Source organism: Balaenoptera physalus (assembly GCF_965194825.1).
Source record: "Balaenoptera physalus genome assembly, chromosome: X".
Lineage (NCBI taxonomy): Eukaryota > Metazoa > Chordata > Mammalia > Artiodactyla > Balaenopteridae > Balaenoptera > Balaenoptera physalus.
Window position 1 is genome coordinate 136,318,917 of NC_138903.1, and position 71,084 is coordinate 136,390,000.

Sequence of the window (71,084 nt, forward strand, 5' to 3'; positions counted from 1 at the left end):
GTAGCCTACGGTTAGGGTTAGGCTTGGGGTTAGGCTTAGGGTACGGCTTAGGGTACGGGTTCGGGGAGGGCTTCGGGTACGGCATAGGGTATGGGTTAGGGTTAGGGTTAGTGTTAGGGTTAGGGCTCCGATTAGGGTACGTGTTAGGATTAGGGTACATGTTAGGGTTAGGGTAGGGGTTAGGGTTAGGGTACGCGTTAGGGTTAGGGTAGTTATTAAACCTATCCCACTCTCTAGATACACCTTAGCACGTCAAGGAATATTATTTGGGGGTCCAGCCATGGAGAAGAGTTTAGACACTAGGATAAGATAAGGAACACACCCATTATAAAGAAATCACAATAGGATTCTCTTTTTAAGATGTTCCTTAAAACACTAGTGCTTAGGAAATCTATTGGAGGCAGAAGCAGTCAAGGGTAGCCTAGGGTTAGGGTTAGGCTTAGGGTACGGCTTAGGGTACGGCTTAGGGTACGGGTTCGGGGAGGGATTCGGGTATGGCGTAGGGTATGGGTTAGGGTTAGGGTTAGGGTTAGTGTTAGGGTTAGGGCTCGGTTTAGGGTATTGGTTAGGATTAGGGTACGTGTTAGGGTTAGGGTAGGGGTTAGGGTTAGGGTACGCGTTAGTGTTAGGGTAGTTATTAAAGCTATCCCACTCTCTAGATACCCCTTAGCACATAAGGAATATTATTTGGAGGTCCAGCCATGGAGAAGAGTTTAGACACTAGGATAAGATAAGGAACACACCCATTATAAAGAAATCACATTAGGATTCTCTTTTTAAGCTGTTCCTTAAAACACTAGTGCTTAGGAAATCTATTGGAGGCAGAAGCAGTCAAGGGTAGCCTAGGGTTAGGGTTAGGCTTAGGGTACGGCTTAGGGTACGGCTTAGGGTACGGGTTCGGGGAGGGCTTCGGGTACGGCGTAGGGTATGGGTTAGGGTTAGGGTTATGTTAGGGTTAGGGCTCGGTTTAGGGTATTGGTTAGGATTAGGGTACGTGTTATGGTTAGGGTAGGGGTTAGGGTTAGGGTACGCGTTAGTGTTAGGGTAGTTATTAAAGCTATCCCACTCTCTAGATACCCCTTAGCACATAAAGGAATATTATTTGGAGGTCCAGCCATGGAGAAGAGTTTAGACACTAGGATAAGATAAGGAACACACCCATTATAAAGAAATCACATTAGGATTCTCTTTTTAAGCTGTTCCTTAAAACACTAGTGCTTAGGAAATCTATTGGAGGCAGAAGCAGTCAAGGGTAGCCTAGGGTTAGGGTTAGGCTTAGGGTACGGCTTAGGGTACGGCTTAGGGTACGGGTTCGGGGAGGGCTTCGGGTACGGCGTAGGGTATGGGTTAGGGTTAGGGTTAGGGTTAGTGTTAGGGTTAGGGCTCGGTTTAGGGTATTGGTTAGGATTAGGGTACGTGTTAGGGTTAGGGTAGGTGTTAGGGTTAGGGTACGCGTTAGTGTTAGGGTAGTTATTAAACCTATCCCACTCCCTAGATACCGCTTAGCACGTAAAGGAATATTATTTGGAGGTCCAGCCATGCAGAAGAGTTTAGACACTTTGATAAATAAGGAACACACCCATTATAAAGAAATCACATTAGGATTCTCTTTTTAAGCTGTTCCTTAAAACACTAGTGCTTAGGAAATCTATTGGAGGCAGAAGCAGTCAAGAGTAGCCTACGGTTAGGGTTAGGCTTGGGGTTAGGCTTAGGGTACGGCTTAGGGTACGGGTTCGGGGAGGGCTTCGGGTACGGCATAGGGTATGGGTTAGGGTTAGGGTTAGTGTTAGGGTTAGGGCTCCGATTAGGGTACGTGTTAGGATTAGGGTACATGTTAGGGTTAGGGTAGGGGTTAGGGTTAGGGTACGCGTTAGGGTTAGGGTAGTTATTAAACCTATCCCACTCTCTAGATACACCTTAGCACGTCAAGGAATATTATTTGGGGGTCCAGCCATGGAGAAGAGTTTAGACACTAGGATAAGATAAGGAACACACCCATTATAAAGAAATCACAATAGGATTCTCTTTTTAAGATGTTCCTTAAAACACTAGTGCTTAGGAAATCTATTGGAGGCAGAAGCAGTCAAGGGTAGCCTAGGGTTAGGGTTAGGCTTAGGGTACGGCTTAGGGTACGGCTTAGGGTACGGGTTCGGGGAGGGCTTCGGGTACGGCGTAGGGTATGGGTTAGGGTTAGGGTTAGTGTTAGGGTTAGGGCTCGGTTTAGGGTATTGGTTAGGATTAGGGTACGTGTTATGGTTAGGGTAGGGGTTAGGGTTAGGGTACGCGTTAGTGATAGGGTAGTTATTAAAGCTATCCCACTCTCTAGATACCCCTTAGCACATAAAGGAATATTATTTGGAGGTCCAGCCATGGAGAAGAGTTTAGACACTAGGATAAGATAAGGAACACACCCATTATAAAGAAATCACATTAGGATTCTCTTTTTAAGCTGTTCCTTAAAACACTAGTGCTTAGGAAATCTATTGGAGGCAGAAGCAGTCAAGGGTAGCCTAGGGTTAGGGTTAGGCTTAGGGTACGGCTTGGGGTACGGCTTAGGGTACGGGTTCGCGGAGGGCTTCGTGTACGGCGTAGGGTATGGCTTAGGGTTAGGGTTAGGGTTAGTGTTAGGGTTAGGGCTCGGTTTAGGGTATTGGTTAGGATTAGGGTACGTGTTAGGGTTACGGTAGGGGTTAGGGTTAGGTTACGCGTTAGTGTTAGGGTAGTTATTAAACCTAACCCACTCTCTAGATACCCCTTAGCACGTAAAGGAATATTATTTGATGGTCCAGCCATGGAGAAGAGTTTAGACACTAGGATAAGATAAGGAACACACCCATTATAAAGAAATCACATTAGGATTCTCTTTTTAAGCTGTTCCTTAAAACACTAGTGCTTAGGAAATCTATTGGAGGCAGAAGCATTCAAGGGTAGCCTAGGGTTAGGGTTAGGCTTAGGGTACAGCTTAGCGTACGGCTTAGGGTACGGGTTCGGGGAGGGCTTCGGGTACGGCGTAGGGTATGGGTTAGGGTTAGGGTTAGGGTTAGTGTTAGGGTTAGGGCTCGGTTTAGGGTATTGGTTAGGATTAGGGTACGTGTTAGTGTTAGGGTAGGGGTTAGGGTTAGGGTACGCGTTAGTGTTAGGGTAGTTATTAAAGCTATCCCACTCTCTAGATACCCCTTAGCACATAAAGGAATATTATTTGGAGGTCCAGCCATGGAGAAGAGTTTAGACACTAGGATAAGATAAGGAACACACCCATTATAAAGAAATCACATTAGGATTCTCTTTTTAAGTTGTTCCTTAAAACACTAGTGCTTAGGAAATCTATTGGAGGCAGAAGCAGTGAAGGGTAGCCTAGGGTTAGGGGTAGGCTTAGAGTACGGCTTAGGGTACGGCTTAGGGTACGGGTTCGGGGAGGGCTTCGGGTACGGCGTAGGGTATGGGTTAGGGTTAGGGTTAGGGTTAGTGTTAGGGTTAGGGCTCGGTTTAGGGTACGGGTTAGCATTAGGGTACATGTTAGGGTTAGGGTAGGGGTTAGGGTTAGGGTATGCGTTAGGGTTAGGGTAGTTATTAAACCTATCCCACTCTCTAGATACACCTTAGCACGTAAAGGAATATTATTTGGGGGTCCAGCCATGGAGAAGGGTTTAGACACTAGGATAAGATAAGGAACACACCCATTATAAAGAAATCACATTAGGATTCTCTTTTTAAGCTGTTCCTTAAAACACTAGTGCTTAGGAAATCTATTGGAGGCAGAAGCAGTCAAGGGTAGCCTAGGGTTAGGGTTAGGCTTAGGGTACGGCTTAGGGTACGGGTTCGGGGAGGGCTTCGGGTACGGCGTAGGGTATGGGTTAGGGTTAGGGTTAGGGTTAGTGTTAGGGTTAGGGCTCGGTTTAGGGTATTGGTTAGGATTAGGGTACGTGTTAGTGTTAGGGTAGGGGTTAGGGTTAGGGTACGCGTTAGTGTTAGGGTAGTTATTAAACCTATCCCACTCCCTAGATACCGCTTAGCACGTAAAGGAATATTATTTGGAGGTCCAGCCATGCAGAAGAGTTTAGACACTTTGATAAATAAGGAACACACCCATTATAAAGAAATCACATTAGGATTCTCTTTTTAAGCTGTTCCTTAAAACACTAGTGCTTAGGAAATCTATTGGAGGCAGAAGCAGTCAAGAGTAGCCTACGGTTAGGGTTAGGCTTGGGGTTAGGCTTAGGGTACGGCTTAGGGTACGGGTTCGGGGAGGGCTTCGGGTACGGCATAGGGTATGGGTTAGGGTTAGGGTTAGTGTTAGGGTTAGGGCTCCGATTAGGGTACGTGTTAGGATTAGGGTACATGTTAGGGTTAGGGTAGGGGTTAGGGTTAGGGTACGCGTTAGGGTTAGGGTAGTTATTAAACCTATCCCACTCTCTAGATACACCTTAGCACGTCAAGGAATATTATTTGGGGGTCCAGCCATGGAGAAGAGTTTAGACACTAGGATAAGATAAGGAACACACCCATTATAAAGAAATCACAATAGGATTCTCTTTTTAAGATGTTCCTTAAAACACTAGTGCTTAGGAAATCTATTGGAGGCAGAAGCAGTCAAGGGTAGCCTAGGGTTAGGGTTAGGCTTAGGGTACGGCTTAGGGTACGGCTTAGGGTACGGGTTCGGGGAGGGATTCGGGTATGGCGTAGGGTATGGGTTAGGGTTAGGGTTAGGGTTAGTGTTAGGGTTAGGGCTCGGTTTAGGGTATTGGTTAGGATTAGGGTACGTGTTAGTGTTAGGGTAGGGGTTAGGGTTAGGGTACGCGTTAGTGTTAGGGTAGTTATTAAACCTATCCCACTCCCTAGATACCGCTTAGCACGTAAAGGAATATTATTTGGAGGTCCAGCCATGCAGAAGAGTTTAGACACTTTGATAAATAAGGAACACACCCATTATAAAGAAATCACATTAGGATTCTCTTTTTAAGCTGTTCCTTAAAACACTAGTGCTTAGGAAATCTATTGGAGGCAGAAGCAGTCAAGGGTAGCCTAGGGTTAGGGTTAGGCTTAGGGTACGGCTTAGGGTACGGCTTAGGGTACGGGTTCGCGGAGGGCTTCGGGTACGGCGTAGGGTATGGCTTAGGGTTAGGGTTAGGGTTAGTGTTAGGGTTAGGGCTCGGTTTAGGCTATTGGTTAGGATTAGGGTACGTGTTAGGGTTACGGTAGGGGTTAGGGTTAGGTTACGCGTTAGTGTTAGGGTAGTTATTAAACCTAACCCACTCTCTAGATACCCCTTAGCACGTAAAGGAATATTATTTGAGGGTCCAGCCATGGAGAAGCGTTTAGACACTAGGATAAGATAAGGAACACACCCATTATAAAGAAATCACATTAGGATTCTCTTTTTAAGCTGTTCCTTAAAACACTAGTGCTTAGGAAATCTATTGGAGGCAGAAGCATTCAAGGGTAGCCTAGGGTTAGGGTTAGGCTTAGGGTACAGCTTAGCGTACGGCTTAGGGTACGGGTTCGGGGAGGGCTTCGGGTACGGCGTAGGGTATGGGTTAGGGTTAGGGTTAGGGTTAGTGTTAGGGTTAGGGCTCGGTTTAGGGTATTGGTTAGGATTAGGGTACGTGTTAGTGTTAGGGTAGGGGTTAGGGTTAGGGTACGCGTTAGTGTTAGGGTAGTTATTAAAGCTATCCCACTCTCTAGATACCCCTTAGCACATAAAGGAATATTATTTGGAGGTCCAGCCATGGAGAAGAGTTTAGACACTAGGATAAGATAAGGAACACACCCATTATAAAGAAATCACATTAGGATTCTCTTTTTAAGTTGTTCCTTAAAACACTAGTGCTTAGGAAATCTATTGGAGGCAGAAGCAGTGAAGGGTAGCCTAGGGTTAGGGGTAGGCTTAGAGTACGGCTTAGGGTACGGCTTAGGGTACGGGTTCGGGGAGGGCTTCTGGTACGGCGTAGGGTATGGGTTAGGGTTAGGGTTAGGGTTAGTGTTAGGGTTAGGGCTCGGTTTAGGGTACGGGTTAGCATTAGGGTACATGTTAGGGTTAGGGTAGGGGTTAGGGTTAGGGTATGCGTTAGGGTTAGGGTAGTTATTAAACCTATCCCACTCTCTAGATACACCTTAGCACGTAAAGGAATATTATTTGGGGGTCCAGCCATGGAGAAGGGTTTAGACACTAGGATAAGATAAGGAACACACCCATTATAAAGAAATCACATTAGGATTCTCTTTTTAAGCTGTTCCTTAAAACACTAGTGCTTAGGAAATCTATTGGAGGCAGAAGCAGTCAAGGGTAGCCTAGGGTTAGGGTTAGGCTTAGGGTACGGCTTAGGGTACGGGTTCGGGGAGGGCTTCGGGTACGGCGTAGGGTATGGGTTAGGGTTAGGGTTAGGGTTAGTGTTAGGGTTAGGGCTCGGTTTAGGGTATTGGTTAGGATTAGGGTACGTGTTAGTGTTAGGGTAGGGGTTAGGGTTAGGGTACGCGTTAGTGTTAGGGTAGTTATTAAACCTATCCCACTCCCTAGATACCGCTTAGCACGTAAAGGAATATTATTTGGAGGTCCAGCCATGCAGAAGAGTTTAGACACTTTGATAAATAAGGAACACACCCATTATAAAGAAATCACATTAGGATTCTCTTTTTAAGCTGTTCCTTAAAACACTAGTGCTTAGGAAATCTATTGGAGGCAGAAGCAGTCAAGAGTAGCCTACGGTTAGGGTTAGGCTTGGGGTTAGGCTTAGGGTACGGCTTAGGGTACGGGTTCGGGGAGGGCTTCGGGTACGGCATAGGGTATGGGTTAGGGTTAGGGTTAGTGTTAGGGTTAGGGCTCCGATTAGGGTACGTGTTAGGATTAGGGTACATGTTAGGGTTAGGGTAGGGGTTAGGGTTAGGGTACGCGTTAGGGTTAGGGTAGTTATTAAACCTATCCCACTCTCTAGATACACCTTAGCACGTCAAGGAATATTATTTGGGGGTCCAGCCATGGAGAAGAGTTTAGACACTAGGATAAGATAAGGAACACACCCATTATAAAGAAATCACAATAGGATTCTCTTTTTAAGATGTTCCTTAAAACACTAGTGCTTAGGAAATCTATTGGAGGCAGAAGCAGTCAAGGGTAGCCTAGGGTTAGGGTTAGGCTTAGGGTACGGCTTAGGGTACGGCTTAGGGTACGGGTTCGGGGAGGGATTCGGGTATGGCGTAGGGTATGGGTTAGGGTTAGGGTTAGGGTTAGTGTTAGGGTTAGGGCTCGGTTTAGGGTATTGGTTAGGATTAGGGTACGTGTTAGTGTTAGGGTAGGGGTTAGGGTTAGGGTACGCGTTAGTGTTAGGGTAGTTATTAAACCTATCCCACTCCCTAGATACCGCTTAGCACGTAAAGGAATATTATTTGGAGGTCCAGCCATGCAGAAGAGTTTAGACACTTTGATAAATAAGGAACACACCCATTATAAAGAAATCACATTAGGATTCTCTTTTTAAGCTGTTCCTTAAAACACTAGTGCTTAGGAAATCTATTGGAGGCAGAAGCAGTCAAGGGTAGCCTAGGGTTAGGGTTAGGCTTAGGGTACGGCTTAGGGTACGGCTTAGGGTACGGGTTCGCGGAGGGCTTCGGGTACGGCGTAGGGTATGGCTTAGGGTTAGGGTTAGGGTTAGTGTTAGGGTTAGGGCTCGGTTTAGAATATTGGTTAGGATTAGGGTACGTGTTAGGGTTACGGTAGGGGTTAGGGTTAGGTTACGCGTTAGTGTTAGGGTAGTTATTAAACCTAACCCACTCTCTAGATACCCCTTAGCACGTAAAGGAATATTATTTGAGGGTCCAGCCATGGAGAAGCGTTTAGACACTAGGATAAGATAAGGAACACACCCATTATAAAGAAATCACATTAGGATTCTCTTTTTAAGCTGTTCCTTAAAACACTAGTGCTTAGGAAATCTATTGGAGGCAGAAGCATTCAAGGGTAGCCTAGGGTTAGGGTTAGGCTTAGGGTACAGCTTAGCGTACGGCTTAGGGTACGGGTTCGGGGAGGGCTTCGGGTACGGCGTAGGGTATGGGTTAGGGTTAGGGTTAGGGTTAGTGTTAGGGTTAGGGCTCGGTTTAGGGTATTGGTTAGGATTAGGGTACGTGTTAGTGTTAGGGTAGGGGTTAGGGTTAGGGTACGCGTTAGTGTTAGGGTAGTTATTAAAGCTATCCCACTCTCTAGATACCCCTTAGCACATAAAGGAATATTATTTGGAGGTCCAGCCATGGAGAAGAGTTTAGACACTAGGATAAGATAAGGAACACACCCATTATAAAGAAATCACATTAGGATTCTCTTTTTAAGTTGTTCCTTAAAACACTAGTGCTTAGGAAATCTATTGGAGGCAGAAGCAGTGAAGGGTAGCCTAGGGTTAGGGTTAGGCTTAGAGTACGGCTTAGGGTACGGCTTAGGGTACGGGTTCGGGGAGGGCTTCGGGTACGGCGTAGGGTATGGGTTAGGGTTAGGGTTAGGGTTAGTGTTAGGGTTAGGGCTCGGTTTAGGGTACGGGTTAGCATTAGGGTACATGTTAGGGTTAGGGTAGGGGTTAGGGTTAGGGTATGCGTTAGGGTTAGGGTAGTTATTAAACCTATCCCACTCTCTAGATACACCTTAGCACGTAAAGGAATATTATTTGGGGGTCCAGCCATGGAGAAGGGTTTAGACACTAGGATAAGATAAGGAACACACCCATTATAAAGAAATCACATTAGGATTCTCTTTTTAAGCTGTTCCTTAAAACACTAGTGCTTAGGAAATCTATTGGAGGCAGAAGCAGTCAAGGGTAGCCTAGGGTTAGGGTTAGGCTTAGGGTACGGCTTAGGGTACGGGTTCGGGGAGGGCTTCGGGTACGGCGTAGGGTATGGGTTAGGGTTAGGGTTAGGGTTAGTGTTAGGGTTAGGGCTCGGTTTAGGGTATTGGTTAGGATTAGGGTACGTGTTAGTGTTAGGGTAGGGGTTAGGGTTAGGGTACGCGTTAGTGTTAGGGTAGTTATTAAACCTATCCCACTCCCTAGATACCGCTTAGCACGTAAAGGAATATTATTTGGAGGTCCAGCCATGCAGAAGAGTTTAGACACTTCGATAAATAAGGAACACACCCATTATAAAGAAATCACATTAGGATTCTCTTTTTAAGCTGTTCCTTAAAACACTAGTGCTTAGGAAATCTATTGGAGGCAGAAGCAGTCAAGAGTAGCCTACGGTTAGGGTTAGGCTTGGGGTTAGGCTTAGGGTACGGCTTAGGGTACGGGTTCGGGGAGGGCTTCGGGTACGGCATAGGGTATGGGTTAGGGTTAGGGTTAGTGTTAGGGTTAGGGCTCCGATTAGGGTACGTGTTAGGATTAGGGTACATGTTAGGGTTAGGGTAGGGGTTAGGGTTAGGGTACGCGTTAGGGTTAGGGTAGTTATTAAACCTATCCCACTCTCTAGATACACCTTAGCACGTCAAGGAATATTATTTGGGGGTCCAGCCATGGAGAAGAGTTTAGACACTAGGATAAGATAAGGAACACACCCATTATAAAGAAATCACAATAGGATTCTCTTTTTAAGATGTTCCTTAAAACACTAGTGCTTAGGAAATCTATTGGAGGCAGAAGCAGTCAAGGGTAGCCTAGGGTTAGGGTTAGGCTTAGGGTACGGCTTAGGGTACGGCTTAGGGTACGGGTTCGGGGAGGGATTCGGGTATGGCGTAGGGTATGGGTTAGGGTTAGGGTTAGGGTTAGTGTTAGGGTTAGGGCTCGGTTTAGGGTATTGGTTAGGATTAGGGTACGTGTTAGTGTTAGGGTAGGGGTTAGGGTTAGGGTACGCGTTAGTGTTAGGGTAGTTATTAAACCTATCCCACTCCCTAGATACCGCTTAGCACGTAAAGGAATATTATTTGGAGGTCCAGCCATGCAGAAGAGTTTAGACACTTTGATAAATAAGGAACACACCCATTATAAAGAAATCACATTAGGATTCTCTTTTTAAGCTGTTCCTTAAAACACTAGTGCTTAGGAAATCTATTGGAGGCAGAAGCAGTCAAGGGTAGCCTAGGGTTAGGGTTAGGCTTAGGGTACGGCTTAGGGTACGGCTTAGGGTACGGGTTCGCGGAGGGCTTCGGGTACGGCGTAGGGTATGGCTTAGGGTTAGGGTTAGGGTTAGTGTTAGGGTTAGGGCTCGGTTTAGAATATTGGTTAGGATTAGGGTACGTGTTAGGGTTACGGTAGGGGTTAGGGTTAGGTTACGCGTTAGTGTTAGGGTAGTTATTAAACCTAACCCACTCTCTAGATACCCCTTAGCACGTAAAGGAATATTATTTGAGGGTCCAGCCATGGAGAAGCGTTTAGACACTAGGATAAGATAAGGAACACACCCATTATAAAGAAATCACATTAGGATTCTCTTTTTAAGCTGTTCCTTAAAACACTAGTGCTTAGGAAATCTATTGGAGGCAGAAGCATTCAAGGGTAGCCTAGGGTTAGGGTTAGGCTTAGGGTACAGCTTAGCGTACGGCTTAGGGTACGGGTTCGGGGAGGGCTTCGGGTACGGCGTAGGGTATGGGTTAGGGTTAGGGTTAGGGTTAGTGTTAGGGTTAGGGCTCGGTTTAGGGTATTGGTTAGGATTAGGGTACGTGTTAGTGTTAGGGTAGGGGTTAGGGTTAGGGTACGCGTTAGTGTTAGGGTAGTTATTAAAGCTATCCCACTCTCTAGATACCCCTTAGCACATAAAGGAATATTATTTGGAGGTCCAGCCATGGAGAAGAGTTTAGACACTAGGATAAGATAAGGAACACACCCATTATAAAGAAATCACATTAGGATTCTCTTTTTAAGTTGTTCCTTAAAACACTAGTGCTTAGGAAATCTATTGGAGGCAGAAGCAGTGAAGGGTAGCCTAGGGTTAGGGTTAGGCTTAGAGTACGGCTTAGGGTACGGCTTAGGGTACGGGTTCGGGGAGGGCTTCGGGTACGGCGTAGGGTATGGGTTAGGGTTAGGGTTAGGGTTAGTGTTAGGGTTAGGGCTCGGTTTAGGGTACGGGTTAGCATTAGGGTACATGTTAGGGTTAGGGTAGGGGTTAGGGTTAGGGTATGCGTTAGGGTTAGGGTAGTTATTAAACCTATCCCACTCTCTAGATACACCTTAGCACGTAAAGGAATATTATTTGGGGGTCCAGCCATGGAGAAGGGTTTAGACACTAGGATAAGATAAGGAACACACCCATTATAAAGAAATCACATTAGGATTCTCTTTTTAAGCTGTTCCTTAAAACACTAGTGCTTAGGAAATCTATTGGAGGCAGAAGCAGTCAAGGGTAGCCTAGGGTTAGGGTTAGGCTTAGGGTACGGCTTAGGGTACGGGTTCGGGGAGGGCTTCGGGTACGGCGTAGGGTATGGGTTAGGGTTAGGGTTAGGGTTAGTGTTAGGGTTAGGGCTCGGTTTAGGGTATTGGTTAGGATTAGGGTACGTGTTAGTGTTAGGGTAGGGGTTAGGGTTAGGGTACGCGTTAGTGTTAGGGTAGTTATTAAACCTATCCCACTCCCTAGATACCGCTTAGCACGTAAAGGAATATTATTTGGAGGTCCAGCCATGCAGAAGAGTTTAGACACTTCGATAAATAAGGAACACACCCATTATAAAGAAATCACATTAGGATTCTCTTTTTAAGCTGTTCCTTAAAACACTAGTGCTTAGGAAATCTATTGGAGGCAGAAGCAGTCAAGAGTAGCCTACGGTTAGGGTTAGGCTTGGGGTTAGGCTTAGGGTACGGCTTAGGGTACGGGTTCGGGGAGGGCTTCGGGTACGGCATAGGGTATGGGTTAGGGTTAGGGTTAGTGTTAGGGTTAGGGCTCCGATTAGGGTACGTGTTAGGATTAGGGTACATGTTAGGGTTAGGGTAGGGGTTAGGGTTAGGGTACGCGTTAGGGTTAGGGTAGTTATTAAACCTATCCCACTCTCTAGATACACCTTAGCACGTCAAGGAATATTATTTGGGGGTCCAGCCATGGAGAAGAGTTTAGACACTAGGATAAGATAAGGAACACACCCATTATAAAGAAATCACAATAGGATTCTCTTTTTAAGATGTTCCTTAAAACACTAGTGCTTAGGAAATCTATTGGAGGCAGAAGCAGTCAAGGGTAGCCTAGGGTTAGGGTTAGGCTTAGGGTACGGCTTAGGGTACGGCTTAGGGTACGGGTTCGGGGAGGGATTCGGGTATGGCGTAGGGTATGGGTTAGGGTTAGGGTTAGGGTTAGTGTTAGGGTTAGGGCTCGGTTTAGGGTATTGGTTAGGATTAGGGTACGTGTTAGGGTTAGGGTAGGGGTTAGGGTTAGGGTACGCGTTAGTGTTAGGGTAGTTATTAAAGCTATCCCACTCTCTAGATACCCCTTAGCACATAAGGAATATTATTTGGAGGTCCAGCCATGGAGAAGAGTTTAGACACTAGGATAAGATAAGGAACACACCCATTATAAAGAAATCACATTAGGATTCTCTTTTTAAGCTGTTCCTTAAAACACTAGTGCTTAGGAAATCTATTGGAGGCAGAAGCAGTCAAGGGTAGCCTAGGGTTAGGGTTAGGCTTAGGGTACGGCTTAGGGTACGGCTTAGGGTACGGGTTCGGGGAGGGCTTCGGGTACGGCGTAGGGTATGGGTTAGGGTTAGGGTTATGTTAGGGTTAGGGCTCGGTTTAGGGTATTGGTTAGGATTAGGGTACGTGTTATGGTTAGGGTAGGGGTTAGGGTTAGGGTACGCGTTAGTGTTAGGGTAGTTATTAAAGCTATCCCACTCTCTAGATACCCCTTAGCACATAAAGGAATATTATTTGGAGGTCCAGCCATGGAGAAGAGTTTAGACACTAGGATAAGATAAGGAACACACCCATTATAAAGAAATCACATTAGGATTCTCTTTTTAAGCTGTTCCTTAAAACACTAGTGCTTAGGAAATCTATTGGAGGCAGAAGCAGTCAAGGGTAGCCTAGGGTTAGGGTTAGGCTTAGGGTACGGCTTAGGGTACGGCTTAGGGTACGGGTTCGGGGAGGGCTTCGGGTACGGCGTAGGGTATGGGTTAGGGTTAGGGTTAGGGTTAGTGTTAGGGTTAGGGCTCGGTTTAGGGTATTGGTTAGGATTAGGGTACGTGTTAGGGTTAGGGTAGGTGTTAGGGTTAGGGTACGCGTTAGTGTTAGGGTAGTTATTAAACCTATCCCACTCCCTAGATACCGCTTAGCACGTAAAGGAATATTATTTGGAGGTCCAGCCATGCAGAAGAGTTTAGACACTTTGATAAATAAGGAACACACCCATTATAAAGAAATCACATTAGGATTCTCTTTTTAAGCTGTTCCTTAAAACACTAGTGCTTAGGAAATCTATTGGAGGCAGAAGCAGTCAAGAGTAGCCTACGGTTAGGGTTAGGCTTGGGGTTAGGCTTAGGGTACGGCTTAGGGTACGGGTTCGGGGAGGGCTTCGGGTACGGCATAGGGTATGGGTTAGGGTTAGGGTTAGTGTTAGGGTTAGGGCTCCGATTAGGGTACGTGTTAGGATTAGGGTACATGTTAGGGTTAGGGTAGGGGTTAGGGTTAGGGTACGCGTTAGGGTTAGGGTAGTTATTAAACCTATCCCACTCTCTAGATACACCTTAGCACGTCAAGGAATATTATTTGGGGGTCCAGCCATGGAGAAGAGTTTAGACACTAGGATAAGATAAGGAACACACCCATTATAAAGAAATCACAATAGGATTCTCTTTTTAAGATGTTCCTTAAAACACTAGTGCTTAGGAAATCTATTGGAGGCAGAAGCAGTCAAGGGTAGCCTAGGGTTAGGGTTAGGCTTAGGGTACGGCTTAGGGTACGGCTTAGGGTACGGGTTCGGGGAGGGCTTCGGGTACGGCGTAGGGTATGGGTTAGGGTTAGGGTTAGTGTTAGGGTTAGGGCTCGGTTTAGGGTATTGGTTAGGATTAGGGTACGTGTTATGGTTAGGGTAGGGGTTAGGGTTAGGGTACGCGTTAGTGATAGGGTAGTTATTAAAGCTATCCCACTCTCTAGATACCCCTTAGCACATAAAGGAATATTATTTGGAGGTCCAGCCATGGAGAAGAGTTTAGACACTAGGATAAGATAAGGAACACACCCATTATAAAGAAATCACATTAGGATTCTCTTTTTAAGCTGTTCCTTAAAACACTAGTGCTTAGGAAATCTATTGGAGGCAGAAGCAGTCAAGGGTAGCCTAGGGTTAGGGTTAGGCTTAGGGTACGGCTTGGGGTACGGCTTAGGGTACGGGTTCGCGGAGGGCTTCGTGTACGGCGTAGGGTATGGCTTAGGGTTAGGGTTAGGGTTAGTGTTAGGGTTAGGGCTCGGTTTAGGGTATTGGTTAGGATTAGGGTACGTGTTAGGGTTACGGTAGGGGTTAGGGTTAGGTTACGCGTTAGTGTTAGGGTAGTTATTAAACCTAACCCACTCTCTAGATACCCCTTAGCACGTAAAGGAATATTATTTGATGGTCCAGCCATGGAGAAGAGTTTAGACACTAGGATAAGATAAGGAACACACCCATTATAAAGAAATCACATTAGGATTCTCTTTTTAAGCTGTTCCTTAAAACACTAGTGCTTAGGAAATCTATTGGAGGCAGAAGCATTCAAGGGTAGCCTAGGGTTAGGGTTAGGCTTAGGGTACAGCTTAGCGTACGGCTTAGGGTACGGGTTCGGGGAGGGCTTCGGGTACGGCGTAGGGTATGGGTTAGGGTTAGGGTTAGGGTTAGTGTTAGGGTTAGGGCTCGGTTTAGGGTATTGGTTAGGATTAGGGTACGTGTTAGTGTTAGGGTAGGGGTTAGGGTTAGGGTACGCGTTAGTGTTAGGGTAGTTATTAAAGCTATCCCACTCTCTAGATACCCCTTAGCACATAAAGGAATATTATTTGGAGGTCCAGCCATGGAGAAGAGTTTAGACACTAGGATAAGATAAGGAACACACCCATTATAAAGAAATCACATTAGGATTCTCTTTTTAAGTTGTTCCTTAAAACACTAGTGCTTAGGAAATCTATTGGAGGCAGAAGCAGTGAAGGGTAGCCTAGGGTTAGGGGTAGGCTTAGAGTACGGCTTAGGGTACGGCTTAGGGTACGGGTTCGGGGAGGGCTTCGGGTACGGCGTAGGGTATGGGTTAGGGTTAGGGTTAGGGTTAGTGTTAGGGTTAGGGCTCGGTTTAGGGTACGGGTTAGCATTAGGGTACATGTTAGGGTTAGGGTAGGGGTTAGGGTTAGGGTATGCGTTAGGGTTAGGGTAGTTATTAAACCTATCCCACTCTCTAGATACACCTTAGCACGTAAAGGAATATTATTTGGGGGTCCAGCCATGGAGAAGGGTTTAGACACTAGGATAAGATAAGGAACACACCCATTATAAAGAAATCACATTAGGATTCTCTTTTTAAGCTGTTCCTTAAAACACTAGTGCTTAGGAAATCTATTGGAGGCAGAAGCAGTCAAGGGTAGCCTAGGGTTAGGGTTAGGCTTAGGGTACGGCTTAGGGTACGGGTTCGGGGAGGGCTTCGGGTACGGCGTAGGGTATGGGTTAGGGTTAGGGTTAGGGTTAGTGTTAGGGTTAGGGCTCGGTTTAGGGTATTGGTTAGGATTAGGGTACGTGTTAGTGTTAGGGTAGGGGTTAGGGTTAGGGTACGCGTTAGTGTTAGGGTAGTTATTAAACCTATCCCACTCCCTAGATACCGCTTAGCACGTAAAGGAATATTATTTGGAGGTCCAGCCATGCAGAAGAGTTTAGACACTTTGATAAATAAGGAACACACCCATTATAAAGAAATCACATTAGGATTCTCTTTTTAAGCTGTTCCTTAAAACACTAGTGCTTAGGAAATCTATTGGAGGCAGAAGCAGTCAAGAGTAGCCTACGGTTAGGGTTAGGCTTGGGGTTAGGCTTAGGGTACGGCTTACGGTACGGGTTCGGGGAGGGCTTCGGGTACGGCATAGGGTATTGGTTAGGGTTAGGGTTAGTGTTAGGGTTAGGGCTCCGATTAGGGTACGTGTTAGGATTAGGGTACATGTTAGGGTTAGGGTAGGGGTTAGGGTTAGGGTACGCGTTAGGGTTAGGGTAGTTATTAAACCTATCCCACTCTCTAGATACACCTTAGCACGTCAAGGAATATTATTTGGGGGTCCAGCCATGGAGAAGAGTTTAGACACTAGGATAAGATAAGGAACACACCCATTATAAAGAAATCACAATAGGATTCTCTTTTTAAGATGTTCCTTAAAACACTAGTGCTTAGGAAATCTATTGGAGGCAGAAGCAGTCAAGGGTAGCCTAGGGTTAGGGTTAGGCTTAGGGTACGGCTTAGGGTACGGCTTAGGGTACGGGTTCGGGGAGGGATTCGGGTATGGCGTAGGGTATGGGTTAGGGTTAGGGTTAGGGTTAGTGTTAGGGTTAGGGCTCGGTTTAGGGTATTGGTTAGGATTAGGGTACGTGTTAGTGTTAGGGTAGGGGTTAGGGTTAGGGTACGCGTTAGTGTTAGGGTAGTTATTAAACCTATCCCACTCCCTAGATACCGCTTAGCACGTAAAGGAATATTATTTGGAGGTCCAGCCATGCAGAAGAGTTTAGACACTTTGATAAATAAGGAACACACCCATTATAAAGAAATCACATTAGGATTCTCTTTTTAAGCTGTTCCTTAAAACACTAGTGCTTAGGAAATCTATTGGAGGCAGAAGCAGTCAAGGGTAGCCTAGGGTTAGGGTTAGGCTTAGGGTACGGCTTAGGGTACGGCTTAGGGTACGGGTTCGCGGAGGGCTTCGGGTACGGCGTAGGGTATGGCTTAGGGTTAGGGTTAGGGTTAGTGTTAGGGTTAGGGCTCGGTTTAGGCTATTGGTTAGGATTAGGGTACGTGTTAGGGTTACGGTAGGGGTTAGGGTTAGGTTACGCGTTAGTGTTAGGGTAGTTATTAAACCTAACCCACTCTCTAGATACCCCTTAGCACGTAAAGGAATATTATTTGAGGGTCCAGCCATGGAGAAGCGTTTAGACACTAGGATAAGATAAGGAACACACCCATTATAAAGAAATCACATTAGGATTCTCTTTTTAAGCTGTTCCTTAAAACACTAGTGCTTAGGAAATCTATTGGAGGCAGAAGCATTCAAGGGTAGCCTAGGGTTAGGGTTAGGCTTAGGGTACAGCTTAGCGTACGGCTTAGGGTACGGGTTCGGGGAGGGCTTCGGGTACGGCGTAGGGTATGGGTTAGGGTTAGGGTTAGGGTTAGTGTTAGGGTTAGGGCTCGGTTTAGGGTATTGGTTAGGATTAGGGTACGTGTTAGTGTTAGGGTAGGGGTTAGGGTTAGGGTACGCGTTAGTGTTAGGGTAGTTATTAAAGCTATCCCACTCTCTAGATACCCCTTAGCACATAAAGGAATATTATTTGGAGGTCCAGCCATGGAGAAGAGTTTAGACACTAGGATAAGATAAGGAACACACCCATTATAAAGAAATCACATTAGGATTCTCTTTTTAAGTTGTTCCTTAAAACACTAGTGCTTAGGAAATCTATTGGAGGCAGAAGCAGTGAAGGGTAGCCTAGGGTTAGGGTTAGGCTTAGAGTACGGCTTAGGGTACGGCTTAGGGTACGGGTTCGGGGAGGGCTTCGGGTACGGCGTAGGGTATGGGTTAGGGTTAGGGTTAGGGTTAGTGTTAGGGTTAGGGCTCGGTTTAGGGTACGGGTTAGCATTAGGGTACATGTTAGGGTTAGGGTAGGGGTTAGGGTTAGGGTATGCGTTAGGGTTAGGGTAGTTATTAAAGCTATCCCACTCTCTAGATACCCCTTAGCACATAAGGAATATTATTTGGAGGTCCAGCCATGGAGAAGAGTTTAGACACTAGGATAAGATAAGGAACACACCCATTATAAAGAAATCACATTAGGATTCTCTTTTTAAGCTGTTCCTTAAAACACTAGTGCTTAGGAAATCTATTGGAGGCAGAAGCAGTCAAGGGTAGCCTAGGGTTAGGGTTAGGCTTAGGGTACGGCTTAGGGTACGGCTTAGGGTACGGGTTCGGGGAGGGCTTCGGGTACGGCGTAGGGTATGGGTTAGGGTTAGGGTTATGTTAGGGTTAGGGCTCGGTTTAGGGTATTGGTTAGGATTAGGGTACGTGTTATGGTTAGGGTAGGGGTTAGGGTTAGGGTACGCGTTAGTGTTAGGGTAGTTATTAAAGCTATCCCACTCTCTAGATACCCCTTAGCACATAAAGGAATATTATTTGGAGGTCCAGCCATGGAGAAGAGTTTAGACACTAGGATAAGATAAGGAACACACCCATTATAAAGAAATCACATTAGGATTCTCTTTTTAAGCTGTTCCTTAAAACACTAGTGCTTAGGAAATCTATTGGAGGCAGAAGCAGTCAAGGGTAGCCTAGGGTTAGGGTTAGGCTTAGGGTACGGCTTAGGGTACGGCTTAGGGTACGGGTTCGGGGAGGGCTTCGGGTACGGCGTAGGGTATGGGTTAGGGTTAGGGTTAGGGTTAGTGTTAGGGTTAGGGCTCGGTTTAGGGTATTGGTTAGGATTAGGGTACGTGTTAGGGTTAGGGTAGGTGTTAGGGTTAGGGTACGCGTTAGTGTTAGGGTAGTTATTAAACCTATCCCACTCCCTAGATACCGCTTAGCACGTAAAGGAATATTATTTGGAGGTCCAGCCATGCAGAAGAGTTTAGACACTTTGATAAATAAGGAACACACCCATTATAAAGAAATCACATTAGGATTCTCTTTTTAAGCTGTTCCTTAAAACACTAGTGCTTAGGAAATCTATTGGAGGCAGAAGCAGTCAAGAGTAGCCTACGGTTAGGGTTAGGCTTGGGGTTAGGCTTAGGGTACGGCTTAGGGTACGGGTTCGGGGAGGGCTTCGGGTACGGCATAGGGTATGGGTTAGGGTTAGGGTTAGTGTTAGGGTTAGGGCTCCGATTAGGGTACGTGTTAGGATTAGGGTACATGTTAGGGTTAGGGTAGGGGTTAGGGTTAGGGTACGCGTTAGGGTTAGGGTAGTTATTAAACCTATCCCACTCTCTAGATACACCTTAGCACGTCAAGGAATATTATTTGGGGGTCCAGCCATGGAGAAGAGTTTAGACACTAGGATAAGATAAGGAACACACCCATTATAAAGAAATCACAATAGGATTCTCTTTTTAAGATGTTCCTTAAAACACTAGTGCTTAGGAAATCTATTGGAGGCAGAAGCAGTCAAGGGTAGCCTAGGGTTAGGGTTAGGCTTAGGGTACGGCTTAGGGTACGGCTTAGGGTACGGGTTCGGGGAGGGCTTCGGGTACGGCGTAGGGTATGGGTTAGGGTTAGGGTTAGTGTTAGGGTTAGGGCTCGGTTTAGGGTATTGGTTAGGATTAGGGTACGTGTTATGGTTAGGGTAGGGGTTAGGGTTAGGGTACGCGTTAGTGATAGGGTAGTTATTAAAGCTATCCCACTCTCTAGATACCCCTTAGCACATAAAGGAATATTATTTGGAGGTCCAGCCATGGAGAAGAGTTTAGACACTAGGATAAGATAAGGAACACACCCATTATAAAGAAATCACATTAGGATTCTCTTTTTAAGCTGTTCCTTAAAACACTAGTGCTTAGGAAATCTATTGGAGGCAGAAGCAGTCAAGGGTAGCCTAGGGTTAGGGTTAGGCTTAGGGTACGGCTTGGGGTACGGCTTAGGGTACGGGTTCGCGGAGGGCTTCGTGTACGGCGTAGGGTATGGCTTAGGGTTAGGGTTAGGGTTAGTGTTAGGGTTAGGGCTCGGTTTAGGGTATTGGTTAGGATTAGGGTACGTGTTAGGGTTACGGTAGGGGTTAGGGTTAGGTTACGCGTTAGTGTTAGGGTAGTTATTAAACCTAACCCACTCTCTAGATACCCCTTAGCACGTAAAGGAATATTATTTGATGGTCCAGCCATGGAGAAGAGTTTAGACACTAGGATAAGATAAGGAACACACCCATTATAAAGAAATCACATTAGGATTCTCTTTTTAAGCTGTTCCTTAAAACACTAGTGCTTAGGAAATCTATTGGAGGCAGAAGCATTCAAGGGTAGCCTAGGGTTAGGGTTAGGCTTAGGGTACAGCTTAGCGTACGGCTTAGGGTACGGGTTCGGGGAGGGCTTCGGGTACGGCGTAGGGTATGGGTTAGGGTTAGGGTTAGGGTTAGTGTTAGGGTTAGGGCTCGGTTTAGGGTATTGGTTAGGATTAGGGTACGTGTTAGTGTTAGGGTAGGGGTTAGGGTTAGGGTACGCGTTAGTGTTAGGGTAGTTATTAAAGCTATCCCACTCTCTAGATACCCCTTAGCACATAAAGGAATATTATTTGGAGGTCCAGCCATGGAGAAGAGTTTAGACACTAGGATAAGATAAGGAACACACCCATTATAAAGAAATCACATTAGGATTCTCTTTTTAAGTTGTTCCTTAAAACACTAGTGCTTAGGAAATCTATTGGAGGCAGAAGCAGTGAAGGGTAGCCTAGGGTTAGGGGTAGGCTTAGAGTACGGCTTAGGGTACGGCTTAGGGTACGGGTTCGGGGAGGGCTTCGGGTACGGCGTAGGGTATGGGTTAGGGTTAGGGTTAGGGTTAGTGTTAGGGTTAGGGCTCGGTTTAGGGTACGGGTTAGCATTAGGGTACATGTTAGGGTTAGGGTAGGGGTTAGGGTTAGGGTATGCGTTAGGGTTAGGGTAGTTATTAAACCTATCCCACTCTCTAGATACACCTTAGCACGTAAAGGAATATTATTTGGGGGTCCAGCCATGGAGAAGGGTTTAGACACTAGGATAAGATAAGGAACACACCCATTATAAAGAAATCACATTAGGATTCTCTTTTTAAGCTGTTCCTTAAAACACTAGTGCTTAGGAAATCTATTGGAGGCAGAAGCAGTCAAGGGTAGCCTAGGGTTAGGGTTAGGCTTAGGGTACGGCTTAGGGTACGGGTTCGGGGAGGGCTTCGGGTACGGCGTAGGGTATGGGTTAGGGTTAGGGTTAGGGTTAGTGTTAGGGTTAGGGCTCGGTTTAGGGTATTGGTTAGGATTAGGGTACGTGTTAGTGTTAGGGTAGGGGTTAGGGTTAGGGTACGCGTTAGTGTTAGGGTAGTTATTAAACCTATCCCACTCCCTAGATACCGCTTAGCACGTAAAGGAATATTATTTGGAGGTCCAGCCATGCAGAAGAGTTTAGACACTTTGATAAATAAGGAACACACCCATTATAAAGAAATCACATTAGGATTCTCTTTTTAAGCTGTTCCTTAAAACACTAGTGCTTAGGAAATCTATTGGAGGCAGAAGCAGTCAAGAGTAGCCTACGGTTAGGGTTAGGCTTGGGGTTAGGCTTAGGGTACGGCTTAGGGTACGGGTTCGGGGAGGGCTTCGGGTACGGCATAGGGTATGGGTTAGGGTTAGGGTTAGTGTTAGGGTTAGGGCTCCGATTAGGGTACGTGTTAGGATTAGGGTACATGTTAGGGTTAGGGTAGGGGTTAGGGTTAGGGTACGCGTTAGGGTTAGGGTAGTTATTAAACCTATCCCACTCTCTAGATACACCTTAGCACGTCAAGGAATATTATTTGGGGGTCCAGCCATGGAGAAGAGTTTAGACACTAGGATAAGATAAGGAACACACCCATTATAAAGAAATCACAATAGGATTCTCTTTTTAAGATGTTCCTTAAAACACTAGTGCTTAGGAAATCTATTGGAGGCAGAAGCAGTCAAGGGTAGCCTAGGGTTAGGGTTAGGCTTAGGGTACGGCTTAGGGTACGGCTTAGGGTACGGGTTCGGGGAGGGATTCGGGTATGGCGTAGGGTATGGGTTAGGGTTAGGGTTAGGGTTAGTGTTAGGGTTAGGGCTCGGTTTAGGGTATTGGTTAGGATTAGGGTACGTGTTAGTGTTAGGGTAGGGGTTAGGGTTAGGGTACGCGTTAGTGTTAGGGTAGTTATTAAACCTATCCCACTCCCTAGATACCGCTTAGCACGTAAAGGAATATTATTTGGAGGTCCAGCCATGCAGAAGAGTTTAGACACTTTGATAAATAAGGAACACACCCATTATAAAGAAATCACATTAGGATTCTCTTTTTAAGCTGTTCCTTAAAACACTAGTGCTTAGGAAATCTATTGGAGGCAGAAGCAGTCAAGGGTAGCCTAGGGTTAGGGTTAGGCTTAGGGTACGGCTTAGGGTACGGCTTAGGGTACGGGTTCGCGGAGGGCTTCGGGTACGGCGTAGGGTATGGCTTAGGGTTAGGGTTAGGGTTAGTGTTAGGGTTAGGGCTCGGTTTAGGCTATTGGTTAGGATTAGGGTACGTGTTAGGGTTACGGTAGGGGTTAGGGTTAGGTTACGCGTTAGTGTTAGGGTAGTTATTAAACCTAACCCACTCTCTAGATACCCCTTAGCACGTAAAGGAATATTATTTGAGGGTCCAGCCATGGAGAAGCGTTTAGACACTAGGATAAGATAAGGAACACACCCATTATAAAGAAATCACATTAGGATTCTCTTTTTAAGCTGTTCCTTAAAACACTAGTGCTTAGGAAATCTATTGGAGGCAGAAGCATTCAAGGGTAGCCTAGGGTTAGGGTTAGGCTTAGGGTACAGCTTAGCGTACGGCTTAGGGTACGGGTTCGGGGAGGGCTTCGGGTACGGCGTAGGGTATGGGTTAGGGTTAGGGTTAGGGTTAGTGTTAGGGTTAGGGCTCGGTTTAGGGTACGGGTTAGCATTAGGGTACATGTTAGGGTTAGGGTAGGGGTTAGGGTTAGGGTATGCGTTAGGGTTAGGGTAGTTATTAAACCTATCCCACTCTCTAGATACACCTTAGCACGTAAAGGAATATTATTTGGGGGTCCAGCCATGGAGAAGGGTTTAGACACTAGGATAAGATAAGGAACACACCCATTATAAAGAAATCACATTAGGATTCTCTTTTTAAGCTGTTCCTTAAAACACTAGTGCTTAGGAAATCTATTGGAGGCAGAAGCAGTCAAGGGTAGCCTAGGGTTAGGGTTAGGCTTAGGGTACGGCTTAGGGTACGGGTTCGGGGAGGGCTTCGGGTACGGCGTAGGGTATGGGTTAGGGTTAGGGTTAGGGTTAGTGTTAGGGTTAGGGCTCGGTTTAGGGTATTGGTTAGGATTAGGGTACGTGTTAGTGTTAGGGTAGGGGTTAGGGTTAGGGTACGCGTTAGTGTTAGGGTAGTTATTAAACCTATCCCACTCCCTAGATACCGCTTAGCACGTAAAGGAATATTATTTGGAGGTCCAGCCATGCAGAAGAGTTTAGACACTTCGATAAATAAGGAACACACCCATTATAAAGAAATCACATTAGGATTCTCTTTTTAAGCTGTTCCTTAAAACACTAGTGCTTAGGAAATCTATTGGAGGCAGAAGCAGTCAAGAGTAGCCTACGGTTAGGCTTAGGCTTGGGGTTAGGCTTAGGGTACGGCTTAGGGTACGGGTTCGGGGAGGGCTTCGGGTACGGCATAGGGTATGGGTTAGGGTTAGGGTTAGTGTTAGGGTTAGGGCTCCGATTAGGGTACGTGTTAGGATTAGGGTACATGTTAGGGTTAGGGTAGGGGTTAGGGTTAGGGTACGCGTTAGGGTTAGGGTAGTTATTAAACCTATCCCACTCTCTAGATACACCTTAGCACGTCAAGGAATATTATTTGGGGGTCCAGCCATGGAGAAGAGTTTAGACACTAGGATAAGATAAGGAACACACCCATTATAAAGAAATCACAATAGGATTCTCTTTTTAAGATGTTCCTTAAAACACTAGTGCTTAGGAAATCTATTGGAGGCAGAAGCAGTCAAGGGTAGCCTAGGGTTAGGGTTAGGCTTAGGGTACGGCTTAGGGTACGGCTTAGGGTACGGGTTCGGGGAGGGATTCGGGTATGGCGTAGGGTATGGGTTAGGGTTAGGGTTAGGGTTAGTGTTAGGGTTAGGGCTCGGTTTAGGGTATTGGTTAGGATTAGGGTACGTGTTAGGGTTAGGGTAGGGGTTAGGGTTAGGGTACGCGTTAGTGTTAGGGTAGTTATTAAAGCTATCCCACTCTCTAGATACCCCTTAGCACATAAGGAATATTATTTGGAGGTCCAGCCATGGAGAAGAGTTTAGACACTAGGATAAGATAAGGAACACACCCATTATAAAGAAATCACATTAGGATTCTCTTTTTAAGCTGTTCCTTAAAACACTAGTGCTTAGGAAATCTATTGGAGGCAGAAGCAGTCAAGGGTAGCCTAGGGTTAGGGTTAGGCTTAGGGTACGGCTTAGGGTACGGCTTAGGGTACGGGTTCGGGGAGGGCTTCGGGTACGGCGTAGGGTATGGGTTAGGGTTAGGGTTATGTTAGGGTTAGGGCTCGGTTTAGGGTATTGGTTAGGATTAGGGTACGTGTTATGGTTAGGGTAGGGGTTAGGGTTAGGGTACGCGTTAGTGTTAGGGTAGTTATTAAAGCTATCCCACTCTCTAGATACCCCTTAGCACATAAAGGAATATTATTTGGAGGTCCAGCCATGGAGAAGAGTTTAGACACTAGGATAAGATAAGGAACACACCCATTATAAAGAAATCACATTAGGATTCTCTTTTTAAGCTGTTCCTTAAAACACTAGTGCTTAGGAAATCTATTGGAGGCAGAAGCAGTCAAGGGTAGCCTAGGGTTAGGGTTAGGCTTAGGGTACGGCTTAGGGTACGGCTTAGGGTACGGGTTCGGGGAGGGCTTCGGGTACGGCGTAGGGTATGGGTTAGGGTTAGGGTTAGGGTTAGTGTTAGGGTTAGGGCTCGGTTTAGGGTATTGGTTAGGATTAGGGTACGTGTTAGGGTTAGGGTAGGTGTTAGGGTTAGGGTACGCGTTAGTGTTAGGGTAGTTATTAAACCTATCCCACTCCCTAGATACCGCTTAGCACGTAAAGGAATATTATTTGGAGGTCCAGCCATGCAGAAGAGGTTAGACACTTTGATAAATAAGGAACACACCCATTATAAAGAAATCACATTAGGATTCTCTTTTTAAGCTGTTCCTTAAAACACTAGTGCTTAGGAAATCTATTGGAGGCAGAAGCAGTCAAGAGTAGCCTACGGTTAGGGTTAGGCTTGGGGTTAGGCTTAGGGTACGGCTTAGGGTACGGGTTCGGGGAGGGCTTCGGGTACGGCATAGGGTATGGGTTAGGGTTAGGGTTAGTGTTAGGGTTAGGGCTCCGATTAGGGTACGTGTTAGGATTAGGGTACATGTTAGGGTTAGGGTAGGGGTTAGGGTTAGGGTACGCGTTAGGGTTAGGGTAGTTATTAAACCTATCCCACTCTCTAGATACACCTTAGCACGTCAAGGAATATTATTTGGGGGTCCAGCCATGGAGAAAAGTTTAGACACTAGGATAAGATAAGGAACACAAACATTATAAAGAAATCACAATAGGATTCTCTTTTTAAGATGTTCCATAAAACACTAGTGCTTAGGAAATCTATTGGAGGCAGAAGCAGTCAAGGGTAGCCTAGGGTTAGGGTTAGGCTTAGGGTACGGCTTAGGGTACGGCTTAGGGTACGGGTTCGGTGAGGGATTCGGGTATGGCGTAGGGTATGGGTTAGGGTTAGGGTTAGGGTTAGTGTTAGGGTTAGGGCTCGGTTTAGGGTATTGGTTAGGATTAGGGTACGTGTTAGGGTTAGGGTAGGGGTTAGGGTTAGGGTACGCGTTAGTGTTAGGGTAGTTATTAAAGCTCTCCCACTCTCTAGATACCCCTTAGCACATAAGGAATATTATTTGGAGGTCCAGCCATGGAGAAGAGTTTAGACACTAGGATAAGATAAGGAACACACCTATTATAAAGAAATCACATTAGGATTCTCTTTTTAAGCTGTTCCTTAAAACACTAGTGCTTAGGAAATCTATTGGAGGCAGAAGCAGTCAAGGGTAGCCTAGGGTTAGGGTTAGGCTTAGGGTACGGCTTAGGGTACGGCTTAGGGTACGGGTTCGGGGAGGGCTTCTGGTACGGCGTAGGGTATGGGTTAGGGTTAGGGTTAGTGTTAGGGTTAGGGCTCGGTTTAGGGTATTGGTTAGGATTAGGGTACGTGTTATGGTTAGGGTAGGGGTTAGGGTTAGGGTACGCGTTAGTGTTAGGGTAGTTATTAAAGCTATCCCACTCTCTAGATACCCCTTAGCACATAAAGGAATATTATTTGGAGGTCCAGCCATGGAGAAGAGTTTAGACACTAGGATAAGATAAGGAACACACCCATTATAAAGAAATCACATTAGGATTCTCTTTTTAAGCTGTTCCTTAAAACACTAGTGCTTAGGAAATCTATTGGAGGCAGAAGCAGTCAAGGGTAGCCTAGGGTTAGGGTTAGGCTTAGGGTACAGCTTAGCGTACAGCTTAGGGTACGGGTTCGGGGAGGGCTTCGGGTACGGCGTAGGGTATGGGTTAGGGTTAGGGTTAGGGTTAGTGTTAGGGTTAGGGCTCGGTTTAGGGTATTGGTTAGGATTAGGGTACGTGTTAGTGTTAGGGTACGCGTTAGTGTTAGGGTAGTTATTAAAGCTATCCCACTCTCTAGATACCCCTTAGCACATAAAGGAATATTATTTGGAGGTCCAGCCATGGAGAAGAGTTTAGACACTAGGATAAGATAAGGAACACACCCATTATAAAGAAATCACATTAGGATTCTCTTTTTAAGTTGTTCCTTAAAACACTAGTGCTTAGGAAATCTATTGGAGGCAGAAGCAGTCAAGGGTAGCCTAGGGTTAGGGTTAGGCTTAGAGTACGGCTTAGGGTACGGCTTAGGGTACGGGTTCGGGGAGGGCTTCGGGTACGGCGTAGGGTATGGGTTAGGGTTAGGGTTAGGGTTAGTGTTAGGGTTAGGGCTCGGTTTAGGGTACGGGTTAACATTAGGGTACATGTTAGGGTTAGGGTAGGGGTTAGGGTTAGGGTACGCGTTAGGGTTAGGGTAGTTATTAAACCTATCCCACTCTCTAGATACACCTTAGCACGTAAAGGAATATTATTTGGGGGTCCAGCCATGGAGAAGAGTTTAGACACTAGGATAAGATAAGGAACACACCCATTATAAAGAAATCACATTAGGATTCTCTTTTTAAGCTGTTCCTTAAAACACTAGTGCTTAGGAAATCTATTGGAGGCAGAAGCAGTCAAGGGTAGCCTAGGGTTAGGGTTAGGCTTAGGGTACGGCTTAGGGTACGGCTTAGGGTACGGGTTCGGGGAGGGCTTCGGGTACGGCGTAGGGTATGGGTTAGGGTTAGGGTTAGGGTTAGTGTTAGGGTTAGGGCTCGGTTTTGGGTATTGGTTAGGATTAGGGTACGTGTTAGTGTTAGGGTAGTTATTAAACCTATCCCACTCCCTAGATACCGCTTAGCACGTAAAGGAATATTATTTGGAGGTCCAGCCATGCAGAAGAGTTTAGACACTTTGATAAATAAGGAACACACCCATTATAAAGAAATCACATTAGGATTCTCTTTTTAAGCTGTTCCTTAAAACACTAGTGCTTAGGAAATCTATTGGAGGCAGAAGCAGTCAAGAGTAGCCTACGGTTAGGGTTAGGCTTGGGGTTAGGCTTAGGGTACGGCTTAGGGTACGGGTTCGGGGAGGGCTTCGGGTACGGCATAGGGTATGGGTTAGGGTTAGGGTTAGTGTTAGGGTTAGGGCTCCGATTAGGGTACGTGTTAGGATTAGGGTACATGTTAGGGTTAGGGTAGGGGTTAGGGTTAGGGTACGCGTTAGGGTTAGGGTAGTTATTAAACCTATCCCACTCTCTAGATACACCTTAGCACGTCAAGGAATATTATTTGGGGGTCCAGCCATGGAGAAGAGTTTAGACACTAGGATAAGATAAGGAACACAAACATTATAAAGAAATCACAATAGGATTCTCTTTTTAAGATGTTCCTTAAATCACTAGTGCTTAGGAAATCTATTGGAGGCAGAAGCAGTCAAGGGTAGCCTAGGGTTAGGGTTAGGCTTAGGGTACGGCTTAGGGTACGGCTTAGGTTACGGGTTCGGTGAGGGATTCGGGTATGGCGTAGGGTATGGGTTAGGGTTAGGGTTAGGGTTAGTGTTAGGGTTAGGGCTCGGTTTAGGGTATTGGTTAGGATTAGGGTACGTGTTAGGGTTAGGGTAGGGGTTAGGGTTAGGGTACGCGTTAGTGTTAGGGTAGTTATTAAAGCTATCCCACTCTCTAGATACCCCTTAGCACATAAGGAATATTATTTGGAGGTCCAGCCATGGAGAAGAGTTTAGACACTAGGATAAGATAAGGAACACACCCATTATAAAGAAATCACATTAGGATTCTCTTTTTAAGATGTTCCTTAAAACACTAGTGCTTAGGAAATCTATTGGAGGCAGAAGCAGTCAAGGGTAGCCTAGGGTTAGGGTTAGGCTTAGGGTACGGCTTAGGGTACGGCTTAGGGTACGGGTTCGGGGAGGGCTTCTGGTACGGCGTAGGGTATGGGTTAGGGTTAGGGTTAGTGTTAGGGTTAGGGCTCGGTTTAGGGTATTGGTTAGGATTAGGGTACGTGTTATGGTTAGGGTAGGGGTTAGGGTTAGGGTACGCGTTAGTGTTAGGGTAGTTATTAAAGCTATCCCACTCTCTAGATACCCCTTAGCACATAAAGGAATATTATTTGGAGGTCCAGCCATGGAGAAGAGTTTAGACACTAGGATAAGATAAGGAACACACCCATTATAAAGAAATCACATTAGGATTCTCTTTTTAAGCTGTTCCTTAAAACACTAGTGCTTAGGAAATCTATTGGAGGCAGAAGCAGTCAAGGGTAGCCTAGGGTTAGGGTTAGGCTTAGGGTACGGCTTAGGGTACGGCTTAGGGTACGGGTTCGGGGAGGGATTCGGGTATGACGTAGGGTATGGGTTAGGGTTAGGGTTAGGGTTAGTGTTAGGGTTAGGGCTCGGTTTAGGGTATTGGTTAGGATTAGGGTACGTGTTAGGGTTAGGGTAGGGGTTAGGGTTAGGGTACGCGTTAGTGTTAGGGTAGTTATTAAAGCTATCCCACTCTCTAGATACCCCTTAGCACATAAGGAATATTATTTGGAGGTCCAGCCATGGAGAAGAGTTTAGACACTAGGATAAGATAAGGAACACACCCATTATAAAGAAATCACATTAGGATTCTCTTTTTAAGCTGTTCCTTAAAACACTAGTGCTTAGAAATCTATTGGAGGCAGAAGCAGTCAAGGGTAGCCTAGGGTTAGGGTTAGGCTTAGGGTACGGCTTAGGGTACGGCTTAGGGTACGGGTTCGGTGAGGGCTTCGGGTACGGCGTAGGGTATGGGTTAGGGTTAGGGTTATGTTAGGGTTAGGGCTCGGTTTAGGGTATTGGTTAGGATTAGGGTACGTGTTATGGTTAGGGTAGGGGTTAGGGTTAGGGTACGCGTTAGTGTTAGGGTAGTTATTAAAGCTATCCCACTCTCTAGATACCCCTTAGCACATAAAGGAATATTATTTGGAGGTCCAGCCATGGAGAAGAGTTTAGACACTAGGATAAGATAAGGAACACACCCATTATAAAGAAATCACATTAGGATTCTCTTTTTAAGCTGTTCCTTAAAACACTAGTGCTTAGGAAATCTATTGGAGGCAGAAGCAGTCAAGGGTAGCCTAGGGTTAGGGTTAGGCTTAGGGTACGGCTTAGGGTACGGCTTAGGGTACGGGTTCGGGGATGGCTTCGGGTACGGCGTAGGGTATGGCTTAGGGTTAGGGTTAGGGTTAGTGTTAGGGTTAGGGCTCGGTTTAGGGTATTGGTTAGGATTAGGGTACGTGTTAGGGTTACGGTAGGGGTTAGGGTTAGGGTACGCGTTAGTGTTAGGGTAGTTATTAAACCTATCCCACTCCCTAGATACCGCTTAGCACGTAAAGGAATATTATTTGGAAGTCCAGCCATGCAGAAGAGTTTAGACACTTTGATAAATAAGGAACACACCCATTATAAAGAAATCACATTAGGATTCTCTTTTTAAGCTGTTCCTTAAAACACTAGTGCTTAGGAAATCTATTGGAGGCAGAAGCAGTCAAGAGTAGCCTACGGTTAGGGTTAGGCTTGGGGTTAGGCTTAGGGTACGGCTTAGGGTACGGGTTCGGGGAGGGCTTCGGGTACGGCATAGGGTATGGGTTAGGGTTAGGGTTAGTGTTAGGGTTAGGGCTCCGATTAGGGTACGTGTTAGGATTAGGGTACATGTTAGGGTTAGGGTAGGGGTTAGGGTTAGGGTACGCGTTAGGGTTAGGGTAGTTATTAAACCTATCCCACTCTCTAGATACACCTTAGCACGTCAAGGAATATTATTTGGGGGTCCAGCCATGGAGAAGAGTTTAGACACTAGGATAAGATAAGGAACACAAACATTATAAAGAAATCACAATAGGATTCTCTTTTTAAGATGTTCCTTAAAACACTAGTGCTTAGGAAATCTATTGGAGGCAGAAGCAGTCAAGGGTAGCCTAGGGTTAGGGTTAGGCTTAGGGTACGGCTTAGGGTACGGCTTAGGGTACGGGTTCGGTGAGGGATTCGGGTATGGCGTAGGGTATGGGTTAGGGTTAGGGTTAGGGTTAGTGTTAGGGTTAGGGCTCGGTTTAGGGTATTGGTTAGGATTAGGGTACGTGTTAGGGTTAGGGTAGGGGTTAGGGTTACGGTACGCGTTAGTGTTAGGGTAGTTATTAAAGCTATCCCACTCTCTAGATACCCCTTAGCACATAAGGAATATTATTTGGAGGTCCAGCCATGGAGAAGAGTTTAGACACTAGGATAAGATAAGGAACACACCCATTATAAAGAAATCACATTAGGATTCTCTTTTTAAGCTGTTCCTTAAAACACTAGTGCTTAGGAAATCTATTGGAGGCAGAAGCAGTCAAGGGTAGCCTAGGGTTAGGGTTAGGCTTAGGGTACGGCTTAGGGTACGGCTTAGGGTACGGGTTTGGGGAGGGCTTCTGGTACGGCGTAGGGTATGGGTTAGGGTTAGGGTTAGTGTTAGGGTTAGGGCTCGGTTTAGGGTATTGGTTAGGATTAGGGTACGTGTTATGGTTAGGGTAGGGGTTAGGGTTAGGGTACGCGTTAGTGTTAGGGTAGTTATTAAAGCTATCCCACTCTCTAGATACCCCTTAGCACATAAAGGAATATTATTTGGAGGTCCAGCCATGGAGAAGAGTTTAGACACTAGGATAAGATAAGGAACACACCCATTATAAAGAAATCACATTAGGATTCTCTTTTTAAGCTGTTCCTTAAAACACTAGTGCTTAGGAAATCTATTGGAGGCAGAAGCAGTCAAGGGTAGCCTAGGGTTAGGGTTAGGCTTAGGGTACGGCTTAGGGTACGGCTTAGGGTACGGGTTCGGGGAGGGCTTCGGGTACGGCGTAGGTTATGGCTTAGGGTTAGGGTTAGGGTTAGTGTTAGGGTTAGGGCTCGGTTTAGGGTATTGGTTAGGATTAGGGTACGTGTTAGGGTTACGGTAGGGGTTAGGGTTAGGTTACGCGTTAGTGTTAGGGTAGTTATTAAACCTAACCCACTCTCTAGATACCCCTTAGCACGTAAAGGAATATTATTTGAGGGTCCAGCCATGGAGAAGAGTTTAGACACTAGGATAAGATAAGGAACACACCCATTATAAAGAAATCACATTAGGATTCTCTTTTTAAGCTGTTCCTTAAAACACTAGTGCTTAGGAAATCTATTGGAGGCAGAAGCATTCAAGGGTAGCCTAGGGTTAGGGTTAGGCTTAGGGTACAGCTTAGCGTACGGCTTAGGGTACGGGTTCGGGGAGGGCTTCGGGTACGGCGTAGGGTATGGGTTAGGGTTAGGGTTAGGGTTAGTGTTAGGGTTAGGGCTCGGTTTAGGGTATTGGTTAGGATTAGGGTACGTGTTAGTGTTAGGGTAGGGGTTAGGGTTAGGGTACGCGTTAGTGTTAGGGTAGTTATTAAAGCTATCCCACTCTCTAGATACCCCTTAGCACATAAAGGAATATTATTTGGAGGTCCAGCCATGGAGAAGAGTTTAGACACTAGGATAAGATAAGGAACACACCCATTATAAAGAAATCACATTAGGATTCTCTTTTTAAGTTGTTCCTTAAAACACTAGTGCTTAGGAAATCTATTGGAGGCAGAAGCAGTCAAGGGTAGCCTAGGGTTAGGGTTAGGCTTAGGGTACGGCTTAGGGTACGGCTTAGGGTACGGGTTCGGGGAGGGCTTCGGGTACGGCGTAGGGTATGGGTTAGGGTTAGGGTTAGGGTTAGTGTTAGGGTTAGGGCTCGGTTTAGGGTACGGGTTAGCATTAGGGTACATGTTAGGGTTAGGGTAGGGGTTAGGGTTAGGGTACGCGTTAGGGTTAGGGTAGTTATTAAACCTATCCCACTCTCTAGATACACCTTAGCACGTAAAGGAATATTATTTGGGGGTCCAGCCATGGAGAAGAGTTTAGACACTAGGATAAGATAAGGAACACACCCATTATAAAGAAATCACATTAGGATTCTCTTTTTAAGCTGTTCCTTAAAACACTAGTGCTTAGGAAATCTATTGGAGGCAGAAGCAGTCAAGGGTAGCCTAGGGTTAGGGTTAGGCTTAGGGTACGGCTTAGGGTACGGCTTAGGGTACGGGTTCGGGGAGGGCTTCGGGTACGGCGTAGGGTATGGGTTAGGGTTAGGGTTAGGGTTAGTGTTAGGGTTAGGGCTCGGTTTTGGGTATTGGTTAGGATTAGGGTACGTGTTAGTGTTAGGGTAATTATTAAACCTATCCCACTCCCTAGATACCGCTTAGCACGTAAAGGAATATTATTTGGAGGTCCAGCCATGCAGAAGAGTTTAGACACTTTGATAAATAAGGAACACACCCATTATAAAGAAATCACATTAGAATTCTCTTTTTAAGCTGTTCCTTAAAACACTAGTGCTTAGGAAATCTATTGGAGGCAGAAGCAGTCAAGAGTAGCCTACGGTTAGGGTTAGGCTTGGGGTTAGGCTTAGGGTACGGCTTAGGGTACGGGTTCGGGGAGGGCTTCGGGTACGGCATAGGGTATGGGTTAGGGTTAGGGTTAGTGTTAGGGTTAGGGCTCCGATTAGGATACGTGTTAGGATTAGGGTACATGTTAGGGTTAGGGTAGGGGTTAGGGTTAGGGTACGCGTTAGTGTTAGGGTAGTTATTAAAGCTATTCCACTCTCTAGATACCCCTTAGCACATAAGGAATATTATTTGGAGGTCCAGCCATGGAGAAGAGTTTAGACACTAGGATAAGATAAGGAACACACCCATTATAAAGAAATCACATTAGGATTCTCTTTTTAAGCTGTTCCTTAAAACACTAGTGCTTAGGAAATCTATTGGAGGCAGAAGCAGTCAAGGGTAGCCTAGGGTTAGGGTTAGGCTTAGGGTACGGCTTAGGGTACGGCTTAGGGTACGGGTTCGGGGAGGGCTTCTGGTACGGCGTAGGGTATGGGTTAGGGTTAGGGTTAGTGTTAGGGTTAGGGCTCGGTTTAGGGTATTGGTTAGGATTAGGGTACGTGTTATGGTTAGGGTAGGGGTTAGGGTTAGGGTACGCGTTAGTGTTAGGGTAGTTATTAAAGCTATCCCACTCTCTAGATACCCCTTAGCACATAAAGGAATATTATTTGGAGGTCCAGCCATGGAGAAGAGTTTAGACACTAGGATAAGATAAGGAACACACCCATTATAAAGAAATCACATTAGGATTCTCTTTTTAAGCTGTTCCTTAAAACACTAGTGCTTAGGAAATCTATTGGAGGCAGAAGCAGTCAAGGGTAGCCTAGGGTTAGGGTTAGGCTTAGGGTACAGCTTAGCGTACAGCTTAGGGTACGGGTTCGGGGAGGGCTTCGGGTACGGCGTAGGGTATGGGTTAGGGTTAGGGTTAGGGTTAGTGTTAGGGTTAGGGCTCGGTTTAGGGTATTGGTTAGGATTAGGGTACGTGTTAGTGTTAGGGTACGCGTTAGTGTTAGGGTAGTTATTAAAGCTATCCCACTCTCTAGATACCCCTTAGCACATAAAGGAATATTATTTGGAGGTCCAGCCATGGAGAAGAGTTTAGACACTAGGATAAGATAAGGAACACACCCATTATAAAGAAATCACATTAGGATTCTCTTTTTAAGTTGTTCCTTAAAACACTAGTGCTTAGGAAATCTATTGGAGGCAGAAGCAGTCAAGGGTAGCCTAGGGTTAGGGTTAGGCTTAGAGTACGGCTTAGGGTACGGCTTAGGGTACGGGTTCGGGGAGGGCTTCGGGTACGGCGTAGGGTATGGGTTAGGGTTAGGGTTAGGGTTAGTGTTAGGGTTAGGGCTCGGTTTAGGGTACGGGTTAACATTAGGGTACATGTTAGGGTTAGGGTAGGGGTTAGGGTTAGGGTACGCGTTAGGGTTAGGGTAGTTATTAAACCTATCCCACTCTCTAGATACACCTTAGCACGTAAAGGAATATTATTTGGGGGTCCAGCCATGGAGAAGAGTTTAGACACTAGGATAAGATAAGGAACACACCCATTATAAAGAAATCACATTAGGATTCTCTTTTTAAGCTGTTCCTTAAAACACTAGTGCTTAGGAAATCTATTGGAGGCAGAAGCAGTCAAGAGTAGCCTACGGTTAGGGTTAGGCTTGGGGTTAGGCTTAGGGTACGGCTTAGGGTACGGGTTCGGGGAGGGCTTCGGGTACGGCATAGGGTATGGGTTAGGGTTAGGGTTAGTGTTAGTGTTAGGGCTCCGATTAGGGTACGTGTTAGGATTAGGGTACATGTTAGGGTTAGGGTAGGGGTTAGGGTTAGGCTACGCGTTAGGGTTAGGGTAGTTATTAAACCTATCCCACTCTCTAGATACACCTTAGCACGTCAAGGAATATTATTTGGGGGTCCAGCCATGGAGAAGAGTTTAGACACTAGGATAAGATAAGGAACACAAACATTATAAAGAAATCACAATAGGATTCTCTTTTTAAGATGTTCCTTAAATCACTAGTGCTTAGGAAATCTATTGGAGGCAGAAGCAGTCAAGGGTAGCCTAGGGTTAGGGTTAGGCTTAGGGTACGGCTTAGGGTACGGCTTAGGTTACGGGTTCGGTGAGGGATTCGGGTATGGCGTAGGGTATGGGTTAGGGTTAGGGTTAGGGTTAGTGTTAGGGTTAGGGCTCGGTTTAGGGTATTGGTTAGGATTAGGGTACGTGTTAGGGTTAGGGTAGGGGTTAGGGTTAGGGTACGCGTTAGTGTTAGGGTAGTTATTAAAGCTATCCCACTCTCTAGATACCCCTTAGCACATAAGGAATATTATTTGGAGGTCCAGCCATGGAGAAGAGTTTAGACACTAGGATAAGATAAGGAACACACCCATTATAAAGAAATCACATTAGGATTCTCTTTTTAAGCTGTTCCTTAAAACACTAGTGCTTAGGAAATCTATTGGAGGCAGAAGCAGTCAAGGGTAGCCTAGGGTTAGGGTTAGGCTTAGGGTACGGCTTAGGGTACGGCTTAGGGTACGGGTTCGGGGAGGGCTTCTGGTACGGCGTAGGGTATGGGTTAGGGTTAGGGTTAGTGTTAGGGTTAGGGCTCGGTTTAGGGTATTGGTTAGGATTAGGGTACGTGTTATGGTTAGGGTAGGGGTTAGGGTTAGGGTACGCGTTAGTGTTAGGGTAGTTATTAAAGCTATCCCACTCTCTAGATACCCCTTAGCACATAAAGGAATATTATTTGGAGGTCCAGCCATGGAGAAGAGTTTAGACACTAGGATAAGATAAGGAACACACCCATTATAAAGAAATCACATTAGGATTCTCTTTTTAAGCTGTTCCTTAAAACACTAGTGCTTAGGAAATCTATTGGAGGCAGAAGCAGTCAAGGGTAGCCTAGGGTTAGGGTTAGGCTTAGGGTACGGCTTAGGGTACGGCTTAGGGTACGGGTTCGGGGAGGGATTCGGGTATGACGTAGGGTATGGGTTAGGGTTAGGGTTAGGGTTAGTGTTAGGGTTAGGGCTCGGTTTAGGGTATTGGTTAGGATTAGGGTACGTGTTAGGGTTAGGGTAGGGGTTAGGGTTAGGGTACGCGTTAGTGTTAGGGTAGTTATTAAAGCTATCCCACTCTCTAGATACCCCTTAGCACATAAGGAATATTATTTGGAGGTCCAGCCATGGAGAAGAGTTTAGACACTAGGATAAGATAAGGAACACACCCATTATAAAGAAATCACATTAGGATTCTCTTTTTAAGCTGTTCCTTAAAACACTAGTGCTTAGAAATCTATTGGAGGCAGAAGCAGTCAAGGGTAGCCTAGGGTTAGGGTTAGGCTTAGGGTACGGCTTAGGGTACGGCTTAGGGTACGGGTTCGGTGAGGGCTTCGGGTACGGCGTAGGGTATGGGTTAGGGTTAGGGTTATGTTAGGGTTAGGGCTCGGTTTAGGGTATTGGTTAGGATTAGGGTACGTGTTATGGTTAGGGTAGGGGTTAGGGTTAGGGTACGCGTTAGTGTTAGGGTAGTTATTAAAGCTATCCCACTCTCTAGATACCCCTTAGCACATAAAGGAATATTATTTGGAGGTCCAGCCATGGAGAAGAGTTTAGACACTAGGATAAGATAAGGAACACACCCATTATAAAGAAATCACATTAGGATTCTCTTTTTAAGCTGTTCCTTAAAACACTAGTGCTTAGGAAATCTATTGGAGGCAGAAGCAGTCAAGGGTAGCCTAGGGTTAGGGTTAGGCTTAGGGTACGGCTTAGGGTACGGCTTAGGGTACGGGTTCGGGGATGGCTTCGGGTACGGCGTAGGGTATGGCTTAGGGTTAGGGTTAGGGTTAGTGTTAGGGTTAGGGCTCGGTTTAGGGTATTGGTTAGGATTAGGGTACGTGTTAGGGTTACGGTAGGGGTTAGGGTTAGGTTACGCGTTAGTGTTAGGGTAGTTATTAAACCTAACCCACTCTCTAGATACCTCTTAGCACGTAAAGGAATATTATTTGAGGGTCCAGCCATGGAGAAGAGTTTAGACACTAGGATAAGATAAGGAACACACCCATTATAAAGAAATCACATTAGGATTCTCTTTTTAAGCTGTTCCTTAAAACACTAGTGCTTAGGAAATCTATTGGAGGCAGAAGCATTCAAGGGTAGCCTAGGGTTAGGGTTAGGCTTAGGGTACAGCTTAGCGTACGGCTTAGGGTACGGGTTCGGGGAGGGCTTCGGGTACGGCGTAGGGTATGGGTTAGGGTTAGGGTTAGGGTTAGTGTTAGGGTTAGGGCTCGGTTTAGGGTATTGGTTAGGATTAGGGTACATGTTAGTGTTAGGGTAGGGGTTAGGGTTAGGGTACGCGTTAGTGTTAGGGTAGTTATTAAAGCTATCCCACTCTCTAGATACCCCTTAGCACATAAAGGAATATTATTTGGAGGTCCAGCCATGGAGAAGAGTTTAGACAATAGGATAAGATAAGGAACACACCCATTATAAAGAAATCACATTAGGATTCTCTTTTTAAGTTGTTCCTTAAAACACTAGTGCTTAGGAAATCTATTGGAGGCAGAAGCAGTCAAGGGTAGCCTAGGGTTAGGGTTAGGCTTAGGGTACGGCTTAGGGTACGGGTTCGGGGAGGGCTTCGGGTACGGCGTAGGGTATGGGTTAGGGTTAGGGTTAGGGTTAGTGTTAGGGTTAGGGCTCGGTTTAGGGTATTGGTTAGGATTAGGGTACGTGTTAGTGTTAGGGTAGGGGTTAGGGTTAGGGTACGCGTTAGTGTTAGGGTAGTTATTAAACCTATCCCACTCCCTAGATACCGCTTAGCACGTAAAGGAATATTATTTGGAGGTCCAGCCATGCAGAAGAGTTTAGACACTTTGATAAATAAGGAACACACCCATTATAAAGAAATCACATTAGGATTCTCTTTTTAAGCTGTTCCTTAAAACACTAGTGCTTAGGAAATCTATTGGAGGCAGAAGCAGTCAAGAGTAGCCTACGGTTAGGGTTAGGCTTGGGGTTAGGCTTAGGGTACGGCTTAGGGTACGGGTTCGGGGAGGGCTTCGGGTACGGCATAGGGTATGGGTTAGGGTTAGGGTTAGTGTTAGGGTTAGGGCTCCGATTAGGGTACGTGTTAGGATTAGGGTACATGTTAGGGTTAGGGTAGGGGTTAGGGTTAGGGTACGCGTTAGGGTTAGGGTAGTTATTAAACCTATCCCACTCTCTAGATACACCTTAGCACGTCAAGGAATATTATTTGGGGGTCCAGCCATGGAGAAGAGTTTAGACACTAGGATAAGATAAGGAACACAAACATTATAAAGAAATCACAATAGGATTCTCTTTTTAAGATGTTCCTTAAAACACTAGTGCTTAGGAAATCTATTGGAGGCAGAAGCAGTCAAGGGTAGCCTAGGGTTAGGGTTAGGCTTAGGGTACGGCTTAGGGTACGGCTTAGGGTACGGGTTCGGTGAGGGATTCGGGTATGGCGTAGGGTATGGGTTAGGGTTAGGGTTAGGGTTAGTGTTAGGGTTAGGGCTCGGTTTAGGGTATTGGTTAGGATTAGGGTACGTGTTAGGGTTAGGGTAGGGGTTAGGGTTACGGTACGCGTTAGTGTTAGGGTAGTTATTAAAGCTATCCCACTCTCTAGATACCCCTTAGCACATAAGGAATATTATTTGGAGGTCCAGCCATGGAGAAGAGTTTAGACACTAGGATAAGATAAGGAACACACCCATTATAAAGAAATCACATTAGGATTCTCTTTTTAAGCTGTTCCTTAAAACACTAGTGCTTAGGAAATCTATTGGAGGCAGAAGCAGTCAAGGGTAGCCTAGGGTTAGGGTTAGGCTTAGGGTACGGCTTAGGGTACGGCTTAGGGTACGGGTTTGGGGAGGGCTTCTGGTACGGCGTAGGGTATGGGTTAGGGTTAGGGTTAGTGTTAGGGTTAGGGCTCGGTTTAGGGTATTGGTTAGGATTAGGGTACGTGTTATGGTTAGGGTAGGGGTTAGGGTTAGGGTACGCGTTAGTGTTAGGGTAGTTATTAAAGCTATCCCACTCTCTAGATACCCCTTAGCACATAAAGGAATATTATTTGGAGGTCCAGCCATGGAGAAGAGTTTAGACAGTAGGATAAGATAAGGAACACACCCATTATAAAGAAATCACATTAGGATTCTCTTTTTAAGCTGTTCCTTAAAACACTAGTGCTTAGGAAATCTATTGGAGGCAGAAGCAGTCAAGGGTAGCCTAGGGTTAGGGTTAGGCTTAGGGTACGGCTTAGGGTACGGCTTAGGGTACGGGTTCGGGGAGGGCTTCGGGTACGGCGTAGGTTATGGCTTAGGGTTAGGGTTAGGGTTAGTGTTAGGGTTAGGGCTCGGTTTAGGGTACGGGTTAGCATTAGGGTACATGTTAGGGTTAGGGTAGGGGTTAGGGTTAGGGTACGCGTTAGGGTTAGGGTAGTTATTAAACCTATCCCACTCTCTAGATACACCTTAGCACGTAAAGGAATATTATTTGGGGGTCCAGCCATGGAGAAGAGTTTAGACACTAGGATAAGATAAGGAACACACCCATTATAAAAAATCACATTAGGATTCTCTTTTTAAGCTGTTCCTTAAAACACTAGTGCTTAGGAAATCTATTGGAGGCAGAAGCAGTCAAGGGTAGCCTAGGGTTAGGGTTAGGCTTAGGGTACGGCTTAGGGTACGGCTTAGGGTACGGGTTCGGGGAGGGCTTCGGGTACGGCGTAGGGTATGGGTTAGGGTTAGGGTTAGGGTTAGTGTTAGGGTTAGGGCTCGGTTTTGGGTATTGGTTAGGATTAGGGTACGTGTTAGTGTTAGGGTAGTTATTAAACCTATCCCACTCCCTAGATACCGCTTAGCACGTAAAGGAATATTATTTGGAGGTCCAGCCATGCAGAAGAGTTTAGACACTTTGATAAATAAGGAACACACCCATTATAAAGAAATCACATTAGAATTCTCTTTTTAAGCTGTTCCTTAAAACACTAGTGCTTAGGAAATCTATTGGAGGCAGAAGCAGTCAAGAGTAGCCTACGGTTAGGGTTAGGCTTGGGGTTAGGCTTAGGGTACGGCTTAGGGTACGGGTTCGGGGAGGGCTTCGGGTACGGCGTAGGTTATGGCTTAGGGTTAGGGTTAGGGTTAGTGTTAGGGTTAGGGCTCGGTTTAGGGTATTGGTTAGGATTAGGGTACGTGTTAGGGTTACGGTAGGGGTTAGGGTTAGGTTACGCGTTAGTGTTAGGGTAGTTATTAAACCTAACCCACTCTCTAGATACCCCTTAGCACGTAAAGGAATATTATTTGAGGGTCCAGCCATGGAGAAGAGTTTAGACACTAGGATAAGATAAGGAACACCCCCATTATAAAGAAATCACATTAGGATTCTCTTTTTAAGCTGTTCCTTAAAACACTAGTGCTTAGGAAATCTATTGGAGGCAGAAGCATTCAAGGGTAGCCTAGGGTTAGGGTTAGGCTTAGGGTACAGCTTAGCGTACGGCTTAGGGTACGGGTTCGGGGAGGGCTTCGGGTACGGCGTAGGGTATGGGTTAGGGTTAGGGTTAGGGTTAGTGTTAGGGTTAGGGCTCGGTTTAGGGTATTGGTTAGGATTAGGGTACGTGTTAGTGTTAGGGTAGGGGTTAGGGTTAGGGTACGCGTTAGTGTTAGGGTAGTTATTAAAGCTATCCCACTCTCTAGATACCCCTTAGCACATAAAGGAATATTATTTGGAGGTCCAGCCATGGAGAAGAGTTTAGACTCTAGGATAAGATAAGGAACACACCCATTATAAAGAAATCACATTAGGATTCTCTTTTTAAGTTGTTCCTTAAAACACTAGTGCTTAGGAAATCTATTGGAGGCAGAAGCAGTCAAGGGTAGCCTAGGGTTAGGGTTAGGCTTAGAGTACGGCTTAGGGTACGGCTTAGGGTACGGGTTCGGGGAGGGCTTCGGGTACGGCGTAGGGTATGGGTTAGGGTTAGGGTTAGGGTTAGTGTTAGGGTTAGGGCTCGGTTTAGGGTACGGGTTAGCATTAGGGTACATGTTAGGGTTAGGGTAGGGGTTAGGGTTAGGGTACGCGTTAGGGTTAGGGTAGTTATTAAACCTATCCCACTCTCTAGATACACCTTAGCACGTAAAGGAATATTATTTGGGGGTCCAGCCATGGAGAAGAGTTTAGACACTAGGATAAGATAAGGAACACACCCATTATAAAGAAATCACATTAGGATTCTCTTTTTAAGCTGTTCCTTAAAACACTAGTGCTTAGGAAATCTATTGGAGGCAGAAGCAGTCAAGGGTAGCCTAGGGTTAGGGTTAGGCTTAGGGTACGGCTTAGGGTACGGCTTAGGGTACGGGTTCGGGGAGGGTTTCGGGTACGGCGTAGGGTATGGGTTAGGGTTAGGGTTAGGGTTAGTGTTAGGGTTAGGGCTCGGTTTTGGGTATTGGTTAGGATTAGGGTACGTGTTAGTGTTAGGGTAGTTATTAAACCTATCCCACTCCCTAGATACCGCTTAGCACGTAAAGGAATATTATTTGGAGGTCCAGCCATGCAGAAGAGTTTAGACACTTTGATAAATAAGGAACACACCCATTATAAAGAAATCACATTAGAATTCTCTTTTTAAGCTGTTCCTTAAAACACTAGTGCTTAGGAAATCTATTGGAGGCAGAAGCAGTCAAGAGTAGCCTACGGTTAGGGTTAGGCTTGGGGTTAGGCTTAGGGTACGGCTTAGGGTACGGGTTCGGGGAGGGCTTCGGGTACGGCATAGGGTATGGGTTAGGGTTAGGGTTAGTGTTAGGGTTAGGGCTCCGATTAGGATACGTGTTAGGATTAGGGTACATGTTAGGGTTAGGGTAGGGGTTAGGGTTAGGGTACGCGTTAGGGTTAGGGTAGTTATTAAACCTATCCCACTCTCTAGATACACCTTAGCACGTCAAGGAATATTATTTGGGGGTCCAGCCATGGAGAAGAGTTTAGACACTAGGATAAGATAAGGAACACACCCATTATAAAGAAATCACAATAGGATTCTCTTTTTAAGCTGTTCCTTAAAACACTAGTGCTTAGGAAATCTATTGGAGGCAGAAGCAGTCAAGGGTAGCCTAGGGTTAGGGTTAGGCTTAGGGTACGGCTTAGGGTACGGCTTAGGGTACGGGTTCGGGGAGGGCTTCGGGTACGGCGTAGGGTATGGGTTAGGGTTAGGGTTAGTGTTAGGGTTAGGGCTCGGTTTAGGGTATTGGTTAGGATTAGGGTACGTGTTATGGTTAGGGTAGGGGTTAGGGTTAGGGTACGCGTTAGTGTTAGGGTAGTTATTAAAGCTATCCCACTCTCTAGATACCCCTTAGCACATAAAGGAATATTATTTGGAGGTCCAGCCATGGAGAAGAGTTTAGACACTAGGATAAGATAAGGAACACACCCATTATAAAGAAATCACATTAGGATTCTCTTTTTAAGCTGTTCCTTAAAACACTAGTGCTTAGGAAATCTATTGGAGGCAGAAGCAGTCAAGGGTAGCCTAGGGTTAGGGTTAGGCTTAGGGTACGGCTTAGGGTACGGCTTAGGGTACGGGTTCGGGGAGGGCTTGGGGTACGGCGTAGGGTATGGCTTAGGGTTAGGGTTAGGGTTAGTGTTAGGGTTAGGGCTCGGTTTAGGGTATTGGTTAGGATTAGGGTACGTGTTAGTGTTAGGGTAGGGGTTAGGGTTAGGGTACGCGTTAGTGTTAGAGTAGTTATTAAACCTATCCCACTCCCTAGATACCGCTTAGCACGTAAAGGAATATTATTTGGAGGTCCAGCCATGCAGAAGAGTTTAGACACTTTGATAAATAAGGAACACACCCATTATAAAGAAATCACATTAGGATTCTCTTTTTAAGCTGTTCCTTAAAACACTAGTGCTTAGGAAATCTATTGGAGGCAGAAGCAGTCAAGAGTAGCCTACGGTTAGGGTTAGGCTTGGGGATAGGCTTAGGGTACGGCTTAGGGTACGGGTTCGGGGAGGGCTTCGGGTACGGCATAGGGTATGGGTTAGGGTTAGGGTTAGTGTTAGGGTTAGGGCTCCGATTAGGGTACGTGTTAGGATTAGGGTACATGTTAGGGTTAGGGTAGGGGTTAGGGTTATGGTACGCGTTAGGGTTAGGGTAGTTATTAAACCTATCCCACTCTCTTGATACACCTTAGCACGTCAAGGAATATTATTTGGGGATCCAGCCATGGAGAAGAGTTTAGACACTAGGATAAGATAAGGAACACACCCATTATAAAGAAATCACATTAGGATTCTCTTTGTAAGCTGTTCCTTAAAACACTAGTGCTTAGGAAATCTATTGGAGGCAGAAGCATTCAAGGGTAGCCTAGGGTTAGGGTTAGGCATAGGGTACAGCTTAGCGTACGGCTTAGGGTACGGGTTCGGGGAGGGCTTCGGGTACGGCGTAGGGTATGGGTTAGGGTTAGGGTTAGGGTTAGTGTTAGGGTTAGGGCTCGGTTTAGGGTATTGGTTAGGATTAGGGTACGTGTTAGTGTTAGGGTAGGGGTTAGGGTTAGGGTACGCGTTAGTGTTAGGGTAGTTATTAAAGCTATCCCACTCTCTAGATACCCCTTAGCACATAAAGGAATATTATTTGGAGGTCCAGCCATGGAGAAGAGTTTAGACACTAGGATAAGATAAGGAACACACCCATTATAAAGAAATCACATTAGGATTCTCTTTTTAAGCTGTTCCTTAAAACACTAGTGCTTAGGAAATCTATTGGAGGCAGAAGCAGTCAAGGGTAGCCTAGGGTTAGGGTTAGGCTTAGGGTACGGCTTAGGGTACGGCTTAGGGTACGGGTTCGGGGAGGGCTTCGGGTACGGCGTAGGTTATGGCTTAGGGTTAGGGTTAGGGTTAGTGTTAGGGTTAGGGCTCGGTTTAGGGTATTGGTTAGGATTAGGGTACGTGTTAGGGTTACGGTAGGGGTTAGGGTTAGGTTACGCGTTAGTGTTAGGGTAGTTATTAAACCTAACCCACTCTCTAGATACCCCTTAGCACGTAAAGGAATATTATTTGAGGGTCCAGCCATGGAGAAGAGTTTAGACACTAGGATAAGATAAGGAACACACCCATTATAAAGAAATCACATTAGGATTCTCTTTTTAAGCTGTTCCTTAAAACACTAGTGCTTAGGAAATCTATTGGAGGCAGAAGCATTCAAGGGTAGCCTAGGGTTAGGGTTAGGCTTAGGGTACAGCTTAGCGTACGGCTTAGGGTACGGGTTCGGGGAGGGCTTCGGGTACGGCGTAGGGTATGGGTTAGGGTTAGGGTTAGGGTTAGTGTTAGGGTTAGGGCTCGGTTTAGGGTATTGGTTAGGTTTAGGGTACGTGTTAGTGTTAGGGTAGGGGTTAGGGTTAGGGTACGCGTTAGTGTTAGGGTAGTTATTAAAGCTATCCCACTCTCTAGATACCCCTTAGCACATAAAGGAATATTATTTGGAGGTCCAGCCATGGAGAAGAGTTTAGACACTAGGATAAGATAAGGAACACACCCATTATAAAGAAATCACATTAGGATTCTCTTTTTAAGTTGTTCCTTAAAACACTAGTGCTTAGGAAATCTATTGGAGGCAGAAGCAGTCAAGGGTAGCCTAGGGTTAGGGTTAGGCTTAGAGTACGGCTTAGGGTACGGCTTAGGGTACGGGTTCGGGGAGGGCTTCGGGTACGGCGTAGGGTATGGGTTAGGGTTAGGGTTAGGGTTAGTGTTAGGGTTAGGGCTCGGTTTAGGGTACGGGTTAGCATTAGGGTACATGTTAGGGTTAGGGTAGGGGTTAGGGTTAGGGTACGCGTTAGGGTTAGGGTAGTTATTAAACCTAACCCACTCTCTAGATACCCCTTAGCACGTAAAGGAATATTATTTGAGGGTCCAGCCATGGAGAAGAGTTTAGACACTAGGATAAGATAAGGAACACACCCATTATAAAGAAATCACATTAGGATTCTCTTTTTAAGCTGTTCCTTAAAACACTAGTGCTTAGGAAATCTATTGGAGGCAGAAGCATTCAAGGGTAGCCTAGGGTTAGGGTTAGGCTTAGGGTACAGCTTAGCGTACGGCTTAGGGTACGGGTTCGGGGAGGGCTTCGGGTACGGCGTAGGGTATGGGTTAGGGTTAGGGTTAGGGTTAGTGTTAGGGTTAGGGCTCGGTTTAGGGTATTGGTTAGGATTAGGGTACGTGTTAGTGTTAGGGTAGGGGTTAGGGTTAGGGTACGCGTTAGTGTTAGGGTAGTTATTAAAGCTATCCCACTCTCTAGATACCCCTTAGCACATAAAGGAATATTATTTGGAGGTCCAGCCATGGAGAAGAGTTTAGACACTAGGATAAGATAAGGAACACACCCATTATAAAGAAATCACATTAGGATTCTCTTTTTAAGTTGTTCCTTAAAACACTAGTGCTTAGGAAATCTATTGGAGGCAGAAGCAGTCAAGGGTAGCCTAGGGTTAGGGTTAGGCTTAGAGTACGGCTTAGGGTACGGCTTAGGGTACGGGTTCGGGGAGGGCTTCGGGTACGGCGTAGGGTATGGGTTAGGGTTAGGGTTAGGGTTAGTGTTAGGGTTAGGGCTCGGTTTAGGGTACGGGATAGCATTAGGGTACATGTTAGGGTTAGGGTAGGGGTTAGGGTTAGGGTACGCGTTAGGGTTAGGGTAGTTATTAAACCTATCCCACTCTCTAGATACACCTTAGCACGTAAAGGAATATTATTTGGGGGTCCAGCCATGGAGAAGAGTTTAGACACTAGGATAAGATAAGGAACACACCCATTATAAAGAAATCACATTAGGATTCTCTTTTTAAGCTGTTCCTTAAAACACTAGTGCTTAGGAAATCTATTGGAGGCAGAAGCAGTCAAGGGTAGCCTAGGGTTAGGGTTAGGCTTAGGGTACGGCTTAGGGTACGGCTTAGGGTACGGGTTCGGGGAGGGCTTCGGGTACGGCGTAGGGTATGGGTTAGGGTTAGGGTTAGGGTTAGTGTTAGGGTTAGGGCTCGGTTTTGGGTATTGGTTAGGATTAGGGTACGTGTTAGTGTTAGGGTAGTTATTAAACCTATCCCACTCCCTAGATACCGCTTAGCACGTAAAGGAATATTATTTGGAGGTCCCGCCATGCAGAAGAGTTTAGACACTTTGATAAATAAGGAACACACCCATTATAAAGAAATCACATTAGAATTCACTTTTTAAGCTGTTCCTTAAAACACTAGTGCTTAGGAAATCTATTGGAGGCAGAAGCAGTCAAGAGTAGCCTACGGTTAGGGTTAGGCTTGGGGTTAGGCTTAGGGTACGGCTTAGGGTACGGGTTCGGGGAGGGCTTCGGGTACGGCATAGGGTATGGGTTAGGTTTAGGGTTAGTGTTAGGGTTAGGGCTCCGATTAGGATACGTGTTAGGATTAGGGTACATGTTAGGGTTAGGGTAGGGGTTAGGGTTAGGGTACGCGTTAGGGTTAGGGTAGTTTTTAAACCTATCCCACTCTCTAGATACACCTTAGCACGTCAAGGAATATTATTTGGGGGTCCAGCCATGGAGAAGAGTTTAGACACTAGGATAAGATAAGGAACACACCCATTATAAAGAAATCACAATAGGATTCTCTTTTTAAGATGTTCCTTAAAACACTAGTGCTTAGGAAATCTATTGGAGGCAGAAGCAGTCAAGGGTAGCCTAGGGTTAGGGTTAGGCTTAGGGTACGGCTTAGGGTACGGCTTAGGGTACGGGTTCGGTGAGGGATTCGGGTATGGCGTAGGGTATGGGTTAGGGTTAGGGTTAGGGTTAGTGTTAGGGTTAGGGCTCGGTTTAGGGTATTGGTTAGGATTAGGGTACGTGTTAGGGTTAGGGTAGGGGTTAGGGTTAGGGTACGCGTTAGTGTTAGGGTAGTTATTAAAGCTATCCCACTCTCTAGATACCCCGTAGCACATAAGGAATATTATTTGGAGGTCCAGCCATGGAGAAGAGTTTAGACACTAGGATAAGATAAGGAACACACCCATTATAAAGAAATCACATTAGGATTCTCTTTTTAAGCTGTTCCTTAAAACACTAGTGCTTAGGAAATCTATTGGAGGCAGAAGCAGTCAAGGGTAGCCTAGGGTTAGGGTTAGGCTTAGGGTACGGCTTAGGGTACGGCTTAGGGTACGGGTTCGGGGAGGGCTTCGGGTACGGCGTAGGGTATGGGTTAGGGTTAGGGTTAGTGTTAGGGTTAGGGCTCGGTTTAGGGTATTGTTTAGGATTAGGGTACGTGTTATGGTTAGGGTAGGGGTTAGGGTTAGGGTACGCGTTAGTGTTAGGGTAGTTATTAAAGCTATCCCACTCTCTAGATACCCCTTAGCACATAAAGGAATATTATTTGGAGGTCCAGCCATGGAGAAGAGTTTAGACACTAGGATAAGATAAGGAACACACCCATTATAAAGAAATCACATTAGGATTCTCTTTTTAAGCTGTTCCTTAAAACACTAGTGCTTAGGAAATCTATTGGAGGCAGAAGCAGTCAAGGGTAGCCTAGGGTTAGGGTTAGGCTTAGGGTACGGCTTAGGGTACGGCTTAGGGTACGGGTTCGGGGAGGGCTTCGGGTACGGCGTAGGGTATGGGTTAGGGTTAGGGTTAGGGTTAGTGTTAGGGTTAGGGCTCGGTTTAGGGTATTGGTTAGGATTAGGGTACGTGTCAGTGTTAGGGTAGGGGTTAGGGTTAGGGTACGCGTTAGTGTTAGAGTAGTTATTAAACCTATCCCACTCCCTAGATACCGCTTAGCACGTAAAGGAATATTATTTGGAGGTCCAGCCATGCAGAAGAGTTTAGACACTTTGATAAATAAGGAACACACCCATTATAAAGAAATCACATTAGGATTCTCTTTTTAAGCTGTTCCTTAAAACACTAGTGCTTAGGAAATCTATTGGAGGCAGAAGCAGTCAAGAGTAGCCTACGGTTAGGGTTAGGCTTGGGGATAGGCTTAGGGTACGGCTTAGGGTACGGGTTCGGGGAGGGCTTCGGGTACGGCATAGGGTATGGGTTAGGGTTAGGGTTAGTGTTAGGGTTAGGGCTCCGATTAGGGTACGTGTTAGGATTAGGGTACATGTTAGGGTTAGGGTAGGGGTTAGGGTTATGGTACGCGTTAGGGTTAGGGTAGTTATTAAACCTATCCCACTCTCTTGATACACCTTAGCACGTCAAGGAATATTATTTGGGGGTCCAGCCATGGAGAAGAGTTTAGACACTAGGATAAGATAAGGAACACACCCATTATAAAGAAATCACATTAGGATTCTCTTTGTAAGCTGTTCCTTAAAACACTTGTGCTTAGGAAATCTATTGGAGGCAGAAGCATTCAAGGGTAGCCTAGGGTTAGGGTTAGGCATAGGGTACAGCTTAGCGTACGGCTTAGGGTACGGGTTCGGGGAGGGCTTCGGGTACGGCGTAGGGTATGGGTTAGGGTTAGGTTTAGGGTTAGTGTTAGGGTTAGGGCTCGGTTTAGGGTATTGGTTAGGATTAGGGTACGTGTTAGTGTTAGGGTAGGGGTTAGGGTTAGGGTACGCGTTAGTGTTAGGGTAGTTATTAAAGCTATCCCACTCTCTAGATACCCCTTAGCACATAAAGGAATATTATTTGGAGGTCCAGCCATGGAGAAGAGTTTAGACACTAGGATAAGATAAGGAACACACCCATTATAAAGAAATCACATTAGGATTCTCTTTTTAAGTTGTTCCTTAAAACACTAGTGCTTAGGAAATCTATTGGAGGCAGAAGCAGTCAAGGGTAGCCTAGGGTTAGGGTTAGGCTTAGGGTACGGCTTAGGGTACGGTTTAGGTTACGGGTTCGGGGAGGGCTTCGGGTACGGCGTAGGGTATGGGTTAGGGTTAGGGTTAGGGTTAGTGTTAGGGTTAGGGCTCGGTTTAGGGTATTGGATAGGATTAGGGTACGTGTTAGTGTTAGGGTAGGGGTTAGGGTTAGGGTACGCGTTAGTGTTAGGGTAGTTATTAAACCTATCCCACTCCCTAGATACCGCTTAGCACGTAAAGGAATATTATTTGGAGGTCCAGCCATGCAGAAGAGTTTAGACACTTTGATAAATAAGGAACACACCCATTATAAAGAAATCACATTAGGATTCTCTTTTTAAGCTGTTCCTTAAAACACTAGTGCTTAGGAAATCTATTGGAGGCAGAAGCAGTCAAGAGTAGCCTACGGTTAGGGTTAGGCTTGGGGTTAGGCTTAGGGTACGACTTAGGGTACGGGTTCGGGGAGGGCTTCGGGTACGGCATAGGGTAAGGGTTAGGGTTAGGGTTAGTGTTAGGGTTAGGGCTCCGATTAGGGTACGTGTTAGGATTAGGGTACATGTTAGGGTTAGGGTAGGGGTTAGGGTTAGGGTACGCGTTAGGGTTAGGGTAGTTATTAAACCTATCCCACTCTCTAGATACACCTTAGCACGTCAAGCAATATTATTTGGGGGTCCAGCCATGGAGAAGAGTTTAGACACTAGGATAAGATAAGGAACACACCCATTATAAAGAAATCACAATAGGATTCTCTTTTTAAGATGTTCCTTAAAACACTAGTGCTTAGGAAATCTATTGGAGGCAGAAGCAGCCAAGGGTAGCCTAGGGTTAGGGTTAGGCTTAGGGTACGGCTTAGGGTACGGCTTAGGGTACGGGTTCGGGGAGGGCTTCGGGTACGGCGTAGGGTATGGGTTAGGGTTAGGGTTAGGGTTAGTGTTAGGGTTAGGGCTCGGTTTAGTGTATTGGTTAGGATTAGGGTACGTGTTAGTGTTAGGGTAGGGGTTAGGGTTAGGGTACGCGTTAGTGTTAGGGTAGTTATTAAAGCTATCCCACTCTCTAGATACCCCTTAGCACATAAAGGAATATTATTTGGAGGTCCAGCCATGGAGAAGAGTTTAGACACTAGGATAAGATAAAGAACACACCCATTATAAAGAAATCACATTAGGATTCTCTTTTTAAGTTGTTCCTTAAAACACTAGTGCTTAGGAAATCTATTGGAGGCAGAAGCAGTGAAGGGTAGCCTAGGGTTAGGGTTAGGCTTAGAGTACGGCTTAGGGTACGGCTTAGGGTACGGGTTCGGGGAGGGCTTCGGGTACGGCGTAGGGTATGGGTTAGGGTTAGGGTTAGGGTTAGTGTTAGGGTTAGGGCTCGGTTTAGGGTACGGGTTAGCATTAGGGTACATGTTAGGGTTAGGGTAGGGGTTAGGGTTAGGGTACGCGTTAGGGTTAGGGTAGTTATTAAACCTATCCCACTCTCTAGATACACCTTAGCACGTAAAGGAATATTATTTGGGGGTCCAGCCATGGAGAAGAGTTTAGACACTAGGATAAGATAAGGAACACACCCATTATAAAGAAATCACATTAGGATTCTCTTTTTAAGTTGTTCCTTAAAACACTAGTGCTTAGGAAATCTATTGGAGGCAGAAGCAGTGAAGGGTAGCCTAGGGTTAGGGTTAGGCTTAGAGTACGGCTTAGGGTACGGCTTAGGGTACGGGTTCGGGGAGGGCTTCGGGTACGGCGTAGGGTATGGGTTAGGGTTAGGGTTAGGGTTAGTGTTAGGGTTAGGGCTCGGTTTAGGGTACGGGTTAGCATTAGGGTACATGTTAGGGTTAGGGTAGGGGTTAGGGTTAGGGTACGCGTTAGGGTTAGGGTAGTTATTAAACCTATCCCACTCTCTAGATACACCTTAGCACGTAAAGGAATATTATTTGGGGGTCCAGCCATGGAGAAGAGTTTAGACACTAAGATAAGATAAGGAACACACCCATTATAAAGAAATCACATTAGGATTCTCTTTTTAAGCTGTTCCTTAAAACACTAGTGCTTAGGAAATCTATTGGAGGCAGAAGCAGTCAAGGGTAGCCTAGGGTTAGGGTTAGGCTTAGGGTACGGCTTAGGGTACGGCTTAGGGTACGGGTTCGGGGAGGGCTTCGGGTACGGCGTAGGGTATGGGTTAGGGTTAGGGTTAGGGTTAGTGTTAGGGTTAGGGCTCGGTTTAGGGTATTGGTTAGGATTAGGGTACGTGTTAGTGTTAGGGTAGGGGTTAGGGTTAGGGTACGCGTTAGTGTTAGGGTAGTTATTAAACCTATCCCACTCCCTAGATACCGCTTAGCACGTAAAGGAATATTATTTGGAGGTCCAGCCATGCAGAAGAGTTTAGACACTTTGATAAATAAGGAACACACCCATTATAAAGAAATCACATTAGGATTCTCTTTTTAAGCTGTTCCTTAAAACACTAGTGCTTAGGAAATCTATTGGAGGCAGAAGCAGTCAAGAGTAGCCTACGGTTAGGGTTAGGCTTGGGGATAGGCTTAGGGTACGGCTTAGGGTACGGGTTTGGGGAGGGCTTCGGGTACGGCATAGGGTATGGGTTAGGGTTAGGGTTAGTGTTAGGGTTAGGGCTCCGATTAGGGTACGTGTTAGGATTAGGGTACATGTTAGGGTTAGGGTAGGGGTTAGGGTTAGGGTACGCGTTAGGGTTAGGGTAGTTATTAAACCTATCCCACTCTCTAGATACACCTTAGCACGTCAAGGAATATTATTCGGGGATCCAGCCATGGAGAAGAGTTTAGACACTAGGATAAGATAAGGAACACACCCATTATAAAGAAATCACAATAGGATTCTCTTTTTAAGATGTTCCTTAAAACACTAGTGCTTAGGAAATCTATTGGAGGCAGAAGCAGTCAAGGGTAGCCTAGGGTTAGGGTTAGGCTTAGGGTACGGCTTAGGGTACGGCTTAGGGTACGGGTTCGGTGAGGGATTCGGGTATGGCGTAGGGTATGGGTTAGGGTTAGGGTTAGGGTTAGTGTTAGGGTTAGGGCTCGGTTTAGGGTATTGGTTAGGATTAGGGTACGTGTTAGGGTTAGGGTAGGGGTTAGGGTTAGGGTACGCGTTAGTGTTAGGGTAGTTATTAAAGCTATCCCACTCTCTAGATACCCCTTAGCACATAAGGAATATTATTTGGAGGTCCAGCCATGGAGAAGACTTTAGACACTAGGATAAGATAAGGAACACACCCATTATAAAGAAATCACATTAGGATTCTCTTTTTAAGCTGTTCCTTAAAACACTAGTGCTTAGGAAATCTATTGGAGGCAGAAGCAGTCAAGGGTAGCTTAGGGTTAGGGTTAGGCTTAGGGTACGGCTTAGGGTACGGCTTAGGGTACGGGTTCGGGGAGGGCTTCGGGTACGGCGTAGGGTATGGGTTAGGGTTAGGGTTAGTGTTAGGGTTAGGGCTCGGTTTAGGGTATTGGTTAGGATTAGGGTACGTGTTATGGTTAGGGTAGGGGTTAGGGTTAGGGTACGCGTTAGTGTTAGGGTAGTTATTAAAGCTATCCCACTCTCTAGATACCCCTTAGCACATAAAGGAATATTATTTGGAGGTCCAGCCATGGAGAAGAGTTTAGACACTAGGATAAGATAAGGAACACACCCATTATAAAGAAATCACATTAGGATTCTCTTTTTAAGCTGTTCCTTAAAACACTAGTGCTTAGGAAATCTATTGGAGGCAGAAGCAGTCAAGGGTAGCCTCGGGTTAGGGTTAGGCTTAGGGTACGGCTTAGGGTACGGCTTAGGGTACGGGTTCGGGGAGGGCTTCGGGTACGGCGTAGGGTATGGCTTAGGGTTAGGGTTAGGGTTAGTGTTAGGGTTAGGGCTCGGTTTAGGGTATTGGTTAGAATTAGGGTACGTGTTAGGGTTACGGTAGGGGTTAGGGTTAGGTTACGCGTTAGTGTTAGGGTAGTTATTAAACCTAACCCACTCTCTAGATACCCCTTAGCACGTAAAGGAATATTATTTGAGGGTCCAGCCATGGAGAAGAGTTTAGACACTAGGATAAGATAAGGAACACACCCATTATAAAGAAATCACATTAGGATTCTCTTTTTAAGCTGTTCCTTAAAACACTAGTGCTTAGGAAATCTATTGGAGGCAGAAGCATTCAAGGGTAGCCTAGGGTTAGGGTTAGGCTTAGGGTACAGCTTAGCGTACGGCTTAGGGTACGGGTTCGGGGAGGGCTTTGGGTACGGCGTAGGGTGTGGGTTAGGGTTAGGGTTAGGGTTAGTGTTAGGGTTAGGGCTCGGTTTAGGGTATTGGTTAGGATTAGGGTACGTGTTAGTGTTAGGGTAGGGGTTAGGGTTAGGGTACGCGTTAGTGTTAGGGTAGTTATTAAAGCTATCCCACTCTCTAGATACCCCTTAGCACATAAAGGAATATTATTTGGAGGTCCAGCCATGGAGAAGAGTTTAGACACTAGGATAAGATAAGGAACACACCCATTATAAAGAAATCACATTAGGATTCTCTTTTTAAGCTGTTCCTTAAAACACTAGTGCTTAGGAAATCTATTGGAGGCAGAAGCAGTGAAGGGTAGTCTAGGGTTAGGTTTAGGCTTAGAGTACGGCTTAGGGTACGGCTTAGGGTACGGGTTCGGGGAGGGCTTCGGGTACGGCGTAGGGTATGGGTTAGGGTTAGGGTTAGGGTTAGTGTTAGGGTTAGGGCTCGGTTTAGGGTACGGGTTAGCATTAGGGTACATGTTAGGGTTAGGGTAGGGGTTAGGGTTAGGGTACGCGTTAGTGTTAGGGTAGTTATTAAACCTATCCCACTCCCTAGATACCGCTTAGCACGTAAAGGAATATTATTTGGAGGTCCAGCCATGCAGAAGAGTTTAGACACTTTGATAAATAAGGAACACACCCATTATAAAGAAATCACATTAGGATTCTCTTTTTAAGCTGTTCCTTAAAACACTAGTGCTTAGGAAATCTATTGGAGGCAGAAGCAGTCAAGGGTAGCCTAGGGTTAGGGTTAGGCTTAGGGTACGGCTTAGGGTACGGCTTAGGGTACGGGTTCGGGGAGGGCTTCGGGTACGGCGTAGGGTATGGGTTAGGGTTAGGGTTAGGGTTAGTGTTAGGGTTAGGGCTCGGTTTAGGGTATTGGTTAGGATTAGGGTACGTGTTAGTGTTAGGGTAGGGGTTAGGGTTAGGGTACGCGTTAGTGTTAGGGTAGTTATTAAACCTATCCCACTCCCTAGATACCGCTTAGCACGTAAAGGAATATTATTTGGAGGTCCAGCCATGCAGAAGAGTTTAGACACTTTGATAAATAAGGAACACACCCATTATAAAGAAATCACATTAGGATTCTCTTTTTAAGCTGTTCCTTAAAACACTAGTGCTTAGGAAAACTATTGGAGGCAGAAGCAGTCAAGGGTAGCCTAGGGTTAGGGTTAGGCTTAGGGTATGGCTTAGGGTACGGCTTAGGGTACGGGTTCGGGGAGGGCTTCGGGTACGGCGTAGGGTATGGGTTAGGGTTAGGGTTAGGGTTAGTGTTAGGGTTAGGGCTCGGTTTAGGGTATTGGTTAGGATTAGGGTACGTGTTAGTGTTAGGGTAGGGGTTAGGGTTAGGGTACGCGTTAGTGTTAGGGTAGTTATTAACCCTATCCCACTCCCTAGATACCGCTTAGCACGTAAAGGAATATTATTTGGAGGTCCAGCCATGGAGAAGAGTTTAGACACTAGGATAAGATAAGGAACACACCCATTATAAAGAAATCACATTAGGATTCTCTTTTTAAGCTGTTCCTTAAAACACTAGTGCTTCGGAAATCTATTGGAGGCAGAAGCAGTCAAGAGTAGCCTACGGTTAGGGTTAGGCTTGGGGTTAGGCTTAGGGTACGGCTTAGGGTACGGGTTCGGGGAGGGCTTCGGGTACGGCATAGGGTATGGGTTAGGGTTAGGGTTAGTGTTAGGGTTAGGGCTCCGATTAGGGTACGTGTTAGGATTAGGGTACATGTTAGGTTTAGGGTAGGGGTTAGGGTTAGGGTACGCGTTAGGGTTAGGGTAGTTATTAAACCTATCCCACTCTCTAGATACACCTTAGCACGTCAAGGAATATTATTTGGGGGTCCAGCCATGGAGAAGAGTTTAGACACTAGGATAAGATAAGGAACACAACCATTATAAAGAAATCACAATAGGATTCTCTTTTTAAGATGTTCCTTAAAACACTAGTGCTTAGGAAATCTATTGGAGGCAGAAGCAGTCAAGGGTAGCCTAGGGTTAGGGTTAGGCTTAGGGTACGGCTTAGGGTACGGCTTAGGGTACGGGTTCGGTGAGGGATTCGGGTATGGCGTAGGGTATGGGTTAGGGTTAGGGTTAGGGTTAGTGTTAGGGTTAGGGCTCGGTTTAGGGTATTGGTTAGGATTAGGGTACGTGTTAGGGTTAGGGTAGGGGTTAGGGTTAGGGTACGCGTTAGTGTTAGGGTAGTTATTAAAGCTATCCCACTCTCTAGATACCCCTTAGCACATAAGGAATATTATTTGGAGGTCCAGCCATGGAGAAGACTTTAGACACTAGGATAAGATAAGGAACACACCCATTATAAAGAAATCACATTAGGATTCTCTTTTTAAGCTGTTCCTTAAAACACTAGTGCTTAGGAAATCTATTGGAGGCAGAAGCAGTCAAGGGTAGCTTAGGGTTAGGGTTAGGCTTAGGGTACGGCTTAGGGTACGGCTTAGGGTACGGGTTCGGGGAGGGCTTCGGGTACGGCGTAGGGTATGGGTTAGGGTTAGGGTTAGTGTTAGGGTTAGGGCTCGGTTTAGGGTATTGGTTAGGATTAGGGTACGTGTTATGGTTAGGGTAGGGGTTAGGGTTAGGGTACGCGTTAGTGTTAGGGTAGTTATTAAAGCTATCCCACTCTCTAGATACCCCTTAGCACATAAAGGAATATTATTTGGAGGTCCAGCCATGGAGAAGAGTTTAGACACTAGGATAAGATAAGGAACACACCCATTATAAAGAAATCACATTAGGATTCTCTTTTTAAGCTGTTCCTTAAAACACTAGTGCTTAGGAAATCTATTGGAGGCAGAAGCAGTCAAGGGTAGCCTCGGGTTAGGGTTAGGCTTAGGGTACGGCTTAGGGTACGGCTTAGGGTACGGGTTCGGGGAGGGCTTCGGGTACGGCGTAGGGTATGGCTTAGGGTTAGGGTTAGGGTTAGTGTTAGGGTTAGGGCTCGGTTTAGGGTATTGGTTAGAATTAGGGTACGTGTTAGGGTTACGGTAGGGGTTAGGGTTAGGTTACGCGTTAGTGTTAGGGTAGTTATTAAACCTAACCCACTCTCTAGATACCCCTTAGCACGTAAAGGAATATTATTTGAGGGTCCAGCCATGGAGAAGAGTTTAGACACTAGGATAAGATAAGGAACACACCCATTATAAAGAAATCACATTAGGATTCTCTTTTTAAGCTGTTCCTTAAAACACTAGTGCTTAGGAAATCTATTGGAGGCAGAAGCATTCAAGGGTAGCCTAGGGTTAGGGTTAGGCTTAGGGTACAGCTTAGCGTACGGCTTAGGGTACGGGTTCGGGGAGGGCTTTGGGTACGGCGTAGGGTGTGGGTTAGGGTTAGGGTTAGGGTTAGTGTTAGGGTTAGGGCTCGGTTTAGGGTATTGGTTAGGATTAGGGTACGTGTTAGTGTTAGGGTAGGGGTTAGGGTTAGGGTACGCGTTAGTGTTAGGGTAGTTATTAAAGCTATCCCACTCTCTAGATACCCCTTAGCACATAAAGGAATATTATTTGGAGGTCCAGCCATGGAGAAGAGTTTAGACACTAGGATAAGATAAGGAACACACCCATTATAAAGAAATCACATTAGGATTCTCTTTTTAAGCTGTTCCTTAAAACACTAGTGCTTAGGAAATCTATTGGAGGCAGAAGCAGTGAAGGGTAGTCTAGGGTTAGGTTTAGGCTTAGAGTACGGCTTAGGGTACGGCTTAGGGTACGGGTTCGGGGAGGGCTTCGGGTACGGCGTAGGGTATGGGTTAGGGTTAGGGTTAGGGTTAGTGTTAGGGTTAGGGCTCGGTTTAGGGTACGGGTTAGCATTAGGGTACATGTTAGGGTTAGGGTAGGGGTTAGGGTTAGGGTACGCGTTAGTGTTAGGGTAGTTATTAAACCTATCCCACTCCCTAGATACCGCTTAGCACGTAAAGGAATATTATTTGGAGGTCCAGCCATGCAGAAGAGTTTAGACACTTTGATAAATAAGGAACACACCCATTATAAAGAAATCACATTAGGATTCTCTTTTTAAGCTGTTCCTTAAAACACTAGTGCTTAGGAAATCTATTGGAGGCAGAAGCAGTCAAGGGTAGCCTAGGGTTAGGGTTAGGCTTAGGGTACGGCTTAGGGTACGGCTTAGGGTACGGGTTCGGGGAGGGCTTCGGGTACGGCGTAGGGTATGGGTTAGGGTTAGGGTTAGGGTTAGTGTTAGGGTTAGGGCTCGGTTTAGGGTATTGGTTAGGATTAGGGTACGTGTTAGTGTTAGGGTAGGGGTTAGGGTTAGGGTACGCGTTAGTGTTAGGGTAGTTATTAAACCTATCCCACTCCCTAGATACCGCTTAGCACGTAAAGGAATATTATTTGGAGGTCCAGCCATGCAGAAGAGTTTAGACACTTTGATAAATAAGGAACACACCCATTATAAAGAAATCACATTAGGATTCTCTTTTTAAGCTGTTCCTTAAAACACTAGTGCTTAGGAAAACTATTGGAGGCAGAAGCAGTCAAGGGTAGCCTAGGGTTAGGGTTAGGCTTAGGGTATGGCTTAGGGTACGGCTTAGGGTACGGGTTCGGGGAGGGCTTCGGGTACGGCGTAGGGTATGGGTTAGGGTTAGGGTTAGGGTTAGTGTTAGGGTTAGGGCTCGGTTTAGGGTATTGGTTAGGATTAGGGTACGTGTTAGTGTTAGGGTAGGGGTTAGGGTTAGGGTACGCGTTAGGGTTAGGGTAGTTATTAAACCTATCCCACTCTCTAGATACACCTTAGCACGTCAAGGAATATTATTTGGGGGTCCAGCCATGGAGAAGAGTTTAGACACTAGGATAAGATAAGGAACACAACCATTATAAAGAAATCACAATAGGATTCTCTTTTTAAGATGTTCCTTAAAACACTAGTGCTTAGGAAATCTATTGGAGGCAGAAGCAGTCAAGGGTAGCCTAGGGTTAGGGTTAGGCTTAGGGTATGGCTTAGGGTACGGCTTAGGGTACGGGTTCGGGGAGGGCTTCGGGTACGGCGTAGGGTATGGGTTAGGGTTAGGGTTAGGGTTAGTGTTAGGGTTAGGGCTCGGTTTAGGGTATTGGTTAGGATTAGGGTACGTGTTAGTGTTAGGGTAGGGGTTAGGGTTAGGGTACGCGTTAGTGTTAGGGTAGTTATTAACCCTATCCCACTCCCTAGATACCGCTTAGCACGTAAAGGAATATTATTTGGAGGTCCAGCCATGGAGAAGAGTTTAGACACTAGGATAAGATAAGGAACACACCCATTATAAAGAAATCACATTAGGATTCTCTTTTTAAGCTGTTCCTTAAAACACTAGTGCTTAGGAAATCTATTGGAGGCAGAAGCAGTCAAGAGTAGCCTACGGTTAGGGTTAGGCTTGGGGTTAGGCTTAGGGTACGGCTTAGGGTACGGGTTCGGGGAGGGCTTCGGGTACGGCATAGGGTATGGGTTAGGGTTAGGGTTAGTGTTAGGGTTAGGGCTCCGATTAGGGTACGTGTTAGGATTAGGGTACATGTTAGGTTTAGGGTAGGGGTTAGGGTTAGGGTACGCGTTAGGGTTAGGGTAGTTATTAAACCTATCCCACTCTCTAGATACACCTTAGCACGTCAAGGAATATTATTTGGGGGTCCAGCCATGGAGAAGAGTTTAGACACTAGGATAAGATAAGGAACACAACCATTATAAAGAAATCACAATAGGATTCTCTTTTTAAGATGTTCCTTAAAACACTAGTGCTTAGGAAATCTATTGGAGGCAGAAGCAGTCAAGGGTAGCCTAGGGTTAGGGTTAGGCTTAGGGTACGGCTTAGGGTACGGCTTAGGGTACGGGTTCGGTGAGGGATTCGGGTATGGCGTAGGGTATGGGTTAGGGTTAGGGTTAGGGTTAGTGTTAGGGTTAGGGCTCGGTTTAGGGTATTGGTTAGGATTAGGGTACGTGTTAGGGTTAGGGTAGGGGTTAGGGTTAGGGTACGCGTTAGTGTTAGGGTAGTTATTAAAGCTATCCCACTCTCTAGATACCCCTTAGCACATAAGGAATATTATTTGGAGGTCCAGCCATGGAGAAGACTTTAGACACTAGGATAAGATAAGGAACACACCCATTATAAAGAAATCACATTAGGATTCTCTTTTTAAGCTGTTCCTTAAAACACTAGTGCTTAGGAAATCTATTGGAGGCAGAAGCAGTCAAGGGTAGCTTAGGGTTAGGGTTAGGCTTAGGGTACGGCTTAGGGTACGGCTTAGGGTACGGGTTCGGGGAGGGCTTCGGGTACGGCGTAGGGTATGGGTTAGGGTTAGGGTTAGTGTTAGGGTTAGGGCTCGGTTTAGGGTATTGGTTAGGATTAGGGTACGTGTTATGGTTAGGGTAGGGGTTAGGGTTAGGGTACGCGTTAGTGTTAGGGTAGTTATTAAAGCTATCCCACTCTCTAGATACCCCTTAGCACATAAAGGAATATTATTTGGAGGTCCAGCCATGGAGAAGAGTTTAGACACTAGGATAAGATAAGGAACACACCCATTATAAAGAAATCACATTAGGATTCTCTTTTTAAGCTGTTCCTTAAAACACTAGTGCTTAGGAAATCTATTGGAGGCAGAAGCAGTCAAGGGTAGCCTCGGGTTAGGGTTAGGCTTAGGGTACGGCTTAGGGTACGGCTTAGGGTACGGGTTCGGGGAGGGCTTCGGGTACGGCGTAGGGTATGGCTTAGGGTTAGGGTTAGGGTTAGTGTTAGGGTTAGGGCTCGGTTTAGGGTATTGGTTAGAATTAGGGTACGTGTTAGGGTTACGGTAGGGGTTAGGGTTAGGTTACGCGTTAGTGTTAGGGTAGTTATTAAACCTAACCCACTCTCTAGATACCCCTTAGCACGTAAAGGAATATTATTTGAGGGTCCAGCCATGGAGAAGAGTTTAGACACTAGGATAAGATAAGGAACACACCCATTATAAAGAAATCACATTAGGATTCTCTTTTTAAGCTGTTCCTTAAAACACTAGTGCTTAGGAAATCTATTGGAGGCAGAAGCATTCAAGGGTAGCCTAGGGTTAGGGTTAGGCTTAGGGTACAGCTTAGCGTACGGCTTAGGGTACGGGTTCGGGGAGGGCTTTGGGTACGGCGTAGGGTGTGGGTTAGGGTTAGGGTTAGGGTTAGTGTTAGGGTTAGGGCTCGGTTTAGGGTATTGGTTAGGATTAGGGTACGTGTTAGTGTTAGGGTAGGGGTTAGGGTTAGGGTACGCGTTAGTGTTAGGGTAGTTATTAAAGCTATCCCACTCTCTAGATACCCCTTAGCACATAAAGGAATATTATTTGGAGGTCCAGCCATGGAGAAGAGTTTAGACACTAGGATAAGATAAGGAACACACCCATTATAAAGAAATCACATTAGGATTCTCTTTTTAAGCTGTTCCTTAAAACACTAGTGCTTAGGAAATCTATTGGAGGCAGAAGCAGTGAAGGGTAGTCTAGGGTTAGGTTTAGGCTTAGAGTACGGCTTAGGGTACGGCTTAGGGTACGGGTTCGGGGAGGGCTTCGGGTACGGCGTAGGGTATGGGTTAGGGTTAGGGTTAGGGTTAGTGTTAGGGTTAGGGCTCGGTTTAGGGTACGGGTTAGCATTAGGGTACATGTTAGGGTTAGGGTAGGGGTTAGGGTTAGGGTACGCGTTAGTGTTAGGGTAGTTATTAAACCTATCCCACTCCCTAGATACCGCTTAGCACGTAAAGGAATATTATTTGGAGGTCCAGCCATGCAGAAGAGTTTAGACACTTTGATAAATAAGGAACACACCCATTATAAAGAAATCACATTAGGATTCTCTTTTTAAGCTGTTCCTTAAAACACTAGTGCTTAGGAAATCTATTGGAGGCAGAAGCAGTCAAGGGTAGCCTAGGGTTAGGGTTAGGCTTAGGGTACGGCTTAGGGTACGGCTTAGGGTACGGGTTCGGGGAGGGCTTCGGGTACGGCGTAGGGTATGGGTTAGGGTTAGGGTTAGGGTTAGTGTTAGGGTTAGGGCTCGGTTTAGGGTATTGGTTAGGATTAGGGTACGTGTTAGTGTTAGGGTAGGGGTTAGGGTTAGGGTACGCGTTAGTGTTAGGGTAGTTATTAAACCTATCCCACTCCCTAGATACCGCTTAGCACGTAAAGGAATATTATTTGGAGGTCCAGCCATGCAGAAGAGTTTAGACACTTTGATAAATAAGGAACACACCCATTATAAAGAAATCACATTAGGATTCTCTTTTTAAGCTGTTCCTTAAAACACTAGTGCTTAGGAAAACTATTGGAGGCAGAAGCAGTCAAGGGTAGCCTAGGGTTAGGGTTAGGCTTAGGGTATGGCTTAGGGTACGGCTTAGGGTACGGGTTCGGGGAGGGCTTCGGGTACGGCGTAGGGTATGGGTTAGGGTTAGGGTTAGGGTTAGTGTTAGGGTTAGGGCTCGGTTTAGGGTATTGGTTAGGATTAGGGTACGTGTTAGTGTTAGGGTAGGGGTTAGGGTTAGGGTACGCGTTAGGGTTAGGGTAGTTATTAAACCTATCCCACTCTCTAGATACACCTTAGCACGTCAAGGAATATTATTTGGGGGTCCAGCCATGGAGAAGAGTTTAGACACTAGGATAAGATAAGGAACACAACCATTATAAAGAAATCACAATAGGATTCTCTTTTTAAGATGTTCCTTAAAACACTAGTGCTTAGGAAATCTATTGGAGGCAGAAGCAGTCAAGGGTAGCCTAGGGTTAGGGTTAGGCTTAGGGTACGGCTTAGGGTACGGCTTAGGGTACGGGTTCGGTGAGGGATTCGGGTATGGCGTAGGGTATGGGTTAGGGTTAGGGTTAGGGTTAGTGTTAGGGTTAGGGCTCGGTTTAGGGTATTGGTTAGGATTAGGGTACGTGTTAGGGTTAGGGTAGGGGTTAGGGTTAGGGTACGCGTTAGTGTTAGGGTAGTTATTAAAGCTATCCCACTCTCTAGATACCCCTTAGCACATAAGGAATATTATTTGGAGGTCCAGCCATGGAGAAGACTTTAGACACTAGGATAAGATAAGGAACACACCCATTATAAAGAAATCACATTAGGATTCTCTTTTTAAGCTGTTCCTTAAAACACTAGTGCTTAGGAAATCTATTGGAGGCAGAAGCAGTCAAGGGTAGCTTAGGGTTAGGGTTAGGCTTAGGGTACGGCTTAGGGTACGGCTTAGGGTACGGGTTCGGGGAGGGCTTCGGGTACGGCGTAGGGTATGGGTTAGGGTTAGGGTTAGTGTTAGGGTTAGGGCTCGGTTTAGGGTATTGGTTAGGATTAGGTTACGTGTTATGGTTAGGGTAGGGGTTAGGGTTAGGGTACGCGTTAGTGTTAGGGTAGTTATTAAAGCTATCCCACTCTCTAGATACCCCTTAGCACATAAAGGAATATTATTTGGAGGTCCAGCCATGGAGAAGAGTTTAGACACTAGGATAAGATAAGGAACACACCCATTATAAAGAAATCACATTAGGATTCTCTTTTTAAGCTGTTCCTTAAAACACTAGTGCTTAGGAAATCTATTGGAGGCAGAAGCAGTCAAGGGTAGCCTCGGGTTAGGGTTAGGCTTAGGGTACGGCTTAGGGTACGGCTTAGGGTACGGGTTCGGGGAGGGCTTCGGGTACGGCGTAGGGTATGGCTTAGGGTTAGGGTTAGGGTTAGTGTTAGGGTTAGGGCTCGGTTTAGGGTATTGGTTAGAATTAGGGTACGTGTTAGGGTTACGGTAGGGGTTAGGGTTAGGTTACGCGTTAGTGTTAGGGTAGTTATTAAACCTAACCCACTCTCTAGATACCCCTTAGCACGTAAAGGAATATTATTTGAGGGTCCAGCCATGGAGAAGAGTTTAGACACTAGGATAAGATAAGGAACACACCCATTATAAAGAAATCACATTAGGATTCTCTTTTTAAGCTGTTCCTTAAAACACTAGTGCTTAGGAAATCTATTGGAGGCAGAAGCATTCAAGGGTAGCCTAGGGTTAGGGTTAGGCTTAGGGTACAGCTTAGCGTACGGCTTAGGGTACGGGTTCGGGGAGGGCTTTGGGTACGGCGTAGGGTGTGGGTTAGGGTTAGGGTTAGGGTTAGTGTTAGGGTTAGGGCTCGGTTTAGGGTATTGGTTAGGATTAGGGTACGTGTTAGTGTTAGGGTAGGGGTTAGGGTTAGGGTACGCGTTAGTGTTAGGGTAGTTATTAAAGCTATCCCACTCTCTAGATACCCCTTAGCACATAAAGGAATATTATTTGGAGGTCCAGCCATGGAGAAGAGTTTAGACACTAGGATAAGATAAGGAACACACCCATTATAAAGAAATCACATTAGGATTCTCTTTTTAAGCTGTTCCTTAAAACACTAGTGCTTAGGAAATCTATTGGAGGCAGAAGCAGTGAAGGGTAGTCTAGGGTTAGGTTTAGGCTTAGAGTACGGCTTAGGGTACGGCTTAGGGTACGGGTTCGGGGAGGGCTTCGGGTACGGCGTAGGGTATGGGTTAGGGTTAGGGTTAGGGTTAGTGTTAGGGTTAGGGCTCGGTTTAGGGTACGGGTTAGCATTAGGGTACATGTTAGGGTTAGGGTAGGGGTTAGGGTTAGGGTACGCGTTAGTGTTAGGGTAGTTATTAAACCTATCCCACTCCCTAGATACCGCTTAGCACGTAAAGGAATATTATTTGGAGGTCCAGCCATGCAGAAGAGTTTAGACACTTTGATAAATAAGGAACACACCCATTATAAAGAAATCACATTAGGATTCTCTTTTTAAGCTGTTCCTTAAAACACTAGTGCTTAGGAAATCTATTGGAGGCAGAAGCAGTCAAGGGTAGCCTAGGGTTAGGGTTAGGCTTAGGGTACGGCTTAGGGTACGGCTTAGGGTACGGGTTCGGGGAGGGCTTCGGGTACGGCGTAGGGTATGGGTTAGGGTTAGGGTTAGGGTTAGTGTTAGGGTTAGGGCTCGGTTTAGGGTATTGGTTAGGATTAGGGTACGTGTTAGTGTTAGGGTAGGGGTTAGGGTTAGGGTACGCGTTAGTGTTAGGGTAGTTATTAAACCTATCCCACTCCCTAGATACCGCTTAGCACGTAAAGGAATATTATTTGGAGGTCCAGCCATGCAGAAGAGTTTAGACACTTTGATAAATAAGGAACACACCCATTATAAAGAAATCACATTAGGATTCTCTTTTTAAGCTGTTCCTTAAAACACTAGTGCTTAGGAAAACTATTGGAGGCAGAAGCAGTCAAGGGTAGCCTAGGGTTAGGGTTAGGCTTAGGGTATGGCTTAGGGTACGGCTTAGGGTACGGGTTCGGGGAGGGCTTCGGGTACGGCGTAGGGTATGGGTTAGGGTTAGGGTTAGGGTTAGTGTTAGGGTTAGGGCTCGGTTTAGGGTATTGGTTAGGATTAGGGTACGTGTTAGTGTTAGGGTAGGGGTTAGGGTTAGGGTACGCGTTAGTGTTAGGGTAGTTATTAACCCTATCCCACTCCCTAGATACCGCTTAGCACGTAAAGGAATATTATTTGGAGGTCCAGCCATGGAGAAGAGTTTAGACACTAGGATAAGATAAGGAACACACCCATTATAAAGAAATCACATTAGGATTCTCTTTTTAAGCTGTTCCTTAAAACACTAGTGCTTAGGAAATCTATTGGAGGCAGAAGCAGTCAAGAGTAGCCTACGGTTAGGGTTAGGCTTGGGGTTAGGCTTAGGGTACGGCTTAGGGTACGGGTTCGGGGAGGGCTTCGGGTACGGCATAGGGTATGGGTTAGGGTTAGGGTTAGTGTTAGGGTTAGGGCTCCGATTAGGGTACGTGTTAGGATTAGGGTACATGTTAGGTTTAGGGTAGGGGTTAGGGTTAGGGTACGCGTTAGGGTTAGGGTAGTTATTAAACCTATCCCACTCTCTAGATACACCTTAGCACGTCAAGGAATATTATTTGGGGGTCCAGCCATGGAGAAGAGTTTAGACACTAGGATAAGATAAGGAACACAACCATTATAAAGAAATCACAATAGGATTCTCTTTTTAAGATGTTCCTTAAAACACTAGTGCTTAGGAAATCTATTGGAGGCAGAAGCAGTCAAGGGTAGCCTAGGGTTAGGGTTAGGCTTAGGGTACGGCTTAGGGTACGGCTTAGGGTACGGGTTCGGTGAGGGATTCGGGTATGGCGTAGGGTATGGGTTAGGGTTAGGGTTAGGGTTAGTGTTAGGGTTAGGGCTCGGTTTAGGGTATTGGTTAGGATTAGGGTACGTGTTAGGGTTAGGGTAGGGGTTAGGGTTAGGGTACGCGTTAGTGTTAGGGTAGTTATTAAAGCTATCCCACTCTCTAGATACCCCTTAGCACATAAGGAATATTATTTGGAGGTCCAGCCATGGAGAAGAGTTTAGACACTAGGATAAGATAAGGAACACACCCATTATAAAGAAATCACATTAGGATTCTCTTTTTAAGCTGTTCCTTAAAACACTAGTGCTTAGGAAATCTATTGGAGGCAGAAGCAGTCAAGGGTAGCCTAGGGTTAGGGTTAGGCTTAGGGTACGGCTTAGGGTACGGCTTAGGGTACGGGTTCGGGGAGGGCTTCGGGTACGGCGTAGGGTATGGGTTAGGGTTAGGGTTAGTGTTAGGGTTAGGGCTCGGTTTAGGGTATTGGTTAGGATTAGGGTACGTGTTATGGTTAGGGTAGGGGTTAGGGTTAGGGTACGCGTTAGTGTTAGGGTAGTTATTAAAGCTATCCCACTCTCTAGATACCCCTTAGCACATAAAGGAATATTATTTGGAGGTCCAGCCATGGAGAAGAGTTTAGACACTAGGATAAGATAAGGAACACACCCATTATAAAGAAATCACATTAGGATTCTCTTTTTAAGTTGTTCCTTAAAACACTAGTGCTTAGGAAATCTATTGGAGGCAGAAGCAGTCAAGGGTAGCCTAGGGTTAGGGTTAGGCTTAGAGTACGGCTTAGGGTACGGCTTAGGGTACGGGTTCGGGGAGGGCTTCGGGTACGGCGTAGGGTATGGGTTAGGGTTAGGGTTAGGGTTAGTGTTAGGGTTAGGGCTCGGTTTACGGTACGGGTTAGCATTAGGGTACATGTTAGGGTTAGGGTAGGGGTTAGGGTTAGGGTACGCGTTAGGGTTAGGGTAGTTATTAAACCCATCCCAGCCTCTAGATACACCTTAGCACGTAAAGGAATATTATTTGGGGGTCCAGCCATGGAGAAGAGTTTAGACACTAGGATAAGATAAGGAACACACCCATTATAAAGAAATCACATTAGGATTCTCTTTTTAAGCTGTTCCTTAAAACACTAGTGCTTAGGAAATCTATTGGAGGCAGAAGCAGTCAAGGGTAGCCTAGGGTTAGGGTACGGCTTAGGGTACGGCTTAGGGTACGGCTCAGGGTACGGGTTCGGGGAGGGCTTCGGGTACGGCGTAGGGTATGGGTTAGGGTTAGGGTTAGGGTTAGTGTTAGGGTTAGGGCTCGGTTTAGGGTATTGGTTAGGATTAGGGTACGTGTTAGTGTTAGGGTAGTTATTAAACCTATCCCACTCCCTAGATACCGCTTAGCACGTAAAGGAATATTATTTGGAGGTCCAGCCATGCAGAAGAGTTTAGACACTTTGATAAATAAGGAACACACCCATTATAAAGAAATCACATTAGAATTCTCTTTTTAAGCTGTTCCTTAAAACACTAGTGCTTAGGAAATCTATTGGAGGCAGAAGCAGTCAAGAGTAGCCTACGGTTAGTGTTAGGCTTGGGGTTAGGCTTAGGGTACGGCTTAGGGTACGGGTTCGGGGAGGGCTTCGGGTACGGCATAGGGTATGGGTTAGGGTTAGGGTTAGTGTTAGGGTTAGGGCTCCGATTAGGGTACGTGTTAGGATTAGGGTACATGTTAGGGTTAGGGTAGGGGTTAGGGTTAGGGTACGCGTTAGGGTTAGGGTAGTTATTAAACCTATCCCACTCTCTAGATACACCTTAGCACGTCAAGGAATATTATTTGGGGGTCCAGCCATGGAGAAGAGTTTAGACACTAGGATAAGATAAGGAACACACCCATTATAAAGAAATCACAATAGGATTCTCTTTTTAAGATGTTCCTTAAAACACTAGTGCTTAGGAAATCTATTGGAGGCAGAAGCAGTCAAGGGTAGCCTAGGGTTAGGGTTAGGCTTAGGGTACGGCTTAGGGTACGGCTTAGGGTACGGGTTCGGTGAGGGATTCGGGTATGGCGTAGGGTATGGGTTAGGGTTAGGGTTAGGGTTAGTGTTAGGCTTAGGGCTCGGTGTAGGGTATTGGTTAGGATTAGGGTACGTGTTAGGGTTAGGGTAGGGGTTAGGGTTAGGGTACGCGTTAGTGTTAGGGTAGTTATTAAAGCTATCCCACTCTCTAGATACCCCTTAGCACATAAGGAATATTATTTGGAGGTCCAGCCATGGAGAAGAGTTTAGACACTAGGATAAGATAAGGAACACACCCATTATAAAGAAATCACATTAGGATTCTCTTTTTAAGCTGTTCCTTAAAACACTAGTGCTTAGGAAATCTATTGGAGGCAGAAGCAGTCAAGGGTAGCCTAGGGTTAGGGTTAGGCTTAGGGTACGGCTTAGGGTACGGCTTAGGGTACGGGTTCGGGGAGGGCTTCGGGTACGGCGTAGGTTATGGGTTAGGGTTAGGGTTAGTGTTAGGGTTAGGGCTCGGTTTAGGGTATTGGTTAGGATTAGTGTACGTGTTATGGTTAGGGTAGGGGTTAGGGTTAGGGTACGCGTTAGTGTTAGGGTAGTTATTAAAGCTATCCCACTCTCTAGATACCCCTTAGCACATAAAGGAATATTATTTGGAGGTCCAGCCATGGAGAAGAGTTTAGACACTAGGATAAGATAAGGAACACACCCATTATAAAGAAATCACATTAGGATTCTCTTTTTAAGCTGTTCCTTAAAACACTAGTGCTTAGGAAATCTATTGGAGGCAGAAGCAGTCAAGGGTAGCCTAGGGTTAGGGTTAGGCTTAGGGTACGGCTTAGGGTACGGCTTAGGGTACGGGTTCGGGGAGGGCTTCGGGTACGGCGTAGGGTATGGCTTAGGGTTAGGGTTAGGGTTAGTGTTAGGGTTAGGGCTCGGTTTAGGGTATTGGTTAGGATTAGGGTACGTGTTAGGGTTACGGTAGGGGTTAGGGTTAGGTTACGCGTTAGTGTTAGGGTAGTTATTAAACCTAACCCACTCTCTAGATACCCCTTAGCACGTAAAGGAATATTATTTGAGGGTCCAGCCATGGAGAAGAGTTTAGACACTAGGATAAGATAAGGAACACACCCATTATAAACAAATCACATTAGGATTCTCTTTTTAAGCTGTTCCTTAAAACACTAGTGCTTAGGAAATCTATTGGAGGCAGAAGCATTCAAGGGTAGCCTAGGGTAAGGGTTAGGCTTAGGGTACAGCTTAGCGTACGGCTTAGGGTACGGGTTCGGGGAGGGCTTCGGGTACGGCGTAGGGTATGGGTTAGGGTTAGGGTTAGGGTTAGTGTTAGGGTTAGGGCTCGGTTTAGGGTACGGGTTAGCATTAGGGTACATGTTAGGGTTAGGGTAGGGGTTAGGGTTAGGGTGCGCGTTAGGGTTAGGGTAGTTATTAAACCTATCCCACTCTCTAGATACCCCTTAGCACATAAGGAATATTATTTGGAGGTCCAGCCATGGAGAAGAGTTTAGACACTAGGATAAGATAAGGAACACACCCATTATAAAGAAATCACATTAGGATTCTCTTTTTAAGCTGTTCCTTAAAACACTAGTGCTTAGGAAATCTATTGGAGGCAGAAGCAGTCAAGGGTAGCCTAGGGTTAGGGTTAGGCTTAGGGTACGGCTTAGGGTACGGCTTAGGGTACGGGTTCGGGGAGGGCTTCGGGTACGGCGTAGGTTATGGGTTAGGGTTAGGGTTAGTGTTAGGGTTAGGGCTCGGTTTAGGGTATTGGTTAGGATTAGTGTACGTGTTATGGTTAGGGTAGGGGTTAGGGTTAGGGTACGCGTTAGTGTTAGGGTAGTTATTAAAGCTATCCCACTCTCTAGATACCCCTTAGCACATAAAGGAATATTATTTGGAGGTCCAGCCATGGAGAAGAGTTTAGACACTAGGATAAGATAAGGAACACACCCATTATAAAGAAATCACATTAGGATTCTCTTTTTAAGCTGTTCCTTAAAACACTAGTGCTTAGGAAATCTATTGGAGGCAGAAGCAGTCAAGGGTAGCCTAGGGTTAGGGTTAGGCTTAGGGTACGGCTTAGGGTACGGCTTAGGGTACGGGTTCGGGGAGGGCTTCGGGTACGGCGTAGGGTATGGCTTAGGGTTAGGGTTAGGGTTAGTGTTAGGGTTAGGGCTCGGTTTAGGGTATTGGTTAGGATTAGGGTACGTGTTAGGGTTACGGTAGGGGTTAGGGTTAGGTTACGCGTTAGTGTTAGGGTAGTTATTAAACCTAACCCACTCTCTAGATACCCCTTAGCACGTAAAGGAATATTATTTGAGGGTCCAGCCATGGAGAAGAGTTTAGACACTAGGATAAGATAAGGAACACACCCATTATAAACAAATCACATTAGGATTCTCTTTTTAAGCTGTTCCTTAAAACACTAGTGCTTAGGAAATCTATTGGAGGCAGAAGCATTCAAGGGTAGCCTAGGGTAAGGGTTAGGCTTAGGGTACAGCTTAGCGTACGGCTTAGGGTACGGGTTCGGGGAGGGCTTCGGGTACGGCGTAGGGTATGGGTTAGGGTTAGGGTTAGGGTTAGTGTTAGGGTTAGGGCTCGGTTTAGGGTACGGGTTAGCATTAGGGTACATGTTAGGGTTAGGGTAGGGGTTAGGGTTAGGGTACGCGTTAGTGTTAGGGTAGTTATTAAACCTATCCCACTCCCTAGATACCGCTTAGCACGTAAAGGAATATTATTTGGAGGTCCAGCCATGCAGAAGAGTTTAGACACTTTGATAAATAAGGAACACACCCATTATAAAGAAATCACATTAGGATTCTCTTTTTAAGCTGTTCCTTAAAACACTAGTGCTTAGGAAATCTATTGGAGGCAGAAGCAGTCAAGAGTAGCCTACGGTTAGGGTTAGGCTTGGGGATAGGCTTAGGGTACGGCTTAGGGTACGGGTTCGGGGAGGGCTTCGGTTACGGCATAGGGTATGGGTTAGGGTTAGGGTTAGTGTTAGGGTTAGGGCTCCGATTAGGGTACGTGTTAGGATTAGGGTACATGTTAGGGTTAGGGTAGGGGTTAGGGTTAGGGTACGCGTTAGGGTTAGGGTAGTTATTAAACCTATCCCACTCTCTAGATACACCTTAGCACGTCAAGGAATATTATTTGGGGGTCCAGCCATGGAGAAGAGTTTAGACACTAGGATAAGATAAGGAACACACCCATTATAAAGAAATCACAATAGGATTCTCTTTTTAAGATGTTCCTTAAAACACTAGTGCTTAGGAAATCTATTGGAGGCAGAAGCAGTCAAGGGTAGCCTAGGGTTAGGGTTAGGCTTAGGGTACGGCTTAGGGTACGGCTTAGGGTACGGGTTCGGGGAGGGCTTCGGGTACGGCGTAGGGTATGGCTTAGGGTTAGGGTTAGGGTTAGTGTTAGGGTTAGGGCTCGGTTTAGGGTATTGGTTAGGATTAGGGTACGTGTTAGGGTTAGGGTAGGGGTTAGGGTTAGGGTACGCGTTAGTGTTAGGGTAGTTATTAAAGCTATCCCACTCTCTAGATACCCCTTAGCACATAAGGAATATTATTTGGAGGTCCAGCCATGGAGAAGAGTTTAGACACTAGGATAAGATAAGGAACACACCCATTATAAAGAAATCACATTAGGATTCTCTTTTTAAGCTGTTCCTTAAAACACTAGTGCTTAGGAAATCTATTGGAGGCAGAAGCATTCAAGGGTAGCCTAGGGTTAGGGTTAGGCTTAGGGTACAGCTTAGCGTACGGCTTAGGGTACGGGTTCGGGGAGGGC